Consider the following 59,990-nt stretch of genomic DNA (forward strand, 5'->3'; position numbering starts at 1 on the left):
TCTGTAACACCCCATTCCCGTAGGATAGAGATATTACCAACATTTAAAACATAATGCCCGGTAAAGAGATTCATATCCTGAATTACTTCATTTATTGAAATTCATCAAAACGTTAAAACTGAATTGAACATGATTGTTTTGGAAACTGAACGAAATATAAAGAAACATAAACTAATCCTATGCATGACATAAAAGAAATCTAATTCTGGTGATAAAATCACTTATTCATTCCTAAGTCTTGGTACTAGATCTATTCCTGACCATCCAGCTCTTCATCATCATAGACATCATCTGCGAGAATCAGACATGGAAGAAAACAAGAAACACACAAAAATAATGAGTTGAATACTCAGTAAGTAGTACATCGTATCGTAAAATATAGTCCTTGCCTAACATACAATTCATTTCTAGGATACCCTTCAGAACGTACATACAACTTCATGAATTTCAATCAAATACGTAACATGATCTTCTGGAAGACTTTACATACATATATCATCACAGATTTACATGGCACACATTTTCATTATTAACATAAGCGGAAGCATATATAATCAAAACATGTCATTGTGAATGCATAACGTCCTAGTTATCTTGTATTAACATGAAGTGAAACACGCTTGTGTCCGTGTTTCATTTAAACTTGTGGTTAACCACGCTTGAGTCCGTGGTACCGTTACATTTCTTATCTTTCTTAATGCATGAGATTTGCTTCATGAACATCTCTAACATGGCATAATCTTGTACATGGTATAGCGTAACATGACATGGCATGACATATTCTTGTACATGGCATATTCTTGTATGATTTAGCATGGCATATCTTTGTACATGGCATATTCTTGTATGATTTAGCATGGCATATCTTTGTACATGGCATATTCTTGTATGATTTAGCATGGCATAGTATAACGTGATATTACATAACATGCTATGAATGACGTTCCAAGGCATACATGATCCAGGTACTACTTGAACATGGCATACATGGTTTAAGTATTACACAAACATGGCATATATATAACCTAAGCATTTCATGAACATGGCTTGCATAATCTGACTATTACATGGCATACTTGACTTTGAACTACTACTTCAACATTTCATGGCTTTCATGTGAATTTATTAACATTAAATCAATCAACAATAAATTCATTCACTCAAGTATAATCTCATATTTCATCAAGATCGAAAAGTAAACTAACCTTGACTTGCCTCTTAGTGTAGCGTAGTTAACAATCATAAGCACATCACATTTTTTTATACATAATAATAATATTCACAATACGCATTTATTAATATGATCATACTATTTACCTCTTAGCGCTGCTTCCTGATTTCCAACTTGTAGCGCGTTACCTAAACGAGATTCTAGACGTTAATAACTTCCTAGCAAAACGTGTCGTAATACTCTACGTAATTAAATACGTATAAGGAATTTAACTACTAATAGACTCCAACAAATGCTTTGAAATCCTTTAAAAATCTTTTATAAAAATTGTGTCTAAATGCTGATAATTGTTCAATTAGATAAAGCCCATGTAAAGGTAATGTATTTCTGAAAATATACTAGCCTTCTTTAAAATTGTAAACCAGTTTCTGTCGACCCAGAGATTAACCACTTAAAGAAAATACTATCTGACTGACTTAAGGCCCCAAGAAGTAGAGGCTCAGGAAATTACACCCTCACGGGTCAAAAGGGCATGCATGGAATTACAGAATTAATGGGGGGCTTTTTGGGAAACTGAAGCACACGGAATAAAACAAGAAGAAAGAAAGAAAAAGAAAGAAGAAAGAAAAGAAAAGAGAAAGAAAAGAAGAGAAAATAAAAGAAGAAGAAGTAAAACAAAGGCTTACGGGAGAGAGAGCTGTGCGATGCTCACCGAGGGAGAGCAGAGTGCGTCGGCGGCTCTAGGTGGCTAGAAGTGACCGGCGACGTGACTGGGGGGTCCCTATGGTGGTGTGACACCGAGAGAGGGAGAGAGAGAGAGAAACAGTGAGAGTTTAGAGAGAGATGGGTTTGAAACTCAAACAACCGAAAGGGAGGAAGGTGGCGCGCAGCGGCAGGGGCTTACCTGAGGGGGTGGGTTCAACGGGGTTGAGTTGGCCGGCGTTTTCTGGCGCCGTGGGTAGGGCTCCGACATCCCGGGGTGGTCGACGATGGTTGGCAGAGGTATGGTTTATGCGGGAATGTTGTTTCTCTTGATATATCAACGTGTGAATCACAGAGGCTTGAGAGTCTTTTATAGGCGATGGGAGGAAGCAACGTGAAGAGATTGGCTGAAATTTGAAATTGCCTAGACTTTAGGAACCTATTCTCACGTGGATACCGTTTCTGAGAGAGTTTGAAAAGTTTGACTTGGAGTTGCTCATACTCTGGAAACCGAAACTAGCACGGGGACTAAGTGGATAGAATATTCGAAGTTTTAAAAGGAAAGGAATCACTAAATCGATCTATCTGTTATCACAAAATCTAAAATAAATAAATAAATGTAAAGAAAATAAAATACCAATAAATAAATAAATAAAATACTAGTTTTAAACCCTAAATTTAGACCCGTATGTTACACTATCTCGTGTATCACTGTGTAGCCCCTGGATACAGCTTCCTCTAGGATGCAGACAAGCGCCTTTGGTAAATCCAAAGGGCTTTGGAAGACCCTTGCGGAGTGCACTTGGAGTGATGCATTTGATGGCCTTGGCATCTCTCTTCTGCTGACCTCAAACCCTGCAATTCAGGTATTTGACGTGGCCTTCTGGTTTAGAAATATATTTAATTTCATCTCAAACACTTGACACTTCACTTCACATGGATGTGCCATTCATAAGTTACATTTGGTTTGAGAGAATAAAACAGACTTAAAATTTTGTAATACTGCAGTATACAGTATTCGATCAGTTGAAACAAAGACTCTTGAAGGGAAAACACAATATAGCCAGGAATGATTCGTCCCAAGAAACCCTTTCTGCCTTCTCGGCCTTTTTGTTAGGTGCAATTTCAAAGAGTATTGCGACATTTCTGACATACCCCGCAATAAGGTGCATAATTTGTTTCACTCCTAGTATAAAGCAAATTTTTTCCCACTCCTCTGTAAAGAATGTAAATCTTCTCTCTCTCTCTCATGCTGTTACATGTTAAACCTGGGTGTTACGAACTATTTGGGATTTTTACTGCATACAGGTGTAAGGTCATGATCCAAGCTGTGGACTCAAATGATGATGGAACTAAGAAAGCTCAGCAAAAATCCAGAAAAACAGTTCCTGGAGTTATCTATGCTATATGGAAAAGTGAAGGAGTACCTGGCTTTTTCAAGGGTTTGCATGCTCAGATCTTGAAGACTGTTCTGAGCTCAGCACTACTTTTGATGATTAAGGAGAAAATCTCTGCAACTACTTGGGTTCTTATACTTGCAACCAGAAGGTATCTATTGCTCACAAGGGGGAGACAAAAAAGTACTTGATGGTAACATATGGATGGTAATTCACATAATACCAGATGTAAAGAGTGAGTTTTTATTAGGTTTTGCTGGAACAGTTGTACTTTAAGGAGGTGGGTTTAATTCCCCGTAGAAACTTCTTTTTTACTAATCTTTTTGTTTTTTGGAAAAGGTGGGGCTCTTCTAAGTTAGAGAGCAATTACGTATGCATCAGACATGAAAGATGCCAATCCTCTGCAGAGCCGTATTTCGAGTGATAGAAATAATGCAGTACGGGAATATTTTTCTGCATCATGTACTGATTGAATGTTTACATTTACGAGTATTTTCGGGTATCTTTCTCAGATCAAATATGAGAGCCTCAGACTTTAATTATATAATTTGGAGATTGCATTGGAGCAAATGGATATGTTCCTCAGGATATTATAATCATAACGGAAATTTTTGTATCTTGCCCAGCTTTTAGATGAATAAAATGGATGGGTCATGGTACAAGGATGAATGCAATTCCCTGGGTATATTGAATTGCAGACAATTCGGACATGGAAACAAAAAAGGGGATTGAGGGCTCCCTGAAAGGTGCCGGCATAGCTCATTTTTCTGGATAACTTTAGGGTTATCATTACTTGATCAATTGCATCATCATCATTTGAAGGCCAGCTGAAGTCATGCATGATTCACATGAATTGAAGGCTCTTTATGGTCATAGGCATTTGCAGTTGCTGGAATTGGTTTGCCTGAATTTTGGGTAGACCTAATGGAAGAGTTTCATCTGTTAGGGTTGGCCCAAGTGGTGAAAGCTTTGGTCTTGGGATATCACTCCCTTCAAGGTCCGAGATTCAACACCTCATAGGTGCTAACAATCCTTGGGGCCACACCCCTGGTAAAAAGTCAGCGATTTAACCAGTTTTGCGTAAGAAAACTTCCGAAAGTGCGGTGCATGGAACCGAAGTTTGCTTTATAGGGATGGATCCGAAGAACCTTACTTTGGAGAGTTTCCCGACATAAAAAAAAAAAAAAAAAAAAAAAAAAACAAAAAAAGGACTATTAATTTGCCCCATGCATCACAAGTGAATTTGAAGAAAGTAAAGCCCATAGTAACTTTGAAATCATTTTGTCAAAAGGGAGTGAGGTGTGGTGCACGGGATTGAGATTTACTCTGCACGGATAGGTTCGAAGGACCTACTTTGGAGAGTTCCCCAACATTAAAAAAAAAAAAAAAACTATTAATTTACCCCCATACATCACAAGTGAATTTGAAAAAAGTAAAGCCTTATAGTAATTTTGAAATCATTTTGTCAAAAGGGAGCGATCACTATGTAATTAGAGAGCATTTAATAACTACACTTTGTCAAAATTTGGGTCCCTAATCTTTCTTAGGGACCTTAAAAGTCCAAGCAATTAATATCATGATAAAGATGTTGGCGGCAGTTTGGACTAATTTGCCTGTCGACGCTGCCTGCCAACTTCATCATCTTGTTAATGCGTGTCAAGAACAGGAGCCTAACTTTTGCCTGACTTGTAACTTTTACAGTCAAATTTCCAACCCTAAAGAGATCGTATCTCCAAAGTCCAATTAAAAGTGTTTGGTTCCCTGTATTAGGTTGAAAATTGTGCTTCCTTTTCTTAGTACGAAAAATTCCACGTTGACTGGAGTCTATCTTGCATAAGTGGCAACAGTTTCTTAGTCTGAAAATTGTCATGTTTCCTTTTCTTCATTTTCTTGCTCGAATTGTAATTGAGATATCAAGTGGATTAGTTTAGAGACCACTAATGTAGAAACCAACTATCTATGTAAACAAGACGGCATGCCGATCTCAAATGCCAAGCATGCATGTAATCCGATTGAAAATTGGATAACGAGATGAGATGAAAAATGAATGAAATATTAATTTAAAAAAAAAAGACGGCATGAATAATTATTATTGAATTGCTGAATCTAAGTAAATTCAACTGAATATTTTCTTCCCATTCTTGATAATATATATTCACAAGAAAAAGCATGGCCATTTCAGATACTCACGAGACTTTACTTAGATTAGAGAGAGAGAGAGAGAGAGAGAGAGAGATCCGAGTTAAATATTAAAGAAAGGAGAGCAGAGCAATGCCATAAGGCAGTCCAAAACAAGAAACAAACTAGAGAAAAATATATTACACGAAACCTAAATCCCAACAAAGCCAAAGCAAATAATAATTTTGAACAAGACCATGTTGTTACTTCAAAAGGCAAGCACCGAAGTTTGTGAAAGAAAAACCATAGTTAACAAATTAAACTATGATAAGAAAACAGAAAAAAGTACAAACAGCTAACCCTAGATAAGTGCATTAACATGGACGTACATTAGCATTTCATACATTTATAAGAGAGAAACGAAGAAAGCCAGAAACATCTAAAGGAAAAGTCAAAACCAAGATCCTGAAATTGAGGTACTCTTGGAGATGATACGTCAGATGCAGTACTTGGTTTAGATTACTGGTAGTGGTAGCGTGTTTGAAATTTATCAGAGTTCTTGAGAAGACTGGTTGTTGAGAATCGAACTTCATGAACCTTTTTTCCGTCCAGATCAGTAAGAAAACATCAGTCGATAAAAGTCGTACCCAATGAACTGTTTGGATTAACATCGTTAACCATTTGCACAACGTAACATCATTAATCATTAATATTAGAACGATAGGAAAAAAAACCTAGATCAGACGGACCAGTATATTACGTAGCAATAACCAACACACCAGTCTAAACAATGGCCGGTGCATCGATCACCTATCCCCAATAATCCATGCTTGGGGATTTGACTGAAATGGTTACCCTTTTATACACCCCTTTGAATAACACCCTTCAGTACTCCTTTAAACCTAACCAAATTGCCCTATAAGTTCAGCTTCTCTCTCTCTCTCTCTCTCTCCCCAACTCTTCATCCTTGATCTCTAGATTTAGCTTGTAGAGGAAGTTAAAAGAGGGGACAAAAGCAAGGGAAAGAAAGACATTTTTCTAGATCTTGGAAAGCCAACATGTTTATCTCAAGGAGTCAAGTACTAGGGTGTCTTTTGCTCACTTTTTTAATCATTTCAGCCTTAAACCGTGAAGTTTTGGGAGCTAGACATCCAAAAGAGAAGGCGGAGAATTTAGAGAAGCCTCAAGTTTGGAAACAAGGCTCTAATACAGAAGATGAGGACTCCTTTGCAACCATAAATAGAGAAGTGCCCTCTTCTCCCGACCCCTTGCACAACAGGTAAGTCTGTCTGCATACAAGTACTGATTCTATCAGAGCTGTATATAAAAGTTCTGTTTACATGGGAGATTGGTCGAGAGCTTCTGCGTGATACAACAATGAATATACAGGGAAGCAGGGATGTTTATTTTTCCATATAATACTTGGAAGTTTTATAACGTTTGTTCGAAGATCATGCATGAGTTATGTCATTAATGCAAAATAACGATGTAATTAATAATATTGCCTACAGCACTTGTAGTTTCGATCCATCACTTAATTTGTTTATATATATAAGTTGTGTTGGATTGGGTTTCAAATCATATCTACATGCAAAATATTCTCTCAAAACCCAAGTCAAGGTCTATGATCTGTAGGACTTTTTATGCGCAGTTAATTCAGAAATGGCTTTTTGAATAGAAGTGATATTAATGCGCATGAGTACTTTTGATGATCTATGAGAAACGTAAGACAAAAAGCGGTCTCAGTACGTAGATCCCAACAAGTGCCTGTTGTAAAAAGAACAGGGAGTTGTGGAGAGGGAGAAGCAATGGCCTTGTCCTTGGGGTTGTGTGTGGAAGCTGATTATTGGCGCAGTATGCCTAATGTTCAAAGTTGGTCAATGAGGGAGGATGTCCAACAGCATGTTCAACAGTACTAAAAACTTGAATATTGATGGATTTTTTTTTTTTAAAAAAAAAATTAAGTCATGCCATATCAGCATGCAGTATGAAACAACATGCTCCTCATGTCTTGTAAGTATAATTTTTCATATTGATTGCAGTATTAGAAATATAAAAAATAAGAGGTAAGAGGCTTTGAGATAAATGCATGCTCGAATAGATAGCAAAAGAAAATCTCTCCATGCCAACTAAAGATAATGTGATTGTGGACCACCAAGTACTGTTATTCAATTATATTGACGAGAGAGTGGCAATTAAATGGCTAGCAATGCTTCAAATGTCACCCCCCTAACCTACAATACAGCAACATAGGGTAAGATATATATCGGATTTTTGGATAAATATGATCCTTTGGAGGGCAAAGCCAAACACTAGAACGTTGTGGACTCTAGTTCAAAAAGTCTTGCTTTCGACAGTAATATCATCGATTGGTTACTAGCTAGCTAGCAACAAGTCAAAGCATAACGCTTTAGAAAAAGATGGCTTGAAGAACGACTTCCTCGTTACAAAAATTTGCTTAATATTTTATACCCAAGGTTCCACACCATTTTCCTCTTTTGAAACAGTTTCATGATTGAAGTGAATTGTGTGCCAGCTTGACCATATTCGTGAATGGGTTTGCGCATCCTGCAAAATTTGAGAAAAAAAAAATGGATATTTCAGAATTTTGGAGTGCTTATTCCATTAAAAATTGAAGAGTAATACATTACAATTAAAGTGGAAACATGCTAATTCCAAGTTCAATCAATTTAAGGCAATTAGATTTCTTCACACCATCCCAAAACACAACCTTCCCAAGGGTTTTCATCAAGAGTGATCGCACTCATCCTGTTTGCACAAACACCAAAAGAACCCAACCAATCCATATTTACACACCAATCATTAACTCTATGCTTAGATAGGCTAAGTAGCCAAGGCTGTGAAGGCTCATAAGCAATGGTGAAAAATGCATGATATTTTACAAGCCGGATTCAAATAATACAAACACTCATATAATAAATGTGAGAACTATTGTCCTTGCAAAATAAACTTTAAGACAATGCCAAAATATAAAATAAAATTTTAGGACATTGGTTAAAAAATGTTTTTCCAGTTTCTGAAAATGCATTAAAACGATATAATTTAGTGGCGTTTACATGCATTTGTTTTTGCCTTTTTTTTTTTTTTGAAGAAAGAGGGTGGCGTGGATAATATCTCAGTCAAAGCTTAGTAAAGCAATAAACTAGGCCTTCGGTTTCTTCCCTTTGGCTTCATCAGCCGTTTTGTTCTTGAAAGGTAGAAAGGTCTTTCCACCCATAAATTGTCGCAAGGCTTCTGGTATCTCAACACCATCCGCTCTCTGGTAGTTCTCAAGTATAGAGCATATTGTTCTCTCGGTTGCTGTGAGTGTTGAGTTCAATAAGTGAACATATTTCTTTGCTTGCTCATTGCTCTGCAACAGTTCAAAGAAAGAATGGGCAAAATAAATAAATAAATCTTTCTTATAAAGCCATATCATAGAAGTAGTTGATTGCATTCAATGCTGAAATCATCATCTTAAGAAGGAAAAAATGTCAAATCTAGATTCAATGGCCAAAACATTTCTTTTGCATACCATCTTTTTTTCAGTGTCTAAGAGTGGGATTCACTTGCCAAAGTAAGATTTATCAACAAGGCATTATTATAATCCATCTGGTAGCAGCAAGCATACCCTGATGTTTCTTATATTTGACATGGTCTAAGGCATACAGTTCCAATACAAAAGTATTCCCTCATTCTTTGATAATCCTCATTTTGGATCAACCAAAAAAGCCCAAAGCAATTTCAACTATGCTTCTTACCCTCAAATTGCATCCATATGGAAAATGATACCTATATGTCTATGGTGGTGCATTTGGAGGGAAAGAAATGCAAGAAGCTTTGAAGATCAAGAGAGATCGATGGAAGAGCTTAGAAATTTGTTTTTCAATACCTTGCTTCATTGGTCAATTGTAATTGATTTCCATGGCATGTCTTTTCATGAATTCCTTGTATCTCTAAACTAGTACGCACAGGCGTTGCTCTTGTATATGTCCCGTATACTTGGACTTTTTGCCTACTTTTGATCAATAAAATTTTGTTTACCGATCAAAAAAAAAAAAACTATGCTTCTTACCCATGATTAAAATTTCTGATGATAGTAGAAACTTAAAAGAGAAAGTTCAGCATTATATGAACAATGTCTTGAATTACTAGAGACTCCCAGTTTTTCCTTTTTAAAGTTTTTATACCTCAATAAAAATAAGACTTACAAGTAAATTGTATGTTTCTATTAACTCTATTTCATTGAATACACTCCATATTATTATTTAAAGTATCCTTGTTAATAATGAGGAATGCATAATGACCCTATGGCTTGGCTCCAAGATACTATTGAGAGTTAGCACAATGAACCTTTTTCTGCCCAAATCGAATCTCCAATCTTCTGGACTGATAGTCTGTACAGTTTGAGCAGGACACCAGCTCCCTGTACGTCTGAGAGGCAGGAAACCATCCTTCCAAATCATACTTCTTTGAAGCAGCATCATTCAGGGCACCAGAAACAATAGCAACAACTTGATAGGGGATGTTCAGCTGCAATATGAACAACCGAATCAGATTTTGAAAGAAAAAAGCAAGGCATTATTAAATTGAGAATCATCACACCAGCAAGAGGAATTCCTATGCAGGAACCAATGACAAAGCTTGAGATTTACTGCTGATTGAATCCAGATCCATATCTTACCTTCCTTTGGAATTTTCCCAAGATTGATCCATAATAAGAAGTCAATTTGGGTCAGGGGCATTCAGTCTCCTAATTCATGGAATTAGTTTTCTCTTCATTGTTTACTTTCTAAAGCAGCATTCTCCCAAGACCATCCCTTTTTGAATGATGGAATTTTCCCCGAAAAAGCATGTCCACAGATTAAACACTTGATGGCATCTCTTAACTGGGAAACCACAGAAGTTTTTTCTAAGATAGATAAATTCTTTTAATTATCACAAAGGCACTATCCGATTACACATGGGATATGCATAGATACACCTAACTAGAGAAAGTAAAGAGGTCAAGAAAATCTTAGAAGCTAAAGCTTGGGATCCATCAGTTCATCTGTGGATCCCAAAGGTCAAGTGGTAGGCACACAACTAACCTAATTATTAGTATGCAAATCAAGAATTTCAAATGAATGTAAAATTAAATACATTCTAATATTTATGAAAATGATACCATCTTGTAGAAATCCTCGGAGTTTTTGATCATTTCCTCATGCATTGTCCAGGATTCATTGTTATCTGGGCCAGTAAGGCAAAACTGCTCCACCTTCTCAAACTGATGAACTCTGAATATTCCCAGAGTATCTCGACCATGTGAACCAGCTTCTTTACGAAAGCAGGATGAATATCCAGCATATCTGGGAAAAAATTGAATAATCATGAGCAAGAGGCAACAACCATACTTTTCTAGACATTGGAACAAGCTTCAAGGAGCTATTACAACCTTAAGGGTAGTTCAGAAGGATGGATCCAATCATCCAAATGATACGCACAAAGTGGCTGTTCAGCTGTAGCAATCAGATATTTGTCATCTCCCTCACCCGTTACCTATCACATGCTAACTATATCAGTTAGGTCTTACACTGGAAGATATATTGTAGGAAAAGAATTTTAATGGATGATTCATCTTTTTCTGATGTAAGATTCTCTGGCACAGTCTCTCTCTCTTTTTTTTTTTCTTTTGTTCTCTTCTTTTCTCATAATAGCTTACATAAAAAAGGTGCCAAGAGGATGGGGAGCACACAAAAAAATATACAAGAGCCAACTTCCAATGTTAAAACAAAAACAAAGAAAAGAAAAATTCCAAAAATCCAAGAAATTAATAATGCCGAAGAGACAAAATTAGAGCACAGAAAATAAGATGCATAAGAAGTCACCTACTGAGAGACTATCTTTAAAGAAACCAACTTAGTATACTGTAAAATTTCCAAGCAGATACCCATCCAAATGAAACCAAAAACATTAAATCTTAGACATTAAATAAGCTTAGACATTAAATAATTCTTTTCAACCATAGTACTAAAGATATTTGCAGAAGTAAACAGACATTACCTTGTAAAGTTCTTCATCAAATTGTGCTAATTGAGCACACTTTGCCATGATATCTTTTCTCATAAAAAATGGAGTCTGCAATGCTGTATATCCTCTTTTCTCCAAAAAGTCAAGACCAAAGTTAATCAGAGCTTGATTAAGACGCACTCCGTCTCCTTTCAAGTAGAAACCTCTACCTCCAGCTACATCAGCACCTACATATGTCAAGCATACTGGGATTAACAATCTTTAGTTTTTTTTTTTTTTTTTTTTTTTTTTTTTTTTTTTTATTGTTTTTTTTTATAAGTAAACAAATTTTATTGATCAAACAATCGGCAAAGCCGTCTACATATGTCGAGCATACTGGGATTAACAATCAAACCAGTTCCATGACAGATTGAGATAGATTTAGTGCTATGAAGCCCAGCTATCACAGTGCAAAAGAGTAATAAATCCATACAGAAGAGTGAAGGAACAAGAGAATGTGAATGAGACTCGTATAACTTAAAATCACCACTTAACCTTTCTGGACTCGGTTAATATTATTATACAAATTCAAGAGGCTGACCGCATTAGATGAGTAAGTAGGGTAATTTGTTGAAAACTTTACTTTTTTTTTTTTTTTTTTTTTATTTATCAGTAAACAAGAATTTTATAGATGATATAAATAGGCATAACCCAAGTACACAGGACACATACAAGAATTTGTTGATAACTTTACTATTCTAATCCAAGACAAAAGGAAACAAGTTAGCCACAATACTGAGAATGAACCTCCTAAACTCAGATCAAAATGAAGAAGCATATATTAAAGTTTTGTCCAGTTATAGAATCATAAATATTAGTGACCACCTATTGCAGAATCTAAGCAGTTTTACTTTTTTCATAGAAGTACAGATATTCAAAACTGAAAGATGATCAAATTACAATGAATAAAATTAGACTTCATGTAATCAGACACTTCATGTAGATATAGATGCTTTTCTATACAGTATATATTTAGAAAAGGAAAACTCTATCTTCAGGCGAGTTAGTGCACCGATGCGCACCAATTTATCTACGTGTACCGTTTATTTAAACGGTGCGTTTTAATTTGGGCGGGAACGAATTTTAGACTAGTGGGAGAAGCCAAATTAAACACCCATTTTAATTGGGGGCACTTCCGTTGTTTCCTCTCTCTCCATTCTCCTTCATTTTCTTCTCCTCTCCCGTCGTTCCTTCTCCCTCTCCATCCTCTGCTATTTCTTCTCCTCTCTTGTCGATACCCGTGGTCTCCACTCCTAGTTTTTATCTAAAGGCAGAGCTTGCCGTGAGGCTTTTGTATGGACGATCCGGAAGGGAGGTAGTCCTCGATGTTGGGTCGATCCAAGTCCAGCTCGGATCTTGACGAAGTTAACTTCTCACTGCCACTCATCTCTGTATAATGTGTCGAGTTTCTCAATCTCGGTGGCCACGAATCCTTGGTGCTTTGGTCCTTTTCTTCTAGTTCTGTAATTTGTACGAGTCATGGTTTTAATTTCTGGTAATTACAAATAATTACGAGCAGAGTATGCATGCGGCATGAGTCGTGGGTTCAACCGTGAACCTCCGGCGTGGGTGAGCGACAGTGTCTATTCCGGGAGAGAGAGAGAGAGAGAGAGAGAGTACTGTGAGGGCAAAACCGATACTTAGAGAGAGTTAACGTGGAGAGCGAGAGGCTTATCGTGTAGTCTTGGCAGTGGTGGCTGCCGTGAGAGCTGGTGTGAAGCCGTGAGACGTGGGGGTTGATTTAGGTGGCTTACGGTCATGTGGATGTGGTGCAAAGTTGGTGGTATGTAGGGTTCCGCTTGCTCTGTTAAGGTTGCTAAAAACAGAGGCTTGTTGAGTTCTTGGTGCAGGTGGCTGTGTAAGATAGTGGCTCTCAGTGGTTGGCTTTTGGAGGTGCTAGCGGATGGTGGTGGTGAAGCATCCGGTGTAAAGCTAGCTTCCACCGGTGTGGCGATGGAAGAATCACGGACAGCGTACGTGGGAGTGGGCCATGCTCTGTTTTTGTTTCTTAAAAACAAAGGCTTCCGTGTTGTGGGTGTAGGAATGCCGTGGGTGTGGAAGACGTGCGGCGGTGAAGGTTTTCTTTTGGTGGTTTTCTGCTTGGCTTGGTCGGGATCCTCACTCTGTGCACTGGTGGTCTGGTGCAGCAGACTAGCTACGGTGCTCGTTGGTTTCCAGTCGTGTGTTTTTGGGCGGCACGTGGTTGTAGGTTTAGAGATGTCTCCGTGAAGCAACCATGTGTGGCTATGCAAGGAGGTGTTGGGAGGTGGCGAAACTCAGTGACTCACAGAAAATAGAGACGTTTGCGTCGGGTGAGAAGAGAAACCGATTCGTGGGATTAGAGGGAGAGGGCAACGTTGGAAGGTGCAGTGGTTCAATAGTGGCGATTTAACTGGGGTTGCTGTTTCCCATGGGCCGTGGGAGGTGGTTTGCGGTGGTTGGCTTACAGTTTCTGCAAGGGTGGTGGTGGTCGTAAAGTGTAGACTCCCTGTATCTCAATATACATATATAATTCGTATTCGTCTGTTATTTTCGTTCCTCTTTTGTTTAATAAAAAAATATGAAAAACCACGTCAGCGATTGGTACGCGATTGGTACCTGTGATTGCTTGTACCTAGAAGAATTGATATATTTATTCTGGTACTAAAAGTGTGCAAAGCCATAGTTAGGTTTTACCAAAATAACTGTAATACAAAGTGAAAACATGTATCCAGCTCAATCAATGCATTAATAAAAATAAAAAAGAACCTTTAGCATGCCCAGGAGATTCAATGCCACACCAGTGTCATGCATCAATTACATTCTATAACATTTTTTTTATAAGTAAATGTGAAGTTCTATACCATTATATCCACCACAATACGCTTTTTTCTCCTATAAGTGATTAAAGATTTTATTGGGAAAAGAAGTATACAGGTGAAAGTGGAGGAAAAAGGGGTGGTCCAAGGACACTGGAAGTATACAAGTGGAACACCTAGCTAAAAATGGTAACAGAGGCAAGAATACATGGCACCGCCATATGTATACTACAATAAACCATAATGCTTTCAATCCAGGAATAAATGTTGCTGCCTTAGAGCTGGACGACTGCAATTTAATACCTTTCTTCAAATCTGCAATCCCAAGGAGCTCAACAAGCTCGACATGATTCTTTAATTTTGGTTCCAACCGTTTCTCACCCCATGATCTGATCACCTCATTGTTTGCCTGCAAGCACATTTACAAAATCCAGAAGTTTCAGAATAAGGATTAGGTAAAATGAAAAGAAACGAAAAGTTCCAAGTCATATACCTCATCGTTGCTGACTGGAACTGAATCATGAACGAGATTTCCAATTGTTTCCAATTTTGAATTCAATTGTTTTAAAACTTCCCGAACTTCGGCATCTCTCTCTGCTGCCGACTTCTTATTTTCCTCTGTATTCTTAATCATATTGGTGGTGTCTTTACCCGCCTTTTTAGGAAACAAGCCCACAATTTGGTTACACATCAAACCAGCCAAATAATCACGTAATAAAAAAAAAGAAAAATGACAACATTTAAATCACTGAAACACTCAAAAATTCAATTCAAACATATTACGATCGCACAATTTAATCTGATTCAATACCTGAGTTCTGGAGTTCAAAACTCTTCTATAGAAAATGATGTTTTCAACAATTCCAAGTTGGCTCATTTGCAAGCAAACAATAGCAAGCAAATCGAGAGAAAAAAACTTGTAGAGAAATGGCAAAGGGAAATGCAGGAAAGACTCACAATTCGAAGTTGAGCGATTTGCTTGTTGATCTTGTTGAACTCCTTGCGAAGATTCTCGACCTCGAATTGAACTGAAAAATGATAACGAAATAAAAGCTAAATTAAACTAAAAAGAAACATTAATAAGTTAACAAAATCTAGATATGTGGGGGAGGGGGCGGGGGGACAATACGTTGACGCCATTCTTTATCGAGCTTGATGACCTCGTCGACGAGGTCGACGTTGGCGAAACGACGCCGTTGAGATTCACGGATGACGTCGGGATTGCCGCCTTTCTCTACCCTGAAGAGATTGATGTCCAGCATTCTCTCTCTCTCTCTCTCTCTCTCTCTCTCTAAGTGAATGTGTCTCTGCAACTGCGGGGATGGAAAGAGTAGAACAAAGGAGCAGCACAGTAGGTGTTCTGTTCGCTAGACGAGAACAAAACCTAGCAGTGAGAAAAGAGGTTCTGTTTGGGATGCGGGTTGACGCTAAACCTTACCCGGGGCATCAATACCTGGGTTTATCTACGGATCTTGTTTACAGTTATTATCGTTGGTCTCTCAAATTTCAGTTAATTGGTCGGTAAGACTTTGATGGGCATGCGTCAAGAAGGAACTTACGGTGTCCTGATTGAGATGAGATCAGAGTTCATTGTTGAGAAAAATATTGTTAGAATATTATTTTTTAATATTATTATTATTTTAAGATTTAAAAAAGTTAAATTATTTATTATATTTTATGTGAAAATTTAAAAAAATTATAATGATGTGATGAGATGAGATAAAATACTTTTACTATCTAAACAGAACCTAATAGATCAAACAAATTTACTATTTGTACTAAAAAAATTCAACGATGTAACATGAAAATATTTTCTTTTAGCTTGATTTGGTTTGGTAGATTATCGTGTCTCATATAATTATAACTTTTTTAAACTCACATATAAAATATAATAAATAATTCAAGTTTTACAAATTTTAAAATAAAAATTATATTAAAAAATTATATTCTAATAATATTTTATTCAACTTTCAACTTTTATCTCATCTCATTTCATCTGTATAACCAACGAAGCAACTCTAACCATAATTTTTAGTTCTAAATACATCTTGAAATATAATATTTTCTTTACTTCTTTGCCAATTGTCACTAAATATGCCAAAAAATAGTTATTATTTGAAAAGTTTCATTATATTAAAATAAGCAAAGGCATAGAGAGTTAAAAATAACTTCGTAATATTAAAATTCATTTTTAATGAGGTGGCGTGACGGATTGTAAAATAGTTGTAAAAGAGTTGTAACATACTCATTCCTCATGTTGCACAAGTGTACCATTCAACATTCTCATTATTCCTTCTCAATGCTTGTGAACTCTGATGGAACTGGGAAAACAGGTGGAGGAAGAAATCAATGATTGTCCTCAATGTTTCACAGTTCTATTTTATCTATGTTTCTCAAACTTCATCAAAAGGATCAGAGGAGTTACTTGAGGATGCATTGACTCTACCTATAGATTGTCCCACGTAATGTCAGAATATAATCTTGTTGACAGTTTAGCAAAAGTTTGTTAGAATATTCCCTTTGTAGCAGCTTTTAGAATTAGTTTGTTATTCTTTTTTTTATTATTTGATTCATTGTACGTATATAGCTGTCGTTGTAAACTTTCAGAGGCGTCAATTCAATGAGAATTCATTCTCTCCATCTTTGGTCTTTCTTGATATTTTCTTCTTTTATCTGCAACTCCTCAAAATTCATCATGGTATCAAGAGCCCTGGTTGTCTGAAAAATCATTTTGCTATTGTTTCATTCTTCACTTCTTTTAATATTTCATATCTACATTTCTCTGTCTCAATGGCTGAAAAAGTTCAACCCAAAAAACCCAAATATGATTCTCCTTCAGAAGATCCTAATAGTCATTTCTTCATACACCATAGTGACAATGCTCACACTGTGATAGTTACTCCATCTTTAATAGGTTTGAATTATCTGGTCTTTCACATTGGCCATTTCCATTAAAAATAAACTAGGGTTTCTAGATGGCTCTGTTCCCACACTAAATATTTCTGACCCTCTCTATATTCCCTGGTTGCGATGCAACAATCTTCTTCTCACCTGGATATTCAACTCCATTTCAAAGGAGATTGGTTCAAATGTTATGTTCATGAGTTCAGCCAAGGATGTCTGGGAGAAACTCAAAGATCGTTTTTCACAACTTGACAACGTAAGGATCTATCATCTTTAGCAGCAGTTGAGTTCTATTGTGCAAGGAAGCTTCTCTGTAAGTGAATACTTTACCTAACTCAGTGCTGTATGGGAAGAGTTGAATAGCTACAGACCTTTGCCTCATTGTTTATATGGAAAATGTACCTGTAATGCTTTGAATAACATTGGCAAAACACGGCAATTAGATAATGTTTTCAAATTCTTGATGGGGTTAAATGATACATATGATAATGTAAGGGGGCAGATCATACTCATGAGCCCCATGTCTTCCCTTGACAAGACCTTCTCCTTGGTTTTGCAAGAGGAAAGGCAAAGACAAATACGTACTATAACACTATCTTCACCTGAGCCATTAGCTCTTGCTGTTTTTCACAATACCAAAAGGAAAGAAAAACCCGATGTAACATGTTGTCATTGTGGTAAGGTTGGACACACTAAGGAGAAGTGTTTTAGATTGGTTGGTTTTCCACCAAATTTCAAATTTACTAAATCTAAAACTGGGTATTCTAGTGGTTTTTCTGGTGCTAGTCACTCTGCAAATCAGGTTCAATCTTTGAACCAGGAGGAAAATTTGGGAAATTTATCATAGTTGCCTCTTAATCAAGCTCAGATTCAGCAACTGGTTGCTTTGATTAATGCTCAGACATCTCAGTTGAACATACATGAGCCAAAGATCCATCAACCTTCTAGTCAAGCCTCATTAATTTTGCCTAACCCCACCCAATCAACTGATGTTGTGACCAAATTTTCACCAAGTTCTAATATGGCAGGTAAAAGTGTCTGCCTCTCTAGTGCTTTTATTGTTCCTGATTCATTAATGTATCACAATCTCATCTCCACACAAGATGCACAAAAGGCACCTTGGATTCTAGACACTAGTGCTACAGACCATATGGTCTGTTCCACCTCTCTCTTTTCTTCTATAATATGTTCTACTCAAGCTTTTGTGCAGCTTCCTAATAAGACACAAGTTCAAGTCACTCATATTGGAACTGTCAAACTCTCAGAATCATTAACTCTTACCAATGTTCTATGTGTGCCATCATTCAGCTTTAATCTGATTTCTGTGAATAAACTCACAGTTAATCCTCTTATCTGCTTTTTGTTCTTGAATAAATTCTGTGTTATACAGAACCTTTATTCATGGACGATGATTGGTCTAGCTAAGGTCCACAATGGACTCTACTACCTCCTTCTCAACTCACTTCATGGTACTACAGTCAAAGAGTCCCTTCCATTCAATCATCCTTTCAAGCCTTCAATCAACAGTAAAGCTTTCAATGCAAATGGACAGCAAGAGTTTGACATATGACATTTTAGATTAGGACATTTATCCAATCAAAGAATGAATTTAATTCACTCTCAAGTTCCTAATGTAAAGTGTAGAGAGCAAACTCAATGTACTTTTTGCCATTTGGCTAAGCAAAAGAGAAAATCATTTCAATTGAGTACATCTCTTTTTCATTCTCCCTTCCAATTAATTCACTGTGATATTTGGGGGCCTTATTCCCAAGTATCCAATCAAGGACACCATTATTTTTTAACAATTGTTAATGATTACGGTCGAGTGACTTGGGTTTTTCTTATGAAATTTAAAACTGAAGTCAGATATCTCTTACAATCATTTGTTCACATGGTAGAGGTTCAATTTGGTGCTAAAATTAAACAAATTTGATCAGATAATGGCCTTGAATTCAATATGATAGATTTCTATAATCTTCATGGAATCTTGCATCAAAAGTCTTGTGTTTATACTCCACAACAGAATGGAGTTGTTGAAAGGAAACATCAACACATTCTTTCTGTTGCAAGAGCCATTCTTTTTCAGTCCTCCCTTCAAGTTTTGGGGTGATGCAGTCCTCACTGCAGCATATTTAATTAACATGATTCCTTCACCTGTTTTAAATAATAAGTCACCATATGAGAAACTTTTCTCTTCCACACCATCTTATGATCATTTAAAAGTATTTGGCTGCCTATGTTTCATCTTTACTCACAAACACAATCGATCCAAATTGGACCCTCGTGCTCGAAAAAACATTTTCATAGGGTATCCAGCTGGTGTCAAGGGATACAAGGTTTATGATATTGAGAGTCAGTCATGTTCTGTTTCTAGGGATGTGATCTTCTATGAGTCTACATTTCCTTTTCAAAAATCTGATCTCAACACATCCACCTCTAATGATCAAATCATACCTCAAATTTTACCTATCACATAACAATCTTCTTTCTTCACAAATAATCTTACCACTCCTTCAACATCTCAATCTGATTCCTCCTCTCATATTCCCATTTCAAATTCACCTGTTAGTTCCTCTCTCCCTCACATTAATCCTCCTCAATCAGATTCTTTTTCTGATAATCAGCATTATGAAACAACTCCACCTGATCCTCTCTCAACTCCTTCACAAAATACAAATCAGTCCATCATTCCTCTTAGGAGATCTGATCGTGTTAGAAAACCTCATTCATATCTACATGATTATCACTGTCAAGTAGTTACTACCAGCCCCACTCAAGTATCATCTTTATCTTCCACTAATCATCCACTTCACAAACACTTGTCCTACTCACATCTTTCTCCATCACAGAAAACTTTTGCCCTCTCACTTTCCCTCTTGCATGAACCAAAAACCTACAAAGAAGCTATGATGTCTCAGCATTGGCAAACAACAATGTAGTCTGAATTAAAAGCTTTAGAGGAAAATGGAATGTGGACAGTCACTAATTTACCTCCTAGAAAGACCTCAGTTGGGTGCATATATGCTTTTAAGATCAAGCTTAATTCAAATGGGTCTATAGAAAGATATAAGGCCAGGTTGGTGGCCAAGGGCTACACTCAAATTGAGGGATTCGATTATCAAGAAACATTTAGTCCCGTAGTTAAGCTTACCATTGTTAGAATTTTTCTAGCCTTAGCTGCCATTCATAATTGGAATTTAAGCCAAATGGATGTGCATAATGCATTCCTCAATGAAGATCTTGATGAGGAAATATATATGGACCTACTTCCAGGTTATCAAATCAAGGGGGAGAATCATGATGGAAATGAGAGGTTGTTTGTAGGCTGCACAAGTCATTATATGGCCTCAAGCAGGACTCTCGACAATGGAATTCAAAATTCTCTTCTTTCTTACTTTCTATTGGATTCCAACAATCTAAATCAGATTATTCTTTATTTACAAGGTCAGATGAGAATGATTTTGTTGCTCTATTAGTGTATGTAGATGACATACTTATTGGTAGTTCAAATCTGTCAACTATCAATGCTGTCAAGGCACATTTGAACTCACAATTCAGGATCAAAGATCTGGGGCAGGTGAAATATTTTTTGGGTTTGGAAATTGCGAGATCAAGATCTGGAATACATATATGTCAAAGGAAATATACTCTTGAAATCCTTGAGGATTCTGGTTTCTTGGGATGCAAACCTGTCCACACTCCCATTGAAACTAATCACAAGCTTAGTCACACTTCTACAAATTTGTTAATGGATGCTACTGCCTACAGAAGGTTGATTGGGCGATTGATCTATTTAACAATCTCAAGACCAAACATTACTTATGTTGTCCATATACTTAGCCAATTTATGGACAAACCAGCAGAGGTACATTTGCAAGCTGCTCACAGGGTTTTGAGATACTTGAAGGGTTCTATAGGACAAGGCATTTTCTTCTCTACTTTGTCAACTTTGCATTTGAAGGCCTTTAGTGACTCGGATTGGACAGCTTGCCCAAAGACAAGAAGATCAGTTACTAGTTATTGCATATTCATTGAGGACTCTATGATTAGTTGGAAGTCTAAAAAGCAAGCAACAATTTCTAGATCCTCTGCTGAAGCAGAGTATAGGGCATTAGCCCACACAAGTTGTGAAATTATTTGGATCATTTCTTTATTAAAAGATTTCCAGATTGATTATTCTAAAGCTGCAACATTGTACTGTGATAGCCAATCTGCTTTACACCTCACAAAGAACCCAGTTTTTCATGAAACGATTAAACACATAGAGCTAGATTGTCATTTTATTCGGGAAAGGGTTACAGCAGGAACCATCATGCCAGTTCATCTGCCTTCCAAGTTTCAGTTGGCTGACATATTCACCAAGGCTTTACCTGCTGCTACCTTGCATTTCTTGCTGTCCAAGATGGGCATCCTCAACATCTATGCCCATATTGAGGGGGAGTCTCAAACTTCATCAAAAGGATCAGAGGAGTTACTTGAGGATGCACTGACTCTACCTACAGGCACACCACAGAGAGGACTTCCCACGTAATGTCAGAATATTCTCTTGTTGACAGCTTAGCAAAAGTTTGTTAGAATATTCCCTTTGTTATTTGATTCATTGTATATATATAGCTGTCGTTGTAAACTTTCAGAGGCATCAATTCAATGAGAATTCCTTCTCTCCATCTTTGCTCTTTCTTGATATTTTCTTCTTTTATTTGCAACTCCTCAAAATTCAACAATGTTTATGGGTGTTTTTTTTTTTTTTTTTCTCTCTCCCCATTTTCTGAACATTGGACAGACTAAACAAGAAAATAATACAATAATTACACTTAAAATTGCTACCCAAAAAGAATGGTAATCAATAAAGAAAAAGAAAGAGAATGAACTGTATACTTCTCCTGATCAAAAAGCCCACCTGGATCTTGAATACAAAATCTGTTTTCCTTCACCTGCATCTTGAAAATTAAACTCTGTTTTTTGAGTTCTCTCGTGCTATCATTATGGTTAAGCAGCTGCAGTTAGTGCTTCAAAAGCCCCATTTCAGAGGAAACGATTCAGATTTGATCCCAGCAAAAGAGCTACCAAAAAGCATCCAAACTTGTTTAGGTACAGTTCCTTCTCATCAGCTACCATGTATTTGAGGCAGCTTAGGAGGATCTGGACATATTAGATTTGCCCACAAGTTTGCAAGCGTGACAAAGTAGTGCTCCCCATTCCAAACCACCAGTTTCAAGCCTGATTCAGGCAGTTTTAGAGAAGGTTAAAAAATGCCAGGCTCCCCCACAGCCCACACCCACCACAATGAAAGAAGATATAAAATAAAAAATAAAAAAATAAAAATAAAAAAAAAAATAAAAAAAAAACTTCAAACTACTTGAATTCAATGAAGTAGGAAATTTGCATCGCAGCATGTATAAAGAATAAATGAAAGAATTTGTACTTTTAAGTTTTCTCATCAAATTTATCATGCATTTTAGAATGATATATAAAACAGCATACGGTAAAAATTCCAAAACCCCAAGTAGAGGAAAACGATTAGCTTAATTAAAACTCGGGAGCTATACACTCAATACGTACCTGGCACAGCGCTTGCAGTTAAGGCTGATAACCGACATATAGGTTGATCGGAGAAAATATGATTTTGAAGTGTAACTGCATCAATATCATGAATATACTTTATAGATTCCTGTAGCGCCCTTACAGTTTCATCATACTCAACACCAATATCATCACCAATACTCTTGAGAGCATCTTCAAGTCCTGAACCTGACCATATGCTATAACACTCGCTTAGAAGACTGTACAAGCCAGTAGCATCTCCAGAATTTAGAAATATCCATGGCTTATAAAGCTTGGTTGACGCTCTGATAACTTCAATCACTCTGTAAATTTCTCCAACGGCAAGGATATACCGCTTCCCTGTATTTTCACCCAATGGAAAAAAAATATCACATTAAGGATAAAAAATTTTGATGATGCAGAGTCTCACCAAAGAGTAAAACCCAAATACACAACACCACCCGTACATTTAAGGACAAAATATGACTTTTTTTACGAGGAAAAGACAAGCTAAATAAATCTGCCACAACAGCCAACCCGTACCTTCAGGTTCGGATAGTATTTGACTTTGTACGTTCTTTTGCAATGACTGCTTCCAAATTGAGACTCCATGTTTCAGCTCTTGAGCACAAACAGAAAGTATACTAGACCATGTAGAAACATAATATTCTTGCTCCTCCACTGATCCCAATTTCAGAATTGCTAGTGTTGATGCCACATCTTTTAGGAGCTCAATAGCTGATCTCGCATCCTTTTCTGCCTATTATAACAAAATACACGGAGGTTACAAGCCATAGTCACCAATATGCAACCAATTCAAAATTTAATAAAAAAGAAAGTATTTTCTGAGTTTTTCACATAGTATTCCTTGAATTGTTGTGTTGAAAAAAAGCCAGGAGAGAGAGAGAGAGAGGGATTCAAATATTTAATGTTGGTTGTAAGCTTTATTAGTAAGAACCAAGCTTATACCTCACTTGGAACTGTATTTATTCTGAGATGCATAGTTACTTATAAATCTAAACTTTAAGTTCATCAAATGTTTTTATTAAGGTCATACTGGAAATTGAACTCCAACAAAACATTTTTTTTTTTTTTGGTAAGTGAACTCCAACAAAACATAAGAAATGCCAACTTAAACAATTAACTACAGAAGAAAACCTAACACTGGTTACTTTCTCCCCAAATCAAAGAAACAATCAGATGGGAGGCGACAATCACAGCAAACACGATCAAAACAGTTCCTAGAGCTGGCAAGTGAACAGTTCTGAACAATGTATCTAGCACCAGCAGATATACTACTGCATAAGCACATCTTAACATAGGCTGAAAAATAAGCCACGCAGCTTATATCATACTATCAGTAGAAGCACAGGCTTATTTGTGTTAACAAATTTTATATATCAAGATGCATGTTTTTGATTGGCATATATCAAGATGCAGGTTGTGATGAAAATATAACCAACACACAACTTTCAAATATGGAAGCTTTAAGCTGTTATATTGGATATTTTCCAGTTGTTCATTGCAGATCCTTGCAAAAGATGCGTACCAATGGCAATCTTCTTGATATCTGAAATTCTGACTCAAGCACTTGGAACTTGGTTTCCAGCAATACTTCAAGAAATTCATTCAAGTGAATCTCTCCTGCTGATAGATTCTCTGAACGGACTTCTTTAGTAGATATCAGATTATCTTTGTGCAGTTCATTATACAATTTCTACAACAGAAAATAAATAGTAACAAAATTAAGATCCTTTTTGTCTCATCAAAGAATTTATCATCAAAATTCTAAACACGATTTAAGATGAGCATCAGAAATTTTTTTCAAATAACGTGAAAAATATTCATCATTCTTACATTCTTGATGACGAGAGAGAACCAGAGCTATGAAAAAGAAGGTTAAAAGAGGTGAAAAAAAAACCACTCCTAAACTGTTTGCGTGAATCAAATTGAGAGAGGACCCAACCTCTAAAGCCTTGATCGTATTAAATGAATTTCTTATTCATTCAAAATAAACAGCCATGTTAACCTTTTTTTTAATGACGAGGAATTCCAAAGACCATGCAGATGCAACATGTGTGTGCATCTCCATCACACAAGTCAGGAAAATAATTGGCTTTTTCACCAATGAGATGTAGCCCTAGAAATTGTTTGCACCTAAGAGTTCAAACCTTAAAGCAGGTGGGAGCATGCCACCAAGACCATGACCCTTGCCACTTGAGCCAACCCTAGGGTTGCCATGTTTGTTAACCTAACGTGCTTCTGTGCAAGTTTCTTAAGCTTTTTTGTAGCACATACTTGAAGCATAAAGCTAAATAGGAATTGCGAGAAGAATGATAAGGCATGTTATGAAAGCATAAGACCAAGTCTAGTCACCAACCTGAACATCCTCATCAAGAGATTTCGCTTTGGCCTCTTCACCAGAAAGAACAGCAGTACTTTGAGCTTTCTAACAAATTATTTTCACAAGTTAATATGGTAAACAACTTTAACATTTAAAAAAAAAAATCTTATTAATTTTACCAACCTTCAGATTGTCAAGATGATACAGTGCAATTGAGCACAGTTCATCCTTTAATTTGCTATAAAAATCAATGCAATCATTCAGCTCTAATGCAGTAGAAAGTGTTTTCTGTGAATCTCCGAGATCAATATCAGAAGTTCGATCTTCAGCTCTAGTTTCTGAACCAGCAGCTTTAAAATCCCAGGAACCATCATCAAAATCATCATCACTGTTCACTAAACCTTCCTTTAATTTGCTATAAAGATCCACACAATCATTAAGCTCTAATGCAGTAGAAAGTGTTGTCCGTGAATCTCTGAGATCAATATCAGAAGTTCTATCTTCAGCTCTGGTTTCTGAACCAGCAGCTTTAAAATCCCAGGAACCATTATCAAAATCATCATCACCATTCACTAAATCCGATTCAAACACCATTGTGTTGGAATGCATCCTGTAGTCACTTGCTGGTGATGTATGTTTAAAAGAAGCACTCTGCTCAGCTTGACTGTATAAACTTGATATGATATCATTGATAGACATATTAGAACTGGGACTTTTAATGGCGTCTCTTGGGTTGGAAATGGGTGTAACAGAAGAAATGTCTTGGAGGATTGAGGACTCATCCAAATCCAGATTTCCATCACTGAAAATAGACATAGGCAAGGGTTCCCTGTGATTCTTAAACCCTATCTCATTCCTCTGGGAAGAATAGAATGGAGGATGGTCACATAATTAGAAGAAAAGAAGTTTGCCAACCAAAATTTCAAAAGACAGACCTAAATAATTTTGCAACCAAGAATCAGATATAAGTAAAGAGAAAACAGGCCAACATCAAGGCACACATATACACTTATCAAGAAAAGGAAGCACAAATATGCTTAAAAAACAGCATCATCTGACATACATGCTAAGGATTGCCTTTGTATACCAGCACCATTGAAGTCAAAATCAACGAAGTATCATTTTAAACACCCCCCCCCCCCCCCCCCCCCCCCCCCCCCCCCCCAAAAAAAAAAAAAAAAGAGAGAAAAAAAAGTGTGGAAGATGAAAACTGAGAACAAGGATTCATAGTTGCTAAATTGACACTCTGAATTGCAGGAAACCTGATATGTGGATTTTAATCAATGAAATAAGTCTGTTAACCTGACTGCTACGTGGATTTCACCACTAAAAGCAGGTGCACGCCAGTAGGAGAATAATCAGCAACGTTGTACTCTTTTACATCCTAAACTAAAATTTAGTATTATCCACATTCTGTACATATCTTTCATTTTTTTTTTTTTTTAAGAGAACATTCTCTACATATCTTATCATATAAAATAAATTAAAGAATCAAATCACAAGGATATAACACCTCATGCTTTGATCCAGTTTCTGAAAATGCATCCTTGAACTCCCCAAAGTTATCGTCAGATTCATCATTCTCATCAATTAGAGAGGAATTAAATCCATTCTGTTTACTTTTAGAGTAAGACCCAGAGATCATATCTTCTTGAGTTGAAGCTGGATTGAAATTGAATTCAACCTCCCATTCTGCAGATTGGTGAGATATCCCATCTGATGCTACCAAAGGATGTTTAGAATTGCTTGCCCAATTGACATTAGAGGTAAGTGCTTCTACACCAACAGGAGAAATATCAGCAGCCTTTGGCTCTTCCTACAAACAAAAGGAAGTTTGAGCACATTTTTCCAAAGTTTCAACATTGTATATGGCATAATAAATTTCAATCGAACTGACTCACCGATTTATGTTTCAATCCAGATTCTGTACATGAATCCTTAGATTCCCAGAAGTTATTTATGCCACCGACATTCTCATCACCCAGAGAGGATACAAAAGCATTCTGGTTGCTTGTAAAGTATGACCCTGAGATGCTACCATTCTTACAACTCTGGTTGAAATTAAATCCAGAGGCCAATTTTCTAGAACTTGGAGAGATCCCATCTGATACAGCAAATAAATCATCACGACTGACGACACCGTTACCATCAAAGGTTTGCGCTTCTCCACCATCAAGAGATGTGTTGGTAACCTTTGGCTCCTCCTGGAGCCAAACTAAAAGTCTGACAAAGCACATTCTTTGATATCAACATTATGACATAAGTAAACAAAATAAAATGACTCACCAACTTATACTTTGATCCAGTTTCCAAGAATGCATCCTCGAGTTCCCAAAAATTCTGTTGAAGTTCAACTTTTGCATTAACATTGTCCTTGCTTTTGGAGAAGAAACCCGAGATAAAACCATCTTGTTTAGACATATGGCTCGAGTTGAAATCAGACCCAAGATCCGATTCACCACTACTGGGAGAAGTCCCCTTTGACTCCACAAGCAAATCACCAGGACCGCGGACGCCATTTCCAAACGCAAATGTAAGTCTGGCGCCATCAGTATTTTCCAGTACTTTCCCTTCAAACTATACACAAGAAAAACTTTGATTTAGACTGAATGGCACCCCATGCAAGCACAAGTATTTGTATATGTTTAAGGGCATAATTATTACATATATAACATCCTATTTCAAGTCCACAACACAGTTTACTGCCAAACCAAGTATCTTAAAGAAAGCTACTTGCTTCTGAATTCCCAAGGAATGTTCAATAGTTTACAAACATTATCAACGTACAAATACAGAAACATGAACAATACCCGCCTGGATTCCTTGGTCAATCCACGCTATTGGTTCCACTTTCAGTCCTGATGATTCAAAAACCCCCACTTCCTGATATAAATAGAAAAATAAAATAAAATTCAAGAGCAGATAGTTTCCCTGATGATCCTTTCAGATTTTTCAAGATTGCAAACTCTTTAGGAGCTAACGAAACAAAAACATCCACTTCATCGTGACTGATAAAATTTTAAAATCAAACAAAAAAGACGAAATTTTAATCCACAAATTTTCACTCTATGCAAAATTTTAATTATCTAGAGACACAACTTGAAATTTATTGTTTCAATTAATTATTTCCTTATCTTTTTGTTTTTAGCCACCAAACAAAGGAACTTTTTTAAGTACCTTTACTATAGAATCTCCATTTCCGATACGAGATTCCGCCTTCGCAGCTTTGAATTCCCACTCGCCATACTCATCATCGTCATCAAAGCGATCATTCCCTTCCACTAAATCCGAACCCAACCCATTCGGATTCAAATACAACCAGTTTAGATTAAAATTTGACCCATTTGTACTCAGCTCTGATACATTTGAATTCAAACTTGGCCCGTTATGGGTCTTGATTTGCTGATTCTGATTAAATAGATTTGCAATCAAATTATTACGATTCAAATCCGATCCTTTTCTCCCGGAATCAGTCCTTTTGTGGTTAGATAAAACGTTCGCGACATAGGGAACTGTAGCTTCGGCCGCAGATCCCCCTTTCTCCTCCTCTTCCTCTTCAAATTCCCCGAATATCGACAAAGGCAGAGCTCCCGTAGGCTTCACCCAGCGGGCCTCCCCTGGATTGACCCAACCCGGTTCACGGAGTTCTTTTTCATTGGAATTGTTGGTCCGAGGGGAAAGAGTGTGGGCAGGACAGCCCGGGAGCTTGGATTTGGCCCATTTGGGGGTGGTGCTGAACTCACCCCACGCAACGGGGGAGGATGATGAAGAAGAGGATGATTTTCGGAGGCTGATTTGGGTTGAAAAGGAATGGACGGTGAGATTAGGGAACGATGCGGAATGGAAGTCCCCGAAGCTCTCGTCTTCGTCGTCCTCCGCCAATGCCATAGCTCTGGTCTTCGCTCTCTCTCTCTCTCTCTCTCTCTCTATCTCTCTCCCCCTGAGGGTCTCTTTTGAGTTCTTTGGTGCGAAACGGTGCGCACGTGGTGCATGTTAGAGAACGCATTGCAGTCTGACGTGGACGCAACCCAACTCAGCTTTAGCAGCTTTATGGAATTTCTTTGGGCCCAGATGTACAAGTAACACGCGAATCTAAAACGATAGTGCTATTTCAGAACACTTTGATCCAAAAGTTTCTCCATCCACTCTACTACAGACAAGAAAACACTTATCAGAGGGTCGTTTGTTTTTATAATTCTTTTTAATTTATCTAATTTAATTATTATAATTTTTTTAAATTTTTACGTAAAATAAACACTTGTAACAAATAATAAGTTTTATTATTAAAATATTATTTACTATTTGGTAACTATATATTTAAAATACTTTCAAACACGTTACGTTTGTTTGGAAACAAATTAAAAAAATATTTTCTAAGATAAAAATGACGATTATTTAAATTTTTAAATATTATAATTATATCTTTAAAAGTTTGAAAGTTGTAATTATTTTAAATTTATATAGATATTTTTATCTATTAATAGTCTTATTAAAATTCGAATTACGTTTCACATTATCCGAAAAATCATATTTGAAGGAAAAAATCAAAATTGATATTTTTCCTCAAACATAATTTTTTGCTTATTTGAGATTAAAAGTATTTCAATATGTAACATTCAAATAACTTAATTCTTCAATTAAATAACTTTTAAGGATATTTAAGTATTTTTTGGATTCATGCCGCAACCCAAAAAGACCATATAGCTTAGCAAGCACATGTGCTACATTGTTTAAAGTTTAAACTCTTAGGAACCTGTTTAACAGACCAAGACTCCATCTGAATGAGCAGTTGCTTGATATCTTTAATAATCATGCCTGTCGAGCTCCATTGTTCTTCACTATTATTGATTGCATCAACAATTGTCAAAGCATCTCCTTCTATAATTATTTATATTACAATATAAATAATAAAAATCTATATTCTTTCATCAGTTTAAATTTTTGAAATAAATGATAATTTCACATTGTATCAGAACAGAAGTCTTGAGTTTGAATCCTGACTCTACACTCTTGTCCATTTAATTAAATATTTCACGTATTAAACCTATTTATTGAGAAAGAGACTGGCTTACACATGAAGAAGAGTGTTAAGAATATAATACAAATAATAAAAATTTACCTCTTTTCATCAACTTAAACTTTTGAAACAAATAGTGATTTAACAAATACAAAGTATCGAAGCCTTTAAAATTGCAACAGCTTCTCCAAGGCATGCATCTGGAAAAATTTCTTTGTATGATGTTATGAAGCCAAGAAGAAAGTTGAAGGAACAAGGAAGGCTAGGGTTACAAGCAGCGAAGACAGGTTTGGAATCACTTCTGAAGTCTCGAAGAAGCAGGGCAGGTTTGGGGCACAAGACAAAATACAAAATTCTCATCTCATCTCATCATTACATATTTTTTAAATCCACATACAAAATATAATAAACAATTTAACTTTTTTAAATCCTAATACACCTTTTTTAAATCCCAAAATAATAATAATATTAAAACATAATATTTTAAACTTCAAAATAAAACACAAAATTCTCATCTCACCCTCCAAACTTGCCCTTAAGTGTTGGAAGTCACTTGAAGTACCAGCAGTTCCAAAACGCACAACAGCATGAAGTGAAGATGCACCGTTTCAGGATGTTACACGCACCGTTTCAGCATTTCCTAAAGTGCAGCATTTTATTGTCTTTCTTTTAATGTTCTAGAACCTTGTAGGAATATTTTCTGCTTTATTTCCGTTAGAGTCAAGACAGATGTCCTATTTTTATTGCTTTGGGTTGTTACTCCTGCGTGGGTATTAGGACGAGTCTGAAAACAAGGAAAAGTATCTTTGCACAAATTATCAAGAATCTGAATACAGAACTTGGGAGGTTCAAGGGTCCCTCGAAGAACCCTATATCGTTCCTTTCTATTTTCCATATCTCAAGCATTCCTACAAACAGATCATCCTCATTCAATTTTTCATTCCAAATCCATACCATCTTGCATTCATTACAGCCAAAATACAACCCATAATTAATTGGATCATTACATTTGACCTCAAAGTTGAAAGGATTTTGCTATCCCAATGTCGCACTATTAGTCCTATCCCGACTTTGCAATTTACTAGCTTATCAATTGCTGTATCTTAGTTAATTTATAAAAATAGATTTTTAAAAATAGAAATGACGATTATTTAATTTTTTTTAAAAGTTTCAAAATTATAATTATTTTAAAGTTGTGTACATCTTTTTGTTTATTGATAGTATTTTGAGAAAGTTCCTCAAATGTATTTTTTAACTTATTGAGATTAAAAAATACTTTAATAAGTAATATTCAAACAACTTAATTTTATTATTAAAGAGCTTTTAAGACTATTTAACTACTTTTTAAGACTCCTAACGCAACTCCAACCAAAACCCTAATAATTTTATTGGTTCAGATCCAATTTAGATACAAGAAGTATTTCATCTCATCTTATCATTACAATTTTTTTTAAATTTACACATAAAATATAATAAATAATTCAACTTTTTCAATTTTTAAAATAATAATAATATTAAAAAAATAATATTCTAACAATATTTTATTTAATTTTTAATTTTCATCTCAACTGATTATCTTATTTTAACTCACTATCCAAATAGCACTTAAATCAAAATCTTTTACTAATTCCTACCGAGTGTTCCATGTTTTGGTAGATAAAAAAAACGATTGACCATTAGGGTTTGGACGACTGACGTTAGGATTGTGACTTTTATATCTTTTCTTTTGGTTAATGTTCCAATCTTAATTGGTTGCGTTTAAAGTATCATTTGCTCGAGATGTTTAAGTGGCTGAACCTTTTTGGGAGTAATGTTCTTAATAGGCTTCTCAATTTCCTAAACATAATAGTTGGGTAGTTGCCTATTTTTATTTTGTAGGTATAAGAGAGAATAAAAGAAAAAGTGTGTAGATATTTTTTGACAATTTGTCAGACAACCGAGATGTGTTTTTTCGTTTGTGCATGATTGGTTTGAACTATACGACTGTTGTATTTTGAAGGAAATAAGTTAAGAGAATGTCTGTTGCATCGATTCATTTGAAATTTTATATTTCACAGAGAGAACAAGATATCCGTATCTCAGTCGAAATTAATTTCGTTTAAATTTTAATTTCATTGTAGTTTTTATTTTATTACTACCATACGGGAGAGTATGTATTCTTTACCCTTCGTCTGATTATAAACAATCATATGGGTTTTTCTTCATTTCTTTTGATAATGTCCATGATTTCAATAGGTTGTTAATATATTCATTCTAATTTGTTTGATATGGTGTATCATGGCTTCTTCCTCGCCCAAAGGGAATGGCCAATCTATTCCAACTTCCACCTAAAGCAAATAAAACTATCCACTTCTCCAATCTGGATTTACTACATGACATCTCCAGGGACTCCCCAAGTGAAGACAGCCAAAATCTCTGGAAAATAAAAAAATTATTTTTGTAAGTCGGTGAGTCATATACTTTGCATACTGTGATATTGAAAATTTTGATTTGCAGGAGAACTTGTTTTAAACTTTTCTTATAAATCAGATTATGTATATATAATAGGGTGGTGCTAGAGCCACCGATAGTGGGTACCGAATTCGGTACCAAGGTGTGTAAATTTATTTTTGTTTCTTTTTTAAAGTATCTTTTATATATTTTAAAAAAAACACAATACTAAAATATAAAAAAAACACAAATCCTACAAAAAAAAAAAAAAGTAAAATTTGCTACACTTTGTCTATGGAAATAATAGGTTGGAGCATCATTTCCCTATATAATATAAGTATATGCACTCATCAATATCAAATAATTCAGGTCTCCTATATAGAGTAGTGCTACATGTACTTAATAAAAACTTATAAAAATCTTACTTTTCCACATGTCAGTTATTGATAGGTTGAAAATCATAAAATCTGAAATTCAAAATTTAAATTTTAAAAGAAAATTAACAAAATGAGTCTTATAAATAAAAATGTAAATACATATATTCCTCATTCTATTCTAATATTGCAAAAAAAGATCCAAATATCATAATCAATCGCTAGCTTCCCATATACGCCCTGCATTTATCATTTTAATAACTAACTTTTTTTTTTTTTTTTTAGAATCTTTCTCTTGGGAACCCTCTCTCTCACTCAAAAAAAAAAACAAAAAAAAAAGCCTCCAGATATGAGTTTCACCAAAGGATGAGGCCTCGACTTCCTCCTCCTTCTCCCCCTCCTTTCTCCTTTTTCCTCGTCTTTCTTCATCTCATTCCCTCATTTCTTTTTATTGTTCTTCCTTCAAGGTTGAAAAAGTCAGATCTACAGTTTTTTTAGCAACTCTCGAGAGATACGCGCAGCACAAGAAAACTCACAGGTAACAAATTGTTCGAAGGATAGTGGTGGTTTTGCTAAAATCACCGCATGTGGTCTTCATGCACTGCTCACAATTGCATGTGGTCCTCATGTGCCACACGCATTGGATCACTGGAATCACCATCACCATATCATTTAGATCTGGTTTTTGTGGCTGAAAAGAGACAAAATTGTTGCCTTCACGCGCCGTCAAAGTCTACCGGAGTTAGTTCAAATTGTAATCCATTCTTTTTTGTTTTTGTTTTTCTTATTGTATTGTAAAAATAATAAAAAAAAGTTCGTCTCTTGGATGATTTGTTCGTTAAGGTTAAGTCCTCCATTTCTATGAAAGGTGATGTTGAGTCTTTGTTTAGACAGAATGTTCTTTCTTGAACGTTTGTCTATAAAGAGTATCAACAACAATGAAGTCTAGACCAGTCCAATAGTGTACTAGTAGAGCTCCAAATGATTTATATGAGGACATTTCAGCATATATTTGGTTATGGATGTAAGTTTCTTTTGATGAATGAATGAATGAATGATGACATTTCCCTTAAAAAAACAAAAAACAAAAAAAGAAAAACCCATTTTTTTCCCTGTTGTTTATGGAAATCTCGCCCATAATATATGATGCTAAACTCCTTGGATCTCTGGTCAATTACATCCTTAGGTTCCTCAAAATCCTGGTGTCTAAAACACTAACATTTGTCTCGAAAATAAAAACCAAAAGGAAAGCAAAATCCATATGATTTTGAAACGTTTTCAATTAACAATGATTCATTATTGTACTTGACCTTAATTAATTACATCTATATTAAAACTCCACCCTGACAATATTTGTTTGTTAAATATTAATTAAGATATCATCATGTTTATAAGTGTGTGAAATTTATTTTAAGGAAATTCCACCTGAAATAGTTTTGACGATAAATCTAAACGTGACACGATAATTTAATCATATTTAAAATTTAAAACCACCTGTTTGTATTCGCAACCCATCTCAACTCATCTCAATTCATCTCAACTCATCTTATTACTATTCATCAATTTTAACTCACAAATCTTACTACTATTCACAACTCATCTCAACTCATCTCAACTCATCTTCAAATCCAAACGACACCGAGCCATAATTTTCATTTGATATAAGCTAAAATTTTGAGGTTGAGATCTATCATAATCATAGTCGTCACCAAAAGAAAATGAATGAATAATTGCTCTCATCTAATGCATGCCCAACCACACTAGATAGGTAGTATAGCGTGGTAATCTCGGAAGGGTATCACTGCACTTTTCCGTATAGATATGCCTTCTGAAAGTGAAAGTTGTAATCTCGGAAGTGTTCAATATTCCTTATCTTTTTCCTGAGCCATTGTACCAACACGCTTATTTTTAAATCTGAAAATTATATGGATATATTATTAAACAATTTTAATTATTTATAATCTAAAAGGTCAACGTGATTGATGAGCCTAGCTAGCAGGTTAGCACCTCGTGACGTGGATCGACGGTACTCACCTAGGCGACCACAACCAAGACTTTAGGTCCGGTCTGGTTTGAGCGTTTATACGGAAATATGCATAGTGGATAAGGGACGTGTTACGTCCACCGCTCCCGCTGGGAGCTAACGTTTGGTAAAAATATATATATATATATATATATATATATTTTTATATTTTTTATATGTATTTTTTAATATTTTTAAATATTTTTTTTAAAAAAATAAAAAAATTATAATATTATTAAAAAACACTTTTTTAATTACTAAGTAAAAAAAATAAAAATAAAAATAAAAAATCATAACGATAGAATAGAGCGGTAGAAAAGAAAAATAAAAATAACATTTTCCTAATCATTTTGAAAAAACAACCTCCATAAAACCTTGATCTAAATGGAGGTTGAAAAATGCCAACTACTGATAAGCGTGACCATTTTCCTCAAATATTGATGTAAGTATAAAAACTGAATGAATAAAATATTCAATTCTAAGATAAAATTAAAGTTAGTTAAATCATTTTATTTTAGCTTTTTAGATAAGTCTTGGTTTACCATGTTACCAAATCAGATTATATGTTGAGTTTGATTCCATATTTTATAAAATAATTCTACTTGAATGTTTTTACATCACACATAACTTATATAGTATAATTCTATTTTATATCCATTTAAGACTCGTTTATTTTTAGAGATGAGATGAAATGAGTTGAGATTAAAGTTAAAAAATTGAATAAAATATTGTTAGAATATATTTTTTAATATTATTTTTATTTTGAGATTTGAAAAAATTGAATTATTTATTTTATTTTGTATTAAAAGTTAGCAAAGTTGTAATGATTAGATGAGACGAGATGAGATATTTTCTAAAAGTAAACGAGATTTTCACTTAGGAAATTTTACACGCCAACATAGCTCATACCCAATGAATATGTATAAATACATAACCTATGTTTAAATATATAATTTCTCTTAAACATTTGAAAATCATTTTTATATATGTTTTAGATAGCGTATATGTAACATTTGGTCATTTATCTTAATCTTTTTGTAAAAAATAAAATAAAACTAAAGAGTGATCCGGTGCACTTAGAAAGCTTTTTCTCTTTTCCTCTTGGCCATTAAAAAGGCATTTCAAAAGAATAATGCCTGGCTTGGTTAAGTATACCAAACTATCTAATCTCATATAATTTTTTTAAATTTTTATATAAAATATAATAAATAATTTAATTTTTTTAAATTTTTAAATAAGAATTATATTAAAAAATTATATTTTAATAATATTTTATTTAATTTTTAATTTTTATTTTATCTCATTTTATCTCATCTGTATAACTATACGAGACTAAAACTTTTCTTTTTTTCTTTCACCATGATTGATATATAGCTACGGAATTAATTCCTAGATTTATAGAAAAAAAAAAGATTACTTTCAGATTTATTGCATTACTGATGCTTTATTTATATATTTAATTTCAGATTTCTTTGTGCTAGTCATGCTTTATGCTTTTATCATGATATATTACGGGAGTAAAGAAAGAAAAGAACAAAGATGATGATGGACAACGTGCGAGAACGACGACGAAGACTTGCAGGCCAGGCTACATTTAAATAGTGAGAATATCTTAAAAATATTAAGAATATTTATAAATAATAGTAAAAAAATAATAATAAAATAATAAATAGTAGGTAAAAAGTAATAAATAGTAAAAAAATAGATAAAAAGTAATAATAAAGTAAGAAATAGTAGTGAGAATATCTCAAGTAGTCTCACTTGCCAAACATAACTCTTTGCTTGAGACTTGTAGGCTAAGGACCGTACTGTTTAGATATAGAGATAGTTTTACCTTATTTAGAATATTTTTATTTTTATTTTTTATTATTTTATTTCATTTTAAAATTTTTAATATTTTTTTATTACTTTTCACTATTATTTACAAACATTCACAAACACTCTCACTATCCAAACGTCTCATCTCATCATTATAATTTTTTTAAATTTTTATACAAAATATAATAAATAATTTAAAATTTTCAAATCTCAAAACAATAATAATATTTTAACAAAATTATATTTAACTTATCTAAAACTATCTTATTTCATCTAATCTCACTATACAAACAAGCCCTTAGTTCCATTGAACACGGTACATAACAGGCCTTATTTATTTTCGTAGGTGAGATAAAATAAATTGAGATTAAAATTAAAAATTAAATAAAATATTATTAGAATATATTTTTTTAATATTATTTTTATTTTAAGATTTGAAAAAGTTGAATTGTTTATTTTATTTTATATAAAAATTTGAGAAAATTATAATGATTAGATTATCGAATGAAATGAGATGAGTCGAGAAGAATCGCGAAAGAAAAATACTAATTGAATCTATAAAAATGACTGATAAAAGTGACTGATTATTTTTTTATTTTTTATTTACTTAAATGATTAAAAAAGTGAATATTAATAAATTGATATTTTTTTTCTATTTTTCTAAAAATATTTAAAAATATATAAAAAAAAGAAAAAAAAAAAAAAAAGTGTGCATTTGCACTTGTCGGTTGAATTTTCGGTTGGGTATCGGTCGTTGCAGCGCTACCCATTGTGAGGTAACACTTCTGTTACCTTCCTTATAAAACCGGTACTGCGTGCTTAAGCACTGCGCTCTCTCTTCGACTCATCAAAACGTAGTGCAGATCTTTCTCTTTAGAAATCATAAAGTACTAATATTTTCTTCCTTGTTTTATGTAACTTTTTCCGGTTAAGTTTTGTTAACTATGGCTGGTAAAGGCAATGGTCCTGCAATTGGGATTGACTTGGGAACGTGCTATTCGTGTGCGGCAGTTTGGAAAGAAAACCGGGTGGGGATCATACCCAATGAGCTTGGGAACCGAAAGACTCCATCTTATGTGGCTTTCAATGAGACCCACCGTTTGATCGGTAATGGGGCCATGGACCAGGCTGCCATGAATCATAGCAACACTGTTTTTGGTATGTTTCTTGTTCTTCGGTACTGTTACGAGTTCAGATTTTAGAGTCTTGCTTTCAAAATAGTAGTTAATTATTTCTCGGACGCATATATAGATGCGTTCTGTTGAAGTTGGGTTCTTTTTATCTTCATTTAAATATATTGTTTTTCTTTCTTTAAGATGATGTTAAAGAAAAATGTCCGAGTTGTAGATAGATCTTTGTTTGGCTTTAAAGAAATCTCTATCTTTGCATAAAAAAGTTGACCTGTTGAACCATTTTTTTATTTTTTTTTGCTTTCTGATGGTTTCGATTTCTGAAGCCAAGGATGTTTAATGTAATGATTTGTTTGTATGTTGATGTTCTTGCCTGTGTTATGAAGACGCTAAACGTTTGATTGGAAGGAAATTCGACGATGCCTCGGTGCAACAAGACATGAAATTGTGGCCATTCAAGGTGGTTCCTAGCCATGATGGGAGGCCACTTATTGTGGTTGAATACAAGAACGAGGAAAAGCGGTTTTGGCCCGAGGAAATCTCTTCAATGATTCTCATAAAGATGAAGGAGATTGCTGAGGCTTACTGTGGTTCGAAGATAAAAAATGCTGTTATCTCTGTCCCTGCTCGTTTCAATCATTCACAGCGTCAAGCAACAATGGATGCTGGTGTCATTGCAGGCCTGAATGTGATGCGAATAATCAACGAGCCAACTGCTGCTGCTATTACATATGGGCTTGACGAAGAGAATAATGCTGGTGAGAAGAATGCGCTCATCTTTGATCTTGGTGGTGGTACTTTGGATGTCTCGCTTCTCACCATTGAAGGGGATCTTTTTGAAGTGAAAGCTACGGCTGGTGATACCCACTTGGGAGGTGAGGATTTTGACCCTAGATTGGTGAACTATTTCCTTCAACAGTTCAGATAAAAGTATAAGCGGGAGATTACTTGTGGTAAGGCTCTTAGGAAGTTGTGGACTGCTTGTGAAAAGGCCAAGAGGATCCTCTCATTTAATACTCAAACCACAATTGAGATTGATTCTCTGTTTGATGGTATTGACTTCAACACAAGCATTACTCGAGAAAGGTTTGAGGAGCTTAACATGGATTTGTTCAGAAAGTGTAGGGAGCCCCTAAAGAAATGTTTGAAGGATGCTAAGATCGATAAGAACAGTGTCCATGACGTGGTTCTAGTTGGAGGGTCTACTAGGATTCCCAAGATTCGGGAATTGTTGCAAGAATGCTTTGATGGGAAGGAGCTCTACAAAAGGATTAACCCTGATGAGGCTGTTGCTTATGGTGCTGCTGTTCAGGCCGCAATTCTCAACAGTCAGGGTGGTAGGAAAGTGCCGAATATCTTGTGCCTAGATGTCACTCCTCTATCCCTTGGACTAGAGATTGCTGGGAGGTCATGAGTGTGCTGATACCAAGAAACACCACCATTCCCGTCAAGAAGGAGGAGTTCTCAACCAAAGAAGATAAACAGCCTTACGTGCTGATTCAGGTGTATGAGTGTGAATGTACCGGCACTCATGACAACAACTTGCTGGGCAAGTTCAAACTCTCTGGTATTCCTGCTTCTCCTAGTGGAGTTTCAAAAATCACTGTTTCATTTGATGTCGATGCTGATGGTATCTTGAACGCCTCTTTCAAGGAAAAAACCACTGGACAGAAGACTGGCATCACAATCACCCACATGGGCAGGCTCTCCAAGGAAGAGATTGAGAAGTTAGTGCAGGAGGCTAAGAAAGTACAAGGCTGAGGACGAGGAACATAAAATGAAAGTTGATACAAAGAATGAACTCGAGAACTATGCTTACAACATGATGAACGCATTCAAAGACGAAAAGATTGCAGCTAAGGTCCCTGCTGCAGAAAAGAAGAAGATTGAAGAAGCAATTGAGCAGGCTATCCATTGGCTTGACCGAAACCAACTTGCTGAGGCAGAAGAATTTGAGTTCAAGAAGGGCGAGCTGATGAACATCTGCGACCCTTTCATTGCCAAAATTGATCAAGGTGCTGAAGGTGACACAAGTGGAACCACGCAAGGGGAATCTGAGAAGTGCATTGATCAGCAAAAGGAGTGTAATATCAAGGTCGAGGCAAAGAATGCACTAGAGAACTACGCTTACAATATGAGGAACTCTTTAAAAGATGAAAAGATTTCAGCTAAGGTCCCTGCAACTGACAAAAAGAGGATCAAAGATGTGATTGAGCAGGCTATCCATTGGCTCGAAGGGAACCATAATTCCGAGGTAGATGAATATAAGGTCAGGATGAAGGAACTGGAGAGCATCTGCGACCCAGTCATCGCCAGGACTTATCAGGTTGCTAATGGTGACATTGGTGAAGCCTTGCAAAAGCATAAGGAACCCAATAATGAGACCAAAACCAAAATGCAGGAGGCTGAGAAGGATATGGATCAGGTAAAGGAGCATAAGACGAAGGAGACAGAGAAGGGAAAGAAGAAAGTTGAGAAGAATAACATGGCCGAAGATAAGGTGCACGAGGTTGAGGCAAAAAATGCTTTGGAAAGTTGTGCTTACTACATGTGGTACAAAATCAGAGCTGTGAAGAATGATTTGACAAAGACCGAAGATGCAATTGAGCAGACTATCCTTTGGCTTGATAGGAACCAGAATGCCAAGGCAGGGGAGTTTGAGAATAAGATGAAGGAGCTGGAGGGCATCTGTCACCCGTTCATTGCCAAAATGAACTAAGGAGCTGGTGGTGATAAAGAAAAAAATATAGATTTCTTTGTATTGTAATCTGGTCTTTGTTTGTGAGCAATTGAAAGCTGTAGAGGCTTGAAGGGTGAGGCTTTAGTTACTTTTATTGCACTTATATATTAGCATTGTAACTCAGTTGTATATTGGGTGTTCTTGGGATGTTTAAACTATATGTTGTGTTGTGATGTTGGAAAAAATGATAGAAATCAGATTTCAACAAGAAATTTATATAGCCAATAGTTCCTCTGAAACTTGCTCCAAAAAAAAAAACTCACCAAAATTAGTTTCACTTTCAAACACTCTGACTATAAAGCCAAAAAAAAAAACTAAAAAGTACCCTAAACTCACCATAATTTTTTTTTTAATGTGTTGTTTGTTGATTTTAAAATCATAAGATTTTTTAAAATGGTCAAAAAATTGATTTTTTTAAAAATGTTTCCTTTTGGCCAATAGCCGATATATACTTTCAAGTAGGGTGCCGGTGGTCCGGACTGGAGAAACACCGGCCCGAAGTTGGGACTGGTTGGTCTTGGTTCAAGAAATTCTATTTTTTCGGTTTTCGGTCCAGTCCTGGAGTGGTCCTGTTCGGTCCAGTCCTGGGGTGGGGTTTTCCTGGACAGGACCACCCCAGGACTTGACCGGACCGACCGAATCAGAAAATATATATTTTTAATTTATATATATTTTATATAATAATTTTATAATTAATTATATAATCTTTATCTAACCTATCACCATTAACAATATAAAATTTTAAATATGTAATTATAAATTAATATTATATTAATTAACTAATGTATATTATCAATTAACCTATCATCAATTCACCATTAACTAATTACTAACATCTACATCTATGATTAAAGTTATTAGATAAATTTTTTATAAAATACCTAAGTTGTAAGTAAATATAAAGCAATTACAAATATTATTGTAAATTGTAATTAACTAATGTATGATATAATTCACCATTAACTAATTTCTAGCATCTACATCTATGATCTAATAATGTTATTAGATAATTTTTTTGTAAAACGCCTAAGTTGCAAGTAAATATAAAGCATGTATGGACGGGACTTATGGATAATTCAATTATTTATACTTCATATATAAAATGTAAAAAGTTCAATATATCTCAAGTAGTGGACATGAGAATTTCCAATAAATGCGTTAAAATAGTTTGCCTGTAATGCTCCAATTGTAGCCATTGAACGTAACCTTTCAGGCCACTTGTTGACACGAAACCACTAAATGCGATCTCTCCTTTCTACCAAAGAACAAGGGCTCGGATCACTCTTGGCTCATTTTCCTTTCTCTTTTAACTGCTACAAGCACTTTAAATAGGCATTTGTAAAAAGAAAAATCATTTGTAGATCAATACCCATATCAATGGGTTGGTAAGAAATTTTGACTTTATCAATCTACTAGATACGTGACACAAATCCGAATATTGGAAAGCACCAGCCAAAGTAGATGCATAAAATCAAACGAGGAGAGTGAGTACTAGTCTACTAGATCATCAGAATCAAACACAAAAGCGTATTAATCCACTGCATAATTTTCTTTTGCAGATCTTATACATCTCCAGCAAGAATCAAACACAATCGCTGCCAAGTTTACAGCTTTACTCGCACAAAGAGAACATTAAGAAACTCATGCCAAAAAAGAAAAAAGCAAGAACAGAAACAAACAGGGTACAAAAAAAAAGAAGAAAGAAAAAAGAAAAAAACAAGGTACATTTATTTATATGACAACACACCCGGCCGGAACACTTCAGCTCAAAAAACAAGAAGCAAGCTGAATAACAAAGCAACCATGTAGTTAACCATGATGTTGGGAACCAAAGAAGCAACACCAGAAAAGTTTCCAGTCGATGTGTTGGTGCTCAAGATCACCACCATCCAGTCATCCTCAGAGGCAATCCCGGCACCGGTGTAGCTGGAATCATTAAGATACGTTGCATATTGAGAATTCGTGTAGTTGGAAAGTACTAAAGTTGGGTCTAATTTGGGTACACAAACAGGCATTATGACCCCATCTACAGTGGTGTTGACATTTATGTCGCACGAGTGCAGGAGCTTGTTGAAGTTGCTGAACTTGGGATTGGTGCCGGGAGCAAAGCTGTAGTCAGAGGCTTTGTTGCAAGGTAGATCCTCTAATTGATCTGCGATTTCATCAGCTAGGCACCCTGCATTGTCGTTCTCAGTGAATTCGGGGAGATTTAGTGATTGCCTGTAACTGTTAATGCCTTCGAAGAGTGTGTCGTCTTCATCTGCATGCAGATGTGTAGAAATTGCATTGATTATAGCCCAACGTTAAAGCAAAGATGATGAGTAATAATACATCAGACTAGCAATTTAATTGGTATTATAATTTTCTTTGTGGCTCTAAAACTACCTACCAACTTTATTACTTTCACGAGGTAATCAATTCTGGTGCAATTAGTACTAATTGACAGAACAAATGGAAATCTTCGAACATTTATTAAACTTTAGAAAAGCTATTGAGAGAGAGAGAGAGAGAGAGAGAGAGAGATCACCATCACAATGTACTGGATCAGAAAGAAACATAACGCCATGAATTAGGACGAGCAAAACGAGGGAGAGGCCAAGTTTAACGAAGGCCATGGTTCAGTAGTGTCAACGAAAGAGCTAGCCAGACGAGGGCGATTTATACAAACTCAAGAAGAGAATAAACAAAAGATGAGTGTTGCAGATAATTGGTATTGGAATGTCTGCCTTTTCTGGGTTGCTTTAATTGCGTGTCAAGGTGGTTCTCCAGGTGCTATATCTTTTTTGTTTTGTGTATAATTGCAGGCCAAAGTGAGAGTTTTCAAGTCGGAAGTCTCGACTCGGAAACTTTTGCTGTATATCTTTGTTCTTTGGTAAAGACTGAACTGAAGCAGCTTCGACGACAATAGCAACCAAATGCAAAAAAATATCGCTTTGATAACCTACGTTAGTCGATCGCTCTTAATTAAGCCTACCTCCCTCACGAGATAAAGTGTTGCATACTTCATGGATAGATTCTTCAAGTTGAGCGTAAAGTGCTGCACACTTGTGCATAGAGAGACTTCTAGCAGGAGCCATATGGCAGGCGACAGCTATGCACTACACTACCTGCGACGTCCGTCCGTACTGTTGCCTTCTCAAAAGCCATCACCTCTTTCAACAAAATTCATAGTATTCTCCAAACTATTCCCCTTTCAACAGAATTCCTACGGCCTATTATATCTAAGGTTTTTTCACTACTTTTAATCGAATTAAATGGAGCAGCATCGAATAAATTCAAGAGTAATATTACGTATAGTAGAGTATTACACAAGTGTCGTGCAGTTATTTTAAAATAAAAATTAAAAAATTAATTTTTCTTTTCATATAAATTCTATATTTTTTTACTTTTTTCAAAATAAATACATAATACTTACATACTCTCGATTGCAACTATCATTTCTCTAAATTCAATCCTTAAAAATCCGAAACGTGTTTGGAAAGCATTCATATGCATGGCCACGGTAAGTGAATTGTATTGGGGTTAATTTCCGGTGGGGACAGTCCTTTCATAGCGATGGAGCCCTCTGTGAGTGAATGCCAGGCACCCTGTTGTTATTGAATTCAAATACTGATCGTATGATCATCGAATATATTTATATCCTGAATTTCGTAATTACAAGGAAATAAATTTATTCAGTTTATTTATAAAATTTCGTGACTCTTCGAAAAAAACAGAATCCCAATTTGCCAAAGACAAATAACATGATGGGCAGAGGACTCGCTCAGTTGAAATCAACTGAGTAAACATAAATCACCTCAAAACACCCAATCTCAGAGCGAAATTTCTTAAGCTTTAAACTCTCCTTTTGCATTTCATCCACTGTTTGATGTTTTTCATCTAAACTAAAATATCCGAAATTAAAACCACGCCATCTTAGTATTTTCTATGTTTTCTCCCTGGAAATTAACCAGTTTACCATTGACCGACGAATTCCACGACTGTGACAGGAGACTCCACACCGACATGCCCTGCAACGTATATAATACTGTTCTGCTTATCTCACACATCTAGCTTGATCACTTTCCGACACACCTCATAAGTGAAAATAGTCACGAGAATGTAGCAAATCACAATTTACACAACCATAAACTGCATAAACATATAACCCCCCGGGGGAGGGGGGAGGGGGGAACAGAGCAATTTCAATTTGCAAAGAGGAAAAACAACCCCAACCCGAACAACGAAGACACCATGTAGTGACCAAAACCAACCTTTGGAACCAAAGAGAGAGCCCCAGAAAAACTTCCTGTCGGGGTGTTTGTTGTCAAAACGACCACCATCCAATTATCCTCAGAACCAACCCCGACTCCAGTATACTTGGAATTGTTTAGATACTCTGCCAATGGTGTGTGCGTATAGTTAGTAAGCACAAGAGTTGGGACCAAATCGGGCACACAAACGGGCATTATTATTGCGTCTGCCGTGGAGTTGGCGTTGATTTTGCACTTGTCCAAGTGCTTGGGGAGATCGGAAAGTCGAGTGTTGGAGCTTGGCACAATGCTGGCGCCGTTGGTGGTGCTGGTGCAAGACTCATCCTCTAATTCGTCGGCAATTTCATCGGCGAGGCAATCTGCTTTCCCATTTTTTACGAGGGGCGGCTGTTTTGCTGCTTGCCTGAAACTGTTAATGCCCTGAAGAAGATTGTCTTCATTCTCTGTGCAAATAAAATGTAATAGAAGACCTCAGGCAATTAAGAAGCCATGCATGTAAACTATTATTGTCATGCACTTAATTTGTTGATCTGAGCTTTAATAAAATGAAAAAGTAAAGAAGTCTAGTCTGAACATAATAAACATAACTGAATATGAAGATGGGGTAGTTTTAATTACTCAGATTATATCAAGAAGGAAGTTAAATCAGATCCTCACAACAACTCAATTAATATCATAACAACTACAAACCCAGAAGCTGGGAGAAAGAGAGAGTAAATACCATTACAGTGCACTGGGAGAGAAAGCAAAGCAAAGACATGAACAAGCACAAAGAGGAGAAGACTAATTAGTTTGGGAGAGGCCATGGGTTCAGAGCCGAAAGAGATCAGAAGAGTGCAGTAGAGAAGGGAGAAAGAAGAGGTAGCTAGGCTTGTGGTAAGTAAATGATCTTTTCGTTGAGGTTTTGAATGAATTGAGCGTGGATTGCCTAGTTTTTGAAAGAGGTTCCAGGTGCCACTTCGTGTGCCTGATACATAATGGCCAATTTGACAGCTATAAATTGCTTCGTATGGCACGTGGCCGGCATGCAAAGCGCCACTACCCATATCATGTATGTTTGATAAGTCGTGGGATAAGTAGGGATCCTGTATTTCTGTGTATTTTTCCTCGTCTGAAGTGTTCAGTGAGAAGAAAGTTTCGTAAAAGACGCACCAAGAAAAAGTGAAAAGAGCATATATTTATTCAGGGTAGGGGAGATCGAACAGTTTTGACCAACAAAAACAGAAAACAAACCAGGAATTAATATTGGATTCGAGCCCCCACATCAGATGAAAAGGCACAATAATATTCTAATCCTTTGTGACACAAAGAAACCTCAAACTAATGGAAAGATGGACGTTGAGAGCTTGACTTAGAAGCTTGATGGTGGATCTTTGGAAGTGGTAAAATCTTGTGGCTAAGTATAATGTTAATGGCAACAAAAGATGATGACTTAAAATGGGGTAGGAAGATTCGGCTGCTAGACATTATTGAAACGATCAATCCAATAACAATCTATTGAAGCTTCCTAAGTCATAATCAAATGTCCAATGTGTTCAACTTCCAAAGTTTTGTTGTCCCATTGATGGGATAGATATTCATAAGATGGGGATTGCATTCGAGGCAGAGTTTTCTACAAATCTGGAGAGTGGAGAGAATGATGCAGGTCAAGTTGCCTTTGAATTCTTAAGAAAATTGGCACCTGATTTTGATGGTGTCCGGACGAGGTCTCAAACACAATTTTTTTTTTTTTTTTTTCAAGAAGAGGACGGAACTCTAATTTTATTGATAACCCTCATTTATGGCAGAAGAAAACCGTGGTTACAACCAAATGCATGGGGGTTACAAATATTCAACAAAACCAAACCCATGGATAAAAAAAGATTAAACAACCCGACCACAATACAAAACAATAAAAATGTTCATAATAAAAACACATGATCAAGAAATAATGAAGCGAAATGAAAAACACCTGCAAAAAGAGAAAAACCAACAAGAAATATCAACTCAAGTGAAATAAATAGAACTAACCAATGGGAACTTACTTGAACCATAGGTAGGGGAGACCAATTATATCCATACGAAGAAGACCTTGAATGTGACCTATCAAGTTCTCGCTGTTAATGGTCCAATCCAGATTCACACCCTTAGCACCCTACTTGGCTAAAAAATCTGCCACAGCATTACCCTCACGAAAGATGTGGGACAAACAATACTCCACGCTGCCCAAGAGACCCTGCAGCTCTTCCCAGAAATCCTCTAAATACCAAATATTACAAGCTCCTTTGGTAATCCAATTAACAAGTAATTGAGAATCTGTCTCAATCTCAATCCTGTCAAAACCTAGCTGACAACACCTTCTAACCCCCTCAACTAAGCTTCTCAATTCAGCATAATTATTAGACCCCTTACCCAAGAATGCAGAATAAGCAGCATGCAGTGTACCACAATTATCACGGATCACCCCCCAGCACCTGCAGGCCCAGGATTCCCTAAACTACTACCATCCGAATTCAGCTTCATCCAACCTTGGGGAGGTCAGAGCCACCTAACCACACGAACTTGCTTGGGCTTAGGAACTAAAACCGAAATGTCCAATCTCTGTAAAATAGCCACATCATGAGAAGAAATTCTAGACACTTTTATGATTAAAGAGATAATCCTCCGAATCCAAAGCTTAATAATATGCCAAATTGACTGAGTAGACTCTACCTTCTCCTCAAACCTCGCCTTACAGCGCCTATCCCAAAGCTTCCAAGAGACAATAGAAGGAAGAAGGCCAAAAATAATCCGTAACTGAGAAGAGTTACCAACACGGCGGAACCAGAAATTAGCTTGCTCCTTCCACGTCTGAAAAACACCCATATGAACACCTAAATGGGTCGCAGCCAGACGCCAAATTTGTCTAGCAAAATCACCAGTACACATCACATGATTTAAATCCTCCATATGACCCCTAACACAACAATTACATTTAGAGACCATAGGAATTCCAATATGCCTGATCTTATCATCCACACTCAAACAATTATGGGATGCCTTCCACATCATGATAGAGATTTTTTTAGGAAGATTATTGTGCCAAATCCAATGAGCCCAAGGTAGGGGAGACGCTCGAATACGAATATAATCCCAAGCACTTTTAATAGCAAATTTACCATTATCATCCTTCAACCAAACAAGAACATCATGCCCATCCTTCCTCCTAGCCAAAAACTTATATAACTCAGAAGTTTTACTTTCACCCACTAATCTCTCCAAAAGGGGAATATCCCAACTGTCATCAACTCGACACTCTTTCATTTTCAACAAAGGATTCTCAATCACCTGATGATTAACACTGAGCGGACCACCATCCTCCCAATTATCATACCAGAAAGAGATATTACCCTCCCTAACCATCCATTTTGAATTATTCAGAACCTCTGGAATACTACGAACAATAGATTTCCAAAACCAAGAACCCTTATTAGGATTCAGTAAGGATAAATGATTACCCTGAACATACTTACCTCTAAAAAATTCAGTCCATAAAGACTGACCCTGAATGAGACGCCAGGCAAATTTCATGTGTAAGGCCTTCTGAATATCTCCAAAATCACGAATACCCAAACCTCCTTCCTCCGTAGGGGTACAAATAGAATGCCAAGCCACCCACTTACGCTTACCTTTGCCATCGGAAGCACCCCAAAAAAAGGAACTAAGAATCCTATTCAAAGCTAGAAGCACCCCTTTAGGAACCTGTAAAACAGCAAGAAGATGAGTGGCTATGCTAGACAAAACATGACGCAAAAGAATAACCCGCCCACCAATAGAAAGCAATTTCATTTTCCAAGCTGCAATTTTCTTATTCACTTTCCCAAGCAACTCACCAAAATCACAAACCTTAAGCCTACCAATTACAATAGGAACACCCAAATACTTATAAGGAAAAACACCATCCAAAAAACCAGTAATACGGAGAATAGAAGCTTTTCTAGAGGAATGAATCTTCTTAGAACAGTAAATAGCACTTTTTTCTTTATTAAGAACTTGACCTGTCCAAAGCTCATAAACATGTAAGACTTCCATCAAACTTTTCATGGACTTATTACTACCATTAGCAAATATGACAATATCATCGGTATACATAAGGTGGGAAATAAGAGGCGTACCTCTAGCCTGAGTAAATTGACCAATTTTATCATGCTGAAATGCGACCTTCAGAAGACGAGACAAAACCTCTTGCATAATAATAAATAAATAAAGCGAAAGAGGGTCACCTTGCCTCAGACCCCGTTCCCCTTTAAAGAAGCCTAAATGAGTGTCATTCATTATAATAGAATACCAAGGGGTGGAGATACACAAATTAATGAGGTCGCAAAACTGAGGAGAAAAACCAAAAGAGTCCAAAACATGTAAAAGAAAACTCCAATTCACTCTATCATAAGCCTTAGACATGTCAAGTTTAATCAGAACATTACCCCCATGAGATTTATTATTAATAAAATGAACCATCTCCTGAGTAAGACTAATGTTTTCAAAAATGCCACGCCCAGGAATAAAAGCCCATTGCTCATGAGAAATCAGCTTAGAAAGAAGATTCGTCAGATGACCCACAATGATCTTAGAACAAATCTTATAAAACACCGAGCAAAGACTAATAGGCCTAAATTTATCAAAACCATTAGGCTTATCAACCTTTGGGATCAACACAATAAAAGACGCAATATAAAATTTGGGAAGCGTTTTATTTTGAAAAAAATCAGATATGGCTTCCAATAAATCATTTTTAACAATATCCCAACAAACCCTAAAGAACCCAGAACCAAAACCATCGGGACCCGGGCTGCTATCAATAGGAATACTAAAAAGCGCATCTTTAACATCCCCAATGGAGGGGATATTACAAAGCATCAAATTCTCATCTTCAGTAATCACAGGAGACATGAAATCTCCTAAATTGGGTAACTCTCCGCTACTGCACTCACCCAAAAATTTTTTGAAATAATCAATAGCCGCTTGATGGATTTTAAGCGGAGTTTGTAAAAGAGTACCATCCACCAAACACATATCAGTAACCCTATTATGAAGTTTGGCTTTCAAGTAGGCATGAAAAAATTTAGAATTTTGATCTCCATCTTTAAGCCAACTTTTCTTGGCCATATGAGAGAGACGAATGTCTTCTCGACCCTTCCAAGTTAAAAGCTCCAGGTTAGTAGCCAAGAGATTATTATCATCCTCCACTGAAAAGGAGTTTTGAAGGCGAGTTTCCAGGGTATCAATACGAGTCTCAAGATCACCAATAATAACATTAGTTCTCCCAAAAACACGTTGATTCCAATCTCTTAACGCAACCTTCATCCTTTTCAGCTTAAAAGATAATTTACATAACCCAAAACCAGGTCCCTCCTGATTCCACACCCCCTCAACAAAACTAAGAAAATCAACATGATCAGTCCACATATATTGAAAGTGAAAAGAACTAGGCCCATACCTAAAGGGATTGTCACCCATTTGGATAACTAAAGGATAATGATCCGAAGTAATACGGGACAAAACCTGATAAAACATGTTAGGATAACAATTAAGAAAATTAGTATCAATAAAATATCTATTTAACCTTGCCCAGCTACGTGCCAAGCCTCTCTGACCATTACACCAAGTCATCCTTGAACCCTTGGAACTCATGTCAAGCAGACCACAATTTTGAATGCACAAATTAAAGTCTTCCATCGCTGCAAAAGGACGTGGTCGGCCCCCTTTTCGTTCAGAGTCCTCTTTGATAATATTGAAGTCACCACAAACTAGCCATGGATAGTTACTATTACTAGAAGCAACCAATTCCTCCCAAAGAAACTTCCTCTCTAACGGATTGCACTTAGCATACACAATAGTAAGGATGAATGTGAACCCATTCTCCTCAACTTTCACTGAAACAAATTTATTAGACCCCGCCAACCATTGTATAGAGACCGAGGCATTCCACAAAAGCCAGATTTTCCCATTTTGCGCCTTATTGGTGACAAAAGAATCACAACTAAAAGTCTCCAGATAAGTTGAAATTTTATCTTCCATAAAAAAAGGCTCAGCTAAGGCTACAATTTTAGGCCTATATTTTTTGATAATTTTCTTCAAACAAGACCTGGAAGAACCAATTCCCCGGATATTCCAAAAAATAATTAGACTAATCATAAATTAAGTTTGGTGGGGCGAGTGATAGCCCGAGTAGAGTTTCTTTTTTGAAACTTATGTACCGTTTTCCATGATTTTTCAGAGTCCGAGCAATATTCTTTTCGTATGTCATCTTTCAGCCTATCTCTATCAATTTCACCTTCAGATTGTGGCTCTTCAACTCTTTCTTTCTCCACCATAGCAGCACAACCATTGGGAATAAATTGCACCACTGGAGTACCATCATTACCACAGCCAGTCGATCACCATTCACACTAAGCCCATCCTCATCTAAATTCATGACTTCCACTAGCTGAATGTCCATGCCTGAACCCACCTCTATTATCCAAGTCCAATTCCAATGTCAGCGATTGTCCCTCCTTTAAATTTACTTGTTCATCACTAGAGGGTCGTGGGCCCGTAGGACCAGCAGAAGAACTTGGTTTCTCTTCATCAACGAGAGGTACAAACTGCATATATTTTGGACTTCCACCTAACTCGCGCAGCCCATCACAATCCCGCAGCCCATCCAGACTCACAACTGGATTCAAACGCCTATTTCCTTCTATCTTGTCTTCTACCTCCAACACTTTCTTCCCTGCATTACGTACCTTATTGGGTTCATTCATCTCAGTAACTACAAGAGGCAAACCGACCGTGACCACCGTGTCTTCCAACTTTTGAATATTTGCTTCCATAACCTCTGTTGGTTTCTCATCCTTTCTTACCCACTTCTGTCCACCCTTTAACGACTTTTTCTTCTCACCCATCATGCGACATGTCCTCACATTATGTCCTTGGCTTTTACAAGAAGAGCAGTAAGCAGACAAGGTTTCGAAAACCACCTCCTGCCTCTTACTCCGTGAAACCCCAGGTTTACCGATCCAAAAGTATGAAATTGGCTCCTTTGAAGAATCAACTTGAAGACAAACCCGAGCCCCATTTGTTCTCGTCGCACAAACCGTAGAGTTATCACATCGGACAAAACTTCCTATTGTTGCTGTGAGCATTTTTAAAACAGAAGGCTGATAAAGATTAGGAGGGAGTCCAGGTAAAAACACCCATACTGGGACACAAGGCAGTTCAAAGTTTACATCAAAATCCGGTGTCTACGCGAAAGGACGGTAGAAAACTCCATTAATCTCACATGATTCTCTGGACAAAGCCTTACAGAAATCTACCTCGTTGGCCATCCGAACAAAAACATGGCGCGGTCGTTGCATAGCAGAAATCACTAGCATGCTAGACAATCCCCAGCGGCTGCGAATAAAGGTACGCACGACGTCGAGAGAAGGCCTCTGGCGGAGGAATTTAAGGACGATAGAGTACCGAAAAGGTTGAGCCGTTTTCTCAATCTCCTCCGTTGAAAACATGAAAACCATTTCGCCATCAATGGTTTTTGGGTGATGGAAAGGGACCTCCATCTCCGGCAGTGGCTGAGGAACCGCGGAGAAGAGATCGGCAAATGACCTGGGCGGGGCTGCCAATGGCCGCCATGCAGCCACAAGAGCTACGTAAACCGAAGTAAAAAATCGCAAACAAAAAAGCCCTAGCAGAGCATTTTACTTAGAAGGAAAGTATCTCGTCTCAAACACGAATTGACGAGCTTGTAGATAAGAAATATTATAGAATGGAGCCAGAAGACTGTCTTTGTGGATGAAACTAAGACATTAATTAACAGGCCATTTCCCGGCCTATATTCTGAATCAAAGTTCGAAGTGCTTTCAAATAACAGTCCCCATGCAATAGATGATCACAGAAGCTCTCACCACATGACCTCACGAGAGCTCAAAATATTAAACTTTCTAAGAATTTTAAAATATTTTATAAATTTCATATGATTGGTAAGTCATTACCAATATTGTAACACCCAGCACAACCAAGCCCGTTGTACAAAATTTTTGAGTTTATAGGTAAGAAAAACCCACTTTAGGTTAACAAGTGTTTTTTTGAGTTTGAGTTGTGGCCTATAATTCATGGATAAAGCCTAAGCTCGTGTTACCTTATTTTTCCACGTACTACCGGTTTCATGTCCCTTTTTTTTTTTCCTCTTCATGCACGCATCTTTCTCTCATCTCTAGGGTTTTATTTTTGGTCTTTCAACCACCTATATATTCACATCCTTCGTACATGAAGAAAACCCAAAATAGTGTTGTCGTCTCCTTTTCCCCATCTCCCTCGTGCGCAGCACAGCCATCCAACCCCCCACAGCGCCATCCCTGCACCACCACCGTGATAGCCACTGCTCAGCTATCCCAGTCGCCTTCCCAACGAACCTGGTCTACACCTCCATAAGCCGCCTTGACCCATTCAGCCGTCAGCCGCTGCACTTTGACGTACGGACCGATAGGAAGCCACATTCAGCGTGTGCACCGTAACACTCCCACTTAGCGCTGCCCACGCCCCTTCCATAAACCGCAACAACCCACTTACATGGTCACGCCAGCACAAGCCGCCAGTCCCATTTGTTGACCCATATCCCTCAGTCGTTCAACACATAAGCGCAGCCTCGCCAACGCTGAAGGACCTCTGTTTTTTCTTCCCAAAACAGAGCAGTCTTGGCTCAACAAACCCACCGCCCTTAAGCCACCTCCCACGCCGATTGCCTCAGCCGCTAAGGACGACACTTCCACCTCTCCCAACCATTTTGTCGTTGCTTCGTCTTTGCCCACACGGTGAGTCCCTCTCATAGTGCTTTCTTTTCTCTCAAAATCTCTCTCTCCGTTCTCTCTCAGTGCGATGTCGCCAGGACAACCCTCGTCCACCGCACCCTAGCTTTGTCGCGACCTCCATTCCCTCTAGGTAATCTTTCGTCTCGAAATCTCTCTGCCGTCTGTAACAATTTTCTGCGTGCTTTCAAAATAGGAAAGTTTTTTTTTTCACACTAAACGTCGTAGAGTTCCTTACGTAGAAATGGTAGGAAGTTTTGTTAAAATTATTTTTTTACCCTTTGAACTGCAAGTTATGCTAATGTGTTTTAAAATTTTAATAAGTGTTAATAAACTCTTATTTAATTATGATTATAGAAATCATTTGAGTATTTTAACATGTTATTAAGTAAATATTTATTTTAAGAGTAAACAATATTGGTGTAATGTTATTTTTACACTTTAGATCTGATTTAGTCTATTAAAAAATAGTTATGGTTTATTTTAAAATATTTTGGAATAATTATATTATCTAGTATTAAACTTTATAGTTTGTTTTCAATAATAAATAGGTCAGACTTTTAAATGTTTTAATTAAAGTTATTAAATGGACATTGATGATTTTAGAAAGCGATGATTTATTTTGAAGTTATGAGAATTTAGGTCTTGAGGAATTAAAATAGGTTGCTTTAGAAGTTTAGGCTTAAATATTGAAATACGTGCTTGATTAAAAATTTACAGGAATTACGTGATTATTTTATTGGTGACGATTAATTATTGTTCGGCATTTTAAAGGAAAATTCTAAAAAAACTAAGAAGTCCAGGTAAGCGGGGTTCCTATACTAGGCTTTGCATAAAAATAAAATGGGCTGAAGTTGATTTTTGAGAACTATGCATATTTTGTTATGAAAAGAAATTTGAATTACCTCAGTTATTTGTTCTGCATTACTCATGAGATTCAGTTTAAGAATAAAGTATTCTTTTGGTATGATTGGTATAGACATAAGCTTATTTTTGACATTTTGTTTTCTGAACTGTGCAAAAGAGATCGAATATATAATTTTGTGCATAAATTATGATCTGATTCTGTTCTATTATGAAGATGTTTTGTACTCAGATATGATATGATATGATTTCTGAAAACCTCTGGCATAACATTTTGTTTATGTTTCTGTTTCGTTCTAACCTTACTACGGGTGTAAATCTGTGGCCTCTATTCGGATTGGTACCAACTCTTCTGTTTCTGGTGCACCCACTTTGAAAACAAAGTGATTTTCTACGTGATCTTTCCTATGTGCACACTCGGAGCTCCGAGAATGAATAAAGGGAAGATTTACATTCTGTTTCTGCTCGGTTAGCTACCAGGGTTTGCACAATCCTACCACGAGGGTTAAACATGGTCTCTGTTCTAATATGATGAGATAAGATAAATATGTCAGTTATGCTTTGCCAAAGGAAATTTTGCATAAGAATGTTTTCTGGAAGTTTCGCTCTTATATTTTTTTTTTTTTTGGTAATATGTTATCATTTTACATTCTGAAAACAAGTATTCTGATTCTGTATTCTGAAAGAAAATATTTTGTTCAGCATTCTGAATTCTGATAAATATTTATGTTTACACACTAGTATATGTTTTCTGCTTACTAAGTTGTTGATAACTCACCCCTTATCTCCAAATATTTTTTAGATAATTTTGATGGTTCAACTGGAGAACAAGAGTATGAAGTTTTAGTAAAGTGTGATGATTGTAGTGGAATAAGTATCTAAGGGTACAAGTGCTTATTTGGAGTCGTAGTTAGTAAATTCATTGATTTTCAGTTATTTTAATTTGATGAGTTAATGATATTTTCGAGTCTTTGGAGAGTTTAGATTTATGTTATTGAGAATTTTTTTGTTGTTCCTATAAAGGAACATAGATTTTTGGGTTGAGTAAATGAATTAATATTTTATGGAGTTTTCTAAATTTTATAGTTGTGTTATTGAAGTTGATATTAAGTATTAAGAGCTAACTCTCCAGACTTCCGGAATCGAGGCGTTACAAATATTTATAATTAAATTTAATATATTTTTTTTATAAAGATTACTTGGTGTCGACGTCATTTCCCTTTGACCAGCCGCTTGGATTTATCAGCGTTTGGGGAGAGCTCTAGCTAATAAAAGTGCATAACAAAAATGTACGTTTACTATGATAGTTACTACAGTTATATGGTTGAATGGGCATCTTGAATAATGTTAACACTTAAAATTTGTGGAAGCTACACAAGCTATGTACAAAAAGATGCATTCTTTTATAGTTCCAAGCTAAGCAGTACTGTACCATGGTATGTTAACCATGGTATATTATATGCTACAATCACGCTAGACAAGAAGAAGGAATCTGCCATTAGATCAAGCTGGCACTACTCTAATCAAAGGCTGCACGAATGTGATATAGTCAAGACTTGAAGGAGAGAATCGTGCAATTTTCATTCATTACCTTGATACTGTAAACTTGTATTTTAATATTGTAATCCTGTATTTACTTATTTAGTCATTACAGTACAAAGATGTATATAAAAGGATATGTAAAGCTAAAATCAATACACAGTTTTGCTTCCAATTCTTCTCTACATTGTTATCATTTTGCATGGTATTAAGAGCCACAAAGGCTAGCAACGAAATTCATCATGTCAGATACATCCTTTGTTGCTTCCTTTCTCATCTCAAACCTCACTCTATTCATTTCTACTAAACTAAACAACAACAACTATCTCTTATGGGTTTCACAATTCCTACCAGTGTTATGAACCCATGATCTTGTAAGAATTCTAGATGGATCTGAGCTATGTCCTACACAATTTCTTCCTTCCCAATAAGGGTCTACGCCCACTTCGAATCCCAAATATGTTCTCTGGAATAAGAAGGATCAGTACCTTCTGAGTTGGATTAATAAAACTCTAACTGAGAGTGTTCTTTCTATTGTAGTTGGCCTCAACATCTCATGCCAAGTATGGCTTTCCTTGGCTTCTCTTTAGCAACAAAGGCAACAAGAATTTCAATACTAGCAAATTTAGACAAAATGATTCTTCCAAATCATTCCCTCAAAAGAATTCAAACCAAAAACCCTCCCACAACACTCACAATCAAGCTCCTATAGCCAAATCTGGCTCCATCTTTCAAAACAACAATTGTAACCCTTGTCAAATTTGTGGCAAAACTAACCATTAAGCTCTTGATTATTTTTACATATGGATTACTCTTTTCAAGGGTGACATCCTCCTCACCAACTAGCTTCCATGGTTGCTCAAACCAATGCTCAGCTTGAAGAAATTGATTCTTAGTTTGCAGATAGCGGAGCAAATCAGCATATCACTGCCTCACTTGACAATTTGACCTTACAGCATCCATTCCATGGCAATGACTTTGTAGTTGTAGGCAATGGTTCTAATCTCCACATTGGTTTTACTTCCCTTCAAGCCAATGGTTTATCTTTTAATTTACAAAACATATTACATTGTCTAAAAGCATTTGCAAATCTACTTTCCATCCAAAAGTTTTGCACAGATAATTCTTGTTACTCTTTACTCACATCTAATATTTTTTGTTAAGGACATTGCCACAGGGAAGATCCTACTACTAGGAAGAATGAGAATGGACTCTATCCAATCCACCTGGGAAGAATCTCAAAAAATAAGACTAGCGAAATCATTGCTATACTGGGCATTAAGAGCTCTACTTCAGTTTGACACCTTCGTTTAGGCCAACCTCATCTTTCTGTAACTAGAAAAGTATTGCAATGTTTCAATCTTCCAATCATAGACTCAATTAATAAAACTTCATTTTGTATTTCTTGTCAACTTGAAAAGCACAAACAATTACCATTTTATAACTATACTTAACAAAGCTCTGCACCACTCCATTTAATACCATTTTGATGTTTGGACATCTCCTATTTCATCACATAGTGGCTGCAAGTGTTATGTCCTCTTTGTATATGACTATTCTCGGTTCACATGGTTGTTTCCCATCCAACAAAAATATGATATCTTTATATGTTTTTTCAAATTCAAGTGTTTAGTGGAAAATCTGCTATCATCTAAAATTAAAGTCTTACAAACAGATGGGGGTGGAGAATACATCTCTACTCAGTTTAAGGCTTTCCTTGAAACTCATGGGATTTTCCATAGACTATCTTGCCCACATACTGCACAACAAAATAGGGTAGCAAAGCGCAAACATAGACATATTATGGAGACAGGATTAGCACTCTTAGCCACCTCTGGACTTCCAAAGTCTTACTGGGTTGATTCTTTCCTCACATCAATTTACCTGATCAATAGGCTCCCTACTCCTCTTTTAAACTTCACTTCTCCCTACACAAAATTACTGCACAAAGATTCTAATTATGCCCTTCCTTCGAGTATTTGTATGTGCTTGCTTCCTTCTACTTAGACCTTACAACAAGCACAAGTTTGATTTTAGAACCAAACAATGCATCTTCATTAGTTACAGTCTGAATAAAAAACAATATAGGTGTCTTGACGCATCAACCAATAGAGTTTTTATTTCAAGGCGTGTGATCTTTGATGAAGATTCTTTTCCAGCTCGAGATTTAGCCATTCTCTCCTCTAGACCAAACACATGATCTTCTTCAGGTATAATGCTCTTCTCATTTCTCCTCATTCATTGTCTTTTCCTTTTTCAACAACATCTAAATCTTAGATATTTCTACTATAGACCCTACATTAGCATCTCAAAATAATAACCCTTCCCCATCTCCACCACCTCAAGCACAATGCACTCAACCATCTCACCCACTGCTTACTCGAGCACAAGCTGGAAAATCTAGACCTAAGTCATTTCTTGGATATTACCTATATTATTCCAGCAAGCATCCCATCATGGCACTCCGCACTCCACTATTACCTTTTGAACCCAAAACTTTCAAACAAACTTCCAAATTCCCTGAATGGCTTGCTGCTATGAAATCTGAGTTCATTGCATTACAAGTAAATAACACCTGGACCTTATGTCCAAAATTTCCAAAATAACATGTCCTCAACTGCAAATGGGTGTTTAAAATCAAGCAAAAGTCAGATGGTTCCCTAGACAAATATAAGGCTAGACTTGTTGCTAAAGGATATGAGCAAAAAGATGGTATTGACTACACTAAAACCTTCAGTCTAGTCATTAAACCAGCCACCATTGTGTAGTTTTGGCTCTTGCAGTCCATCATCAATGGCCAATTTGTCAATTAGATGTCTCAAATGCTTTCCTCCATGGCCAACTAAATAAGGAAGTATTCATGGAGCAACCACGAGATGGTGTCCCCATTGCCTTCGGCAACCCTATCACAGGGTAAGGCACCTTCGATTAAATGCCTCAGCCCAAGTGAGTTGTAGGAAAGGTGGACCAAAAGGCTCTGCTTCAATTGTGATGATCGATTTACACTAAGGCACTGCTATAAGAAACTTTTCTTGATTGAAGAAGTATACACTGAAGACAGCCAAGGGGAGGAAGAAGACCAAGTTAGTGAACCAGACTGTGAAAAGGAAGACCCCATCATTTCCTTGCATGCTATTATAGGATTAATGACCCCTCAAATGATGTGAGTCTGTGGAGTTCTACAGGGTCAGGAATCACATTATTGTTGGATACAGGTGGCTTTCATAATTTTTTGAATGTATCTATAGCCTTTCGAATGGGTTACAACAAACTATGGGTAAGGTTATGGTGGCAAATGGTGAGAAATTGGACTGTAGGGGGTGGTGTAAGGAAGTGGGCATTATGCTCCAAGGGACCCAATTTTCTATCGATCTTTTATTGTTGGATTTGGAGGGATGTGAAGTAATGCTTGGCATGTAGTGACTTGGCCCTTTGGGACCCATTTGGTGGAATTTTACTAAATTATCAATGAGCTTCCAGTACAAGAACCACTGAATTGAGTTAAGAGGGATCATGGGTCCTCGACACAAGGTTGTTGAAGACAGAGTAGCCACCAAGGACTTGTTCAAAAGAAAATCAAGATTGTTAGGCCAACTTTTGCCAACAACAAGTCAGGATTTGCAAGGGCTAAGTTGTTTCAACATTCACCTAGGAGCTAACCTCCCTAGCCTTTCTTCGACCAATGGCTCACTGTTGCAGCTATTACAAAAATATCAAGATGTTTTTTTTCAAACCCAGTGGGGTTGCCCCTGATAGATCACACAATCACCATATTCCAGTCCTGCCTAGTGTAGACCCTGTTAATGTTCGTCCATATTGATACCCACATTACCAAAAGGGAGAGATTGAGAAAATTGTCTCTGAATTATTACAATTAAGTGTAGTACCTCCTAGTACTAGTCCATACTCTTCCCCGGTCTTGTTGGTTAAGAAGCATGATGGCTCTTGGCGTCTTTGCGAGGACTATCAACC

At 36.3% G+C, this 59,990-nt stretch overlaps 5 protein-coding genes and 1 pseudogene across 7 annotated transcripts in view; 2 read left to right on the plus strand and 4 right to left on the minus strand.

The window, feature by feature from the left end:
- Window positions 1-3,811, plus strand: part of LOC121263503 (peroxisomal adenine nucleotide carrier 1-like) — a 6,503-nt gene extending 2,692 nt beyond the window's left edge. Inside the window, exons 3-6 of the mRNA XM_041166426.1 lie at window positions 2,593-2,739; window positions 2,882-3,039; window positions 3,182-3,463; window positions 3,611-3,811. Of these exons, the coding sequence (XP_041022360.1) occupies window positions 2,593-2,739; window positions 2,882-3,039; window positions 3,182-3,461 (585 nt within the window). The 3' untranslated portion in view covers window positions 3,462-3,463; window positions 3,611-3,811. The remainder of the gene's footprint in view (window positions 1-2,592; window positions 2,740-2,881; window positions 3,040-3,181; window positions 3,464-3,610) is intronic.
- Window positions 3,812-7,661: 3,850 nt separating this feature from the next.
- LOC121262372 (serine--tRNA ligase-like) lies at window positions 7,662-15,671 on the minus strand. 2 transcript variants are annotated; one of them, XM_041164828.1, is made up of 10 exons: window positions 15,367-15,671; window positions 15,195-15,265; window positions 14,731-14,892; window positions 14,541-14,646; window positions 11,434-11,627; window positions 10,826-10,929; window positions 10,556-10,739; window positions 9,742-9,921; window positions 8,571-8,761; window positions 7,662-7,956 (listed from the first exon to the last, which is right to left on the minus strand). In XM_041164828.1, the coding sequence occupies exons 1-10, from the start codon at window positions 15,497-15,499 to the stop codon at window positions 7,833-7,835; spliced, it is 1,449 nt and encodes a 482-aa protein (XP_041020762.1). In that variant the 5' UTR covers window positions 15,500-15,671; the 3' UTR covers window positions 7,662-7,832. The 2 variants fall into 2 exon arrangements, with proteins under 2 accessions (XP_041020762.1, XP_041020763.1); XM_041164829.1 differs by lacking the exon at window positions 7,662-7,956 and having other exon boundaries at window positions 8,415-8,761; window positions 15,367-15,669.
- Window positions 15,672-21,863: 6,192 nt separating this feature from the next.
- Window positions 21,864-29,140, minus strand: LOC121262371. Of its 2 annotated transcripts, XM_041164825.1 has the most exons (11): window positions 28,207-29,140; window positions 27,844-27,912; window positions 27,316-27,606; window positions 26,931-27,233; window positions 26,543-26,845; window positions 25,213-25,887; window positions 25,066-25,134; window positions 24,235-24,402; window positions 23,229-23,445; window positions 22,704-23,045; window positions 21,876-22,361 (listed from the first exon to the last, which is right to left on the minus strand). In XM_041164825.1, exons 1-11 carry the CDS (start codon window positions 28,915-28,917, stop codon window positions 22,249-22,251), a joined length of 3,261 nt encoding a protein of 1,086 aa, XP_041020759.1. In that variant the 5' UTR covers window positions 28,918-29,140; the 3' UTR covers window positions 21,876-22,248. The 2 variants fall into 2 exon arrangements, with proteins under 2 accessions (XP_041020761.1, XP_041020759.1); XM_041164827.1 differs by lacking the exon at window positions 27,844-27,912 and having other exon boundaries at window positions 21,864-22,361.
- An 8,361-nt stretch (window positions 29,141-37,501) lies between these two features.
- Window positions 37,502-40,766, plus strand: LOC121262373 (annotated as a pseudogene).
- A 1,332-nt stretch (window positions 40,767-42,098) lies between these two features.
- On the minus strand, window positions 42,099-43,405 carry LOC121262374 (uncharacterized GPI-anchored protein At3g06035-like). Its single transcript, XM_041164830.1, has 2 exons — window positions 43,089-43,405; window positions 42,099-42,821 (listed from the first exon to the last, which is right to left on the minus strand). Exons 1-2 carry the CDS (start codon window positions 43,174-43,176, stop codon window positions 42,328-42,330), a joined length of 582 nt encoding a protein of 193 aa, XP_041020764.1. The 5' UTR covers window positions 43,177-43,405; the 3' UTR covers window positions 42,099-42,327.
- Window positions 43,406-44,663: 1,258 nt separating this feature from the next.
- LOC121262375 (uncharacterized GPI-anchored protein At5g19250-like) lies at window positions 44,664-45,781 on the minus strand. Its single transcript, XM_041164831.1, has 2 exons — window positions 45,536-45,781; window positions 44,664-45,257 (listed from the first exon to the last, which is right to left on the minus strand). The coding sequence occupies exons 1-2, from the start codon at window positions 45,618-45,620 to the stop codon at window positions 44,746-44,748; spliced, it is 597 nt and encodes a 198-aa protein (XP_041020765.1). The 5' UTR covers window positions 45,621-45,781; the 3' UTR covers window positions 44,664-44,745.
- Window positions 45,782-59,990: the final 14,209 nt, after the last annotated feature.

This window comes from Juglans microcarpa x Juglans regia, chromosome 4S (assembly GCF_004785595.1).
Source record: "Juglans microcarpa x Juglans regia isolate MS1-56 chromosome 4S, Jm3101_v1.0, whole genome shotgun sequence".
In the NCBI taxonomy this organism is placed as follows: domain Eukaryota; kingdom Viridiplantae; phylum Streptophyta; class Magnoliopsida; order Fagales; family Juglandaceae; genus Juglans; species Juglans microcarpa x Juglans regia.

Bases quoted from the DNA above. Each gene is read 5' to 3' on its own strand.
- LOC121262375 (XM_041164831.1), bottom strand. From the start codon at position 45,620: ATGGCCTCTCCCAAACTAATTAGTCTTCTCCTCTTTGTGCTTGTTCAT. The intron at 45,258-45,535 runs GTATTTACTCTC...TTATTTGCACAG, and splicing joins TCTCCCAGTGCACTGTAATG to AGAATGAAGACAATCTTCTT.
- LOC121262374 (XM_041164830.1), bottom strand. From the start codon at position 43,176: ATGGCCTTCGTTAAACTTGGCCTCTCCCTCGTTTTGCTCGTCCTAATT. The intron at 42,822-43,088 runs GTGATCTCTCTC...ATCTGCATGCAG, and splicing joins TGATCCAGTACATTGTGATG to ATGAAGACGACACACTCTTC.
- LOC121262371 (XM_041164825.1), bottom strand. From the start codon at position 28,917: ATGGCATTGGCGGAGGACGACGAAGACGAGAGCTTCGGGGACTTCCAT. The intron at 27,607-27,843 runs GCGGGTATTGTT...TCTTGTGTATAG, and splicing joins GGATTGACCAAGGAATCCAG to TTTGAAGGGAAAGTACTGGA. The intron at 25,888-26,542 runs GTGTTATATCCT...TATTCTTCCCAG, and splicing joins AAACTGGATCAAAGCATGAG to AGGAATGAGATAGGGTTTAA.
- LOC121262372 (XM_041164828.1), bottom strand. From the start codon at position 15,499: ATGCTGGACATCAATCTCTTCAGGGTAGAGAAAGGCGGCAATCCCGAC. The intron at 14,647-14,730 runs GTATATGACTTG...ATGTGCTTGCAG, and splicing joins TTCCAGTCAGCAACGATGAG to GCAAACAATGAGGTGATCAG. The intron at 10,930-11,433 runs GTAATGTCTGTT...AGCATGTGATAG, and splicing joins TTGATGAAGAACTTTACAAG to GTAACGGGTGAGGGAGATGA.